Raw genomic sequence first — 72,089 nt, 5'->3', positions numbered from 1 at the left:
TACGGAGAAACCCTGTCTCGAAAATCAAAAAAAAAAAAAAGTTAGGCAAGAATTAGAGAATACAAATATTTTTAATTGATTCTTGCATTTTCTCTTTCAGTCAGTCAAGGATACAAAAGCCCATCTTTGGAAAGTAGAATACAGTCTAGGACTGGGGACATCACACAGAGGCAGAACACTCATTGAGAGCCCTGCACTCAGCCTCCAGTTCTGGGGAAGAAAATCAAATGCAGCCCCATGAATGACAAATAAGCAGCCAATTAAACAGCAGGGGATGCTGGGTACCATGACCTCTTCTCGGAGTCAGGAAACACTGCTGAGAGGAGAAACCAACTGAGAGGCACACACCTATTTTTGACAAATTTATACAATGGAAAAAGGAAAGCACCTTCAACAAATAGTGCTAGTCTAACTTGATATCGGCATATAGAAAAATTCAAATCGATTCTATCACCCTATAGAAAACTCAAGTCCAAATGGATCAAAGACCTCAACATAAATCCATATACACTGAGCCTGGTAGGAAAGTGGAAAATCGCCTTGACCACATTGTTACAGGAGACAACTTCCTGAATAAAACACCAATAACACAAGCACTAAGGTCGACAATTAATAAAGGAAATCTCATGAAACTGAAAAGTTTCTGTAAGGAAACAGATACTGTCAACAGGACAAAATAACAGCCTACAGAATGGGAAAAGATCTTCACCAGCCCAACATCTGACAGAGGGCTAATATCCAAAATATATGAAGAACTCAAGAAACTAGGCATCAACAAATCAAATAATGCAGTTTTAAAATGGGGTACATATATAAACAATTTCCGTTTTATTGAATAATTTTTTCCACACTCTTTTCCCAAACAGGATTTTCTCATGTAGCTCATCAGTGCCTGGCATGCATGTTAGTTCTTGCCAACCCTCACTGAACCCAGAGGTACACAGCTGGGTAGCAGAAAAAGAGGCTTTCTGGTATGAATGTTCTTATATCTCACAAGCAAACAGGACACACACAGAGAATACATTTTATGTGATTGAGTACCGAAAGAGCTCTCTCTACTTTAGCATCTCTAAAATGAAATAATCAGTACCTGTTTTTTCCTCTCTAGCTCTGAAACACTGAAGTTTTTAAGTTAGGTGAAGTTATAGTCAAGAGGTCAAGTAACCAACATACGGCTGTGAAGTCAGGCAGAGGCCTCATCCTAAGAGACATGCAGAGCTCAGTCCATCATCAGAGTCTGGATTCTGAGAGGATGGAGCCTACTGAGCACACAGTATTGGACATCAACAGAGCACCTCCTGCTCCACTTATGCCTGAGATTTGGGTAGACAGTGCTCCAAACCCTTCATTTAAAAAAAAATTATTTATTTACATAAGACAGGATCTCATTCCATAGCCCTAGCTGACTAATCTGTGTAGACCAGGCTAGTCTCAGACTTGTAGAGATCCACCAGTCCCTGCCTCTCAAATACTGGAAGTAAGGGCATGGATCACCGTATTTGTTCATAACCCTTCATTTTCAGAAGCCATTATAACACACCAATAATCTGAGATTCTTTATACAATAAAATCAGACAGTTTTATCTTGGGCTGTTCTCCCAATAGCAGAAGGATCAGTGTCTGGGGAAGGGTCATCTATCCAACGCATGGCTTCTGGCCAGCTAGTTCTGCTGGAGATCACTTACATGAAGTCCTCCAGACATGGTTGGACAGGGTGTTAAAGGGTGGTCATTGTGGCAGTCTGGAGTACTCCCTCTACCGGAAGAGATCCTTAACGGAAGTGCCAGAGCTATTTGCTCACCCTTCACTCACAAATCACGATTTCCTGATTCTCTACAGCTTACTATTTTCCTTACATTATTTGTTGGTTTGCTTTTTATTCATGGAGTTATCTTGCTAGCCCCATTTTATCATTTTTAATAAGTAGATACATAAATCCTTAGCAAGCTTCCTATGTAACTCAATATCTCCTAAACAGATCCCATCAAAAATTGGAACACTAAGCTTCAGCTTGAATTCGTTATGAACTCTACAGTGAGATTCAACTCATCATCCGTACAGAAACCAAATTCAGACTTTGCCATTGCAGGCAGCAGCAGTCTTCTCGCCAGCCTCTCTGATCCAGTCAAATCATACACAGCAGCATGGCGTTGGTGGCTATTGTTCCACTCAGCTCTTAATAAGCTTTAAGAGCCCAGTCTAACGCTCCGCCTTGAGTCATGAGGAGTCTGCAGCCTCCACAGCTTTATTCAGTTGGTGCCAACCCTTCCTCAGTTTATCCCTTCAGTCTCACCATCCGCCCCGCCCCGTCCCTCGCCCCGTCCCTCCCTCCGTCTTTTCCCTACCACAGCACCCTCCACAGAACTACGTCCTATACCCTGCGAGTTTTGGCAAACTTTCCCGTGTTTTTCTCCTTTTTCTCAGCCACCATCCCATCCTTGTGAGGCCCAAACATGCCTAATCTCAGCAAAGCCTCCCCAGCTCTCAGTAAATCCCAAGCCCAGCCCAGAGTCTGAGAGCAGGCTGCCGCTTGCTCTGGGATCCTCTCCAGCCACACCCTGCCATCTCTCTCCACCCGCCACCCCCACCTACACCCAGAGGTGCTCACCTGCCCTCCCGAGCTAGTCACTGCCCTCCCCACCCACCCCCAGCAAGTTTTACTGCTCATTATTCACCAGAGGGTGGAAACCACTGAGGATCACTCAGTCCCTCCCTCCGGAGGGGCTGAGTCCCGGAGGAGCTGGCGTTCTTAGAACAGCAGCCTTCAGTTCTGTTCTTCTCTATAGCCCGTCTCAAGAAATAACCTTTTCCACTTTGATCCTTTCCACTCTGCCCCAGTGTGCATGCGCCCACACTCATACTCACACACACACAAGGGTGGGGAGAGAGTGAAAGAGAGACAGAGAGACAGACAGAGACAGAGAGACAGGAAAAATAAAAAATCAACACAATAGAAGAAATAACTGAATGTACATAATATACATATACAAAATTAACTCCAACTAACTCAACTACATGTTTTAAAACAACAGAAATTAAAATTGTGTGCTGCAATAGTAACATTCGGCTCAGCACTTGCTTGAGTCTGGAGAATGTTCTGAATTGCACAATCTACAATCTTCTCAGGTATGAAGGAAGCATGGGTATTTGCTCTGTTTTCTACTAGAACCTGAGAAACGGAAAGATTACACAGCATAGCCACACAGGTGGGAAGAGATTGGCGCGGGATCTGAACCCACACTGACACAGTCTTCAGCTGGAGCCTTGGCCCTGGTATCAGACATGGGCGGATTGACAACACTGCCTAAGATTAGCTCATACAATGAAGTCTATTGTTATTTAGGGTAATTTGAGGGTTTTCACAGCTTTTATGATTGAAAATCTTCTGAGTCAATGCCCTACTCACAGAGAATACTCTTGTTGACATTTTCTTGTAAAATTTTGAAATGATGTAATCACCTTCATACAACAAATTGCCATAGCAATTTCCTGTTAACTATAAAAAACATTTTTAATTAATCACATATCTAGCTGATTGGACAGATGGATTTTACAAGTAGAACCCAAAAGACTCTAAGCTATCTGCAGTTATCTTTCTGTTACTCTTTAAAGGGGAAAAGGTAGGTATTCGTAAAATTGCTGTAACTTGAATGGCAATAAAAATTTCCTAAAAATGAGGATTTACCCATCTTCCTGAAATCTTAAAGTCAAGAGCCTTATTCACACCCCCTCTAAGAACCTCTTTAAAATTGATAGCTACTGGTAGGGGGAACATCTGTTTATTCAATGGGGTGACACTGGGCTTATCAGCCACACCCCATGCTCAAGCATTGTGGGCCACACAAGCCATAATATATCTTTTGTTAGTTTGCTCAGTTTTATTTTGTTTCGGGTGTATTTTCGTCTATTATTATTAATATTATTATTGAGAGAAAGAGCATGAGTTTAGGAGTGTAAACATGGGGAAGCATTAGAAAGGAACTAAGATGGAGGACCTTGGACTTCCCACAGGGCAGGGAACCCTGACTGCTCTTTGGACTGGAGAGGGAGGGGGAAGGGGTGGGGGAGAGGGAGGGAAATGGGAGGAGGGGAAGAGGTGGAAATTTTTAATAAAATTTTTAATTAAAAAAAGGAACTAAAGGGGAGGAAAGAATACTATCAAGATATTTGTATGAAATTCTTAAAAGTTAAATAAAAGCATTTGTAAAATTTGAGATTAACAAAAATCAAGAGGATTAGCAAACTGAACAGAAATGTTTTCCACATGTTATGAAAAACAATAAAACTCCAATTCTGTAAATTTTGTCCTCAATTTTAACTATTAATTGTGGTTTCCCCTAGTCTAACTGTGAAGCTAACAGTTCTATCTTGGTCTCTATTCCTTTGCAGGGTGCCCACAAGTGGGTTCATCATTCTGACCATCGTTACGTAGATATCAGTCTCACTACGTCTGAGTTATACTTTCCCAAGCCAAAGTGCCTTATCTATGAGATAATGAATTGAGAGATGGACCCCATATGGCAGCATGCATGACGGGAGTCAAGGGCTTCAGTCAACCTAGGACTGGTCTTTCTTGTCCCATCAAGTCCCTAAGTGTCTTCTGTAGAGGGGAAGCACTACACTAAAGCAACAGCTGTTCCCAAGCTTAGATTTAATTCTTTTTCAAATATACAGAGTACACACTGGGTCAAACAAACTCACTAGTGTTTATAAAAGCAAGAAATTGCTATTATGCCAGACCAAGATTTTCAGCAGGCAAAAAAAAGCACCAGGTAATTAATGATTGTGTTAAGAGCCACACCGGTTTACACAATTCCAATGCTTTGGGTTTTTCTTTTTTCTCTGGAATTTAGAAGAAAATGTGCTTATTGTGGGCACTTCTTTCCTGGATTCTCACATTGCTATGGCTAAGAGCAGCCCTACTTCGTCCACTAAAACAATTCATTTTGGAGGAAAGAACTCTGCAATCCAGAGATGGGTCGATAAGTCTTAAGCATAATTTATTTTAAGATAAACGGCAGGGAGGCTTGATAAAAAATTATCTACAAGTCCCTTAAATATCCGTAAGAAAATCTCTGCTCCTTAATGCCACAATACTGTGAGACCGAGAAAAATTTGGCTTAGCTTCTTAATGCTTCTGTATGTGTAAACGTTTGCAACCCTTCATCGACCGAACTGTTTCATGTGCCTCACAGTTGCTCAAGAGAGAGCAGGTAGAGTGTGAAGCTCCGTGAGCAGGGCACACCCACGCAAAGAAAGAACGAGTCAAACACGTTCTTGTTGAGCACACCCTGAGCCAGACCTATTAATTTAGAAAAATAATAGTAATATTAATGTAAGCAACTGTTGTAGCCAGTAGGATAAGATACCAACGGCTGTAAAACAGTGGGAAAACCTCCCGAGTTATGCAAGGCTTGTTCCACTTCAACACGAACATGCACCATTACTCCAGTGGGAGGTGTCTGCTTTGTACTTGTGGTCCTACCTGAGGGTTGTCACCAAAGGACTGAACGTGTCGTTAGGCAGGAAAAGGAAGACAACTCGGCTTCTACTAATATCTCTAAAAGCAAATCTCTCTGAGATGAATGGCTTAATATTTTAACCAAATAGTCACCCCAGCTTAGAGAGTTTGGTAATCATGTATCACCCTTTTATCTCAATACTGCTCACAAGTAGGGTTCTAGAAAATTCTATAATGTATTACCTTCACAATTCAACAACTACTTCAGGATCTGGGGTGGGGTGATCATTGCCTAGCTAGATTCCGTGAACACTTTATTGACATTTCTGGAGCTCTAGAAAGTAAGAAGCGCTCAGGTTGTGTGGAGAAGATGGGCAAAGATGTCACAGTTGGCTAATTTCTTCGTAGCTATCATGTGTTGACTGCTTCTAGATGGGTCCTGGAACATAAAAGCAGCCAGAATTTACCATCAAGTCCCACAGCTTCCAAAAATTTAAGAGTTGTTAACTAAACTATGTAGAATGTCCTTTTTAAAAACTGCTTCAAGAGGTGGCGACTATTTCTCTTCAAAATGATTACAAAGAAAGCAAGCATTTTATGCAAAATATACAGCAATTTAAAAGCTAAGGGGGTTTCTCAACTATTTTCATTCAATTTGAAAACCTTTTTATCACAATAGTATAGCAAAATACATGTGATATATTAATAATTTTATACTCTTCAGAACATGTATTTATTTTAGATATAAAACAATGATATTAAGTAATTTTCAACATATTTGTGGATTTTTTTAATTTTAGAAAGTTTGATAATTTTTCTGTTTTTTAAATTAAGGCAAGTTTAACTGAAAAAGAATTATATCATTTCCCACTTCCCTCCCTCAACCCATCTTATACCCGCTCTCTCAAACTAATAGGCAGTTTTTTATTGTTATTTGTTGCATACATACACATATGCATCTGCACAAATATGTATTTATAAATGTATGTTACTGAGTCAATTTTTGTTGTTTGCGTGCATATGGTTCCAAGGCTGACCACTCTGTACTGAACAGCTAGTACTCATGCCTGGAAAAGGCTCCCAGCAGTCATTAGGCGTCTATAGTTCTTTATCGGAGGTGGGACCCCATGAGATTTCCCCCTTCCACACCAGCATGTCTGTTGATGTTGCCATTGTCCTGGTCTTGTTTATGCAGCATTTCTGGGACATCTGTTCCACAGCAGACTTCCTCGTATTCTGGCTCTTACGATCTTTCTGTTCCTCTTCTGCGACGTCCCCGATGCAGTAGTTATGGTGCGGTCGCGTCTACTGGGGCGGGAGTCCCCACAATCCGTTGATGTCCGCGTCATGTTCAGTTGTGGTTTTCTGGGCTGCTCCCCATTACGGTAAAGCTTTGGTGATGAGGACTGGCAGCCACACTTATACAGGAAAGGTGTCCCATACTGGAAAGCTTAATAGTTTTATAATTTCCCAAAATGGTTGTGATAGGAGAGGGTAGTTAAGACATCAAGTGAAGAGAAGATCAGAGGAAATCTAAACTTCCAGTTTTTCTCAGCAAAAACACTGGTGCTTCCGCCACTGTTTCCCAAACTCTTACCTGATCTATTTCGACCATGACTGATAACATTTTAGTTCAATACTTACAACTTGGTCTAAAATGAAGGAGAAAATAAACTCATTGTGAAGAAATTAATTTATTTGTGTATTCTGTTAAATTACTCATTTACTCTCATATACATCAATTTCCATAGGGTATTCTGCACTAAATGAGCATTGGGGTTTAGGTATCAAACTAATATCCATGGAATGAATAAATATAATAATAATGAGTTACTCACCCTTGATTGTTAATTTAAATAATAAAATAAATCTTATTATTTTTAATTGACACATAGTGTTATGTATCCCAGGCTAGCTTCAAACTCATTATGTAGCCAAAGATGACTTTAACTTTCTCCTTCTGCTGAGATTACAAGCCCTACAGTCAGTTTATGTTGTGTATGTGGTCAAACCCAGGAAATTTGTGTGGGCTGGGGAGTCACTTACCCTCTGAACTGCATCCCCAGCCCTCACCAACTGACTTAAATCTATGTGTTTCCTCCATTTGCTTTCAAAGTTCTGAAGCTATTGGTTCTCAGGAAGTTGCACATTTTAATGTATAAAAATTCTCTTATAATTATTATAGATATTATAGTTGTATAAAAGTTTTTATGATAGCACAAATTACAATAACATCTGTCAAGCAAATTCTCAATGACTAAAGTTTTAACTAATTGATTTAATTAGTATTTTATTAATTTTACTGGACTTTACAAGGAGGGCACACTCTGAAAATACTTGGCAGTATTTCTAAAATGTTTTCTTCCACATCGTGAGCTGGCGATGTTCAGATCTGCATCTAACAATGATTTAGATTCTGATGATGGAGCAGCATAAGATAGCAAAGGCTCCTTACAATCAATTCAGTCCATCAAATTTCCAGCTTAATGATTAGATTTATAAACCTTAATAAACAAATGATACCGATATAAATATGAAACAATGCTGTCTAGACCATGAGTACCTCATAAGTACACTGAATCCCAGCACAGAGCATGGCACCGACAATAGGAATTTAGCTTCTTCCTGAATCAATAAATGACCAGTTTCACAAACACTGGCAAGTCCTCAAACTACTCTGCTCTTAAGTTCTCCTTACCGTTTCAGTAATCTATGAAGATTTTTGCTCCAAGTGCGCATTCCCCAAGGCAGAGTGAGACGGTGAGCACCTGCCTTCACCCCGAAGCCGACACAGTACCTGTGCTGCCCCTTACACCAAGGGGCGCCTCCTCTGTCTGCACCGCTGAGCCCACAGCAGCAACATTCTCTCTTTTAAATTTTTTTTAAAAAAATATGTGCAAGGCATTCGATGTCATTGTGACATTCTCAGTGTTTTGATGATTCTTCTTTCCCGAATCTCACCCATTCTATGCCATCCCTGATCTCGACTTATAGCCTCCAATTGTCTTTTTCTCTTTTCATGTGTCCCTTTGCCCAAGCCACATCCTCATAAGCTGTTTTAACTCTCTCTCTCTTGGTCTCCTTTCCAAATTTTTAGGCTTTATCCACACTCACATCCATTTAAACACACAGACATGGATGCTTCATAGGCTTATGATCTGCACATGAGACCATGCAGAGGTTTCTCAAAAAAGTAAAATGAGAACTATCTGACCCAGATGTTCCTGAGCAGTGCCCTAAGTTCTCCCTAACCTTCTACATAGACACTTGCTCTTCCATGGTTATTGCTGTTCCATGTATAATAGCAAATGGGACCAATATAAATACCTATCTATGGATCAATGTGTAAGGACAATGCGATATATACAGACAATGGAATATTATTCAGTTGTAAAGAAAACTGAAATTTGCAGGTAAAGGGGTGGGTTTGGAAAAGGCTTCTTTTTAAAGAAGTAACACATCCCTCAAGGTCAAACTGATTCTTACCAAGAGTTTTAGAATCTTGATATAAAAAAACCTGTGACCCGAGCAAAGTGTTATTGGTAAGGTCGAATCCAAGGCCAAAAGACCATCATTTCTAGAATCAGAAAAAAAAAATGTAGACATTTCACAAGAGACATGTCACTGCATAAGAAACCTTCTTGGTCCCAAAGTTTTATTTGTTTTTTTTAAAACATGCTCTCTCTATTATGTATTCTGACTGCCCTGGAATTTATTATGTAGACCAGACTGCCCTCAGAATCCCAGAAATCTGCTGCCTCTACCTCTTGAGCGCTGGGAGATTAAGGGCATTTGCCATCACACCTGGTTTCATCTCAAAGTCTTAACAATAAACAAAAGATATTCATGAATGGATAACGAGTATTTAACACACTGGGCTTCACATAACACACCAAAAACATATATGTACTAACACACACAGACAGGTTGAGAAGATGCCCACCCCATCCCCAACAGAATATTCGTGACTAAAGGAAATGGTAATGAACTTTAAGCAAACATTTGGGAAAGAATTCTTGATTTTAAAAGTGCATTTTGGGCATGGGGGGTTGGGAGAAGAGTGGGAAGAAAAGAGGAGAGGAAGGAAGAAGGGAAAGGAGTGTGGAAAATGTATAGCCCAATTAAAAATAATAGAGTATAAAATATGAAAATAAATAAAAGAGAAAAAGTGCATTTTGGATTCTAGTTGTGTAAATAAAAGGGACATAAAAGCTCACCATTAGGACTGTCAACCGGAGCTAAAGAGGAAATGATTGTCATAGAGAGTCCCAAGATGCCTAGCGAATGAACAAAGAGCAACTGTTGAATGAACAAGCATCAGGAAAGTTATGCTTGGCCTTCAGAAAGCTAACTGATGTGGGCTGCAGTGAGCAAGCTGCTGGTGATTGCAAAGCCACCTGTAGGGACGGATCTGGGTGAGGAAATGGATAGAGAAGAGAATGCAGCCCACGCGGCATGCCATCCCTGTGAGGCTTCTGCAGCCCACTCTCTGGCTGGAAAAGGAAGTTCACTTGTGAGTGTCAGTGGAATAAAGAAGGCAGGGCCATTTACAGCAAGGTTAATCCCAACAAGCATCCAGTGTCTCTCCCAATTAGCCAGGCTTGGTACAACTGTTCTCTCCAGGGTGACACATTCTCCCCCTCCCATCCAGGTCCATCGACAGAACCTCTCCCCTTCCCTCTTGACATGGCTCAAACATCCAGTCCTCTGGGGAGGCAGGGAGGCTTTCTCCCTGGTTAGTGGCCCTCTTGCCTTTTCCTATACAATTCTATGCAAACTTCTATCATGGAATTTGCCAGGCATAGTGCCAGCACACCCTTATTCCCGGTACTCGGGAGGCAAAGACAGATGGATCTCTGAGAGTCCAACGCCAGCCTGGTCTACAGAGTGACTTCCAGGGAAGCCAGAAATGCATAGTGAGACCCACTCTTGAAAACAACAACTAAAACAAGAAACAAAATTGCCATGTAACATTTTAATTCTCTTTGACCCCCATGTATTTCCCCCAACAGATTGTGTGAATGAGTCCACGAGCCTCACTTTGATCCTCAGATCTTAACTCAGTGTGTTTTATAAATAGCAGATCACACATACTACTCCATAAAGTACAGTGACCCAGGCACCCTTCGCTGGCAGAGCTCAGGCGGTCAGTGGCAACCTCTACTGTTCCAAATCTTTCCCCATCTATGATTCTCCTCCTCCCCTAGCCCCCTCCTCCCTGCTGCTGCCTCCTTTTCTAGATTCTCAGATGACGAGGCTGAGGTTAAACGGGGCTGAGTTTGTTCAAGGACACAGCATAGCTCTGGAAAGCTCTAGAAAGATAAAGAGCATGAGAGCACTCTGGGATTTGGGAACCTATCATCAAGTTCAAGGCGTCCCTTTGGCTCTAAAACCAATCATAACCACATCTATGAGTTTCCCTCTTCCCACTTCCTTTCATGTTTCAGTTCATCTTAACAGACTGAGAAAAGCTACCCAAAATCATTATGGTTTCTCACCCCCTCCTCTAATCCCTGTGAGTCCTCGCTTGCCTGCTAAACATGGTATTAATGTTCACTTTTCAAATAAGGAAACCCTGATGCACCCATTGATTTGACCAAAGCCCCACAGAGATTCAAACTTTCAGTTTTTTTCTCTGAACCTGATGATTTCCTCTAATCAGCAGCGGCAGCCACACTGTGGAAAATCCTGTCAACTGACCAGAGCAGCTCACATAGAGACTTTCCCAGCATCAGCCGTCTCTGACTGCTTTTCTTATATTTCTGATATACCAGGACATCGTGGTGCACATCTTACTAACAACCCTGTTCCCACATCAAAGGTCTTCAAATTTGAAAGATATATATTTCTTTATGGAAAGTTCATCTAAATAGTTTTTCAGCCCCATTCTCTCAAAAGATGGATTGAATGATGTAAAATCTACCCCCACCCCAAAATCCGCATTTTCAGTATATTTTCAGAAGCAGTTACTATGTGCTTTTTATACAAGGCATTTATTACCGTATCTCCAGTGATAAGTATAGCTTGAATTTGGCTAGTTTGGTTTGAGTTACAGCTGATGGCAAACACAGACCCAAAATTCGGATAGACTTGGGCGTTGCTGTCCCACCGTCAAGGTCTCTGACCATATGCAGATTCCACTGGGTGTCTTCCCACTGCCTGGGTTCCACCACTCTGTGACTCAGAATATACAAGCTGGGCGGCTTGCATGTGAGTTTGCAGAGGTGAGTCATAAGCATTTCAAAGCGCTTTGCTGATGGTATCGTGGAATTTTGATGATGTTTGCAGTAGCTTGAGTCTGAAAAAAAAAAAACTTCTGCCAAGCCAGAAACATGTTTTAAAACCTGTTCTCTGATTTCTTGCTATAACCCTTGTCATAATTGCCAGACTCTACTCCCTGCTCACGTGCTGCAAGTACAACTGAATCCTTCAAGTCATCAATAGTAGAAAAGTTATATATAATACTAATGCATATATACACATTATATATACCCATCTTTTTGTTTGAGACCAAGTAATGAGAAAGCAGATGATTTAATAAACACCAGTTATTCATTTATTCATTCAAGAAACTGTAATGAGGTTAAATTTGTATAGAGGTTACCACAAGACAGAGTTGAAGTAAATACTACAAGAACATGATATCAGTTTCTAAAATATGGGACTTAATTTAACTGATATGTTTTGCACACTTACTGGATTCGCATACAAGCAAGACAAGTCAAGGGAAGGAAGGAGCTTCTCCGAGGACCTTGTCACTTCAGAAAACACACACGCTGGTCCAAAACATAATTCATGCCTCCATAAACACCGGTTCTCAGAGTCACACCCTATGCCTTTTGAGATCTGACTTCTAAGCATGTAAGTTCTAAGTGAAGGTTTGGGGGCTGCAGTCTGCTGTCCTGGAGTCTCATTCACATCTCATGTCTTCCTCTACCCTTCGAGACCTCATGTCTTCTGCTTCTTAATCAACACTCATCAGACCGATCACACCTCCATTGTCTTAGCCTTCCAGACCAGCCCTTAGTCCAGCTGTGGGGTACCTTTCCAAAGCCTACCCTCTTATTATTCGAGTTGATTCTAGAACTGGCTGAATTCATTTGTTGCTTCTAGGTACTTAATTTCACCTGCTTATATTACTCAATAAAATTTGAAACGCACAAGTTTTATTCATGAACCCTCACTTTATTTTTGTTCGTTTGTAAATTAGTTCAAAAGCATTTATGAAGCAGTACCATTTGCTTTGTTTCCAGAAACTGGGCTTAACAATTCAGTAGCAACCAGAGACACTAAGAAATCACACATATAATTATCGTATTTTCTATGTTAATTGCAAAAAAAAACTGTACCAAGGCCATGGTCACTCTTATTTGGTATAAAGATGAAGTATAAATTGAGCCTGGAAGTCAGGAAGGTGCTAGACAATCACACACCACATACCTCAAACAAAAGCTCTTGTTTTCCTCTTTCTAAAGGTCTGTGAGTTTTTTAAATTGCTAGTTTCTTCACTGGCAGTCTCGGGGTTACTCTTTGACATTGCTTGCAGTCACTAGTATGGTGAACGGATCAGACTTACCACAACAGAAGCAGACCCGTTAGTGTGTTATATCAACAACCCAGAGGTGGGAACACAATCACTTAGTTAAGACACCAAGCTGGAGAGAAGGGTTATGACTTGAAATGTTTTAGATGAAAAATCAGTAGACCTTGGTAATGGATCGAAATGAAAGGATAAGGAAAAAATATTCATGCTTTCTAAACTCCTGACTTGAACAAATAGTTGGATGGTACTCTTCATCCCCCATCATCACAGTGGTGATGATGAAAACCTGAATTTTGGACCCACTGAGTTCAAATTATATTTGCAAATTCTAAGAGAATTATCAAGGAGGCTTGTGGATGTAGCAGTTTGGTGTGTGGGGCAAAGGACTGCTCTGAATGCAGATCCTGCAGGTTGGTGTTATATGAGATCACTTTAGGGGGAAACTATAAGCTGAGAGAGAACCAACACTTATGGGACACATTAGATGCTTGGTTAATGGAAAATATAAGAGCAGAGAAACAAAAAGTTAACAGCTAGAGTTCAGAAGGAAATGCTCATGCTTGAGGGCCTGCGTACAGGGCTCAGGGGATAAAATGGTGGTGGCGCAAACATGATAATCTAAGTCCCATTCCTAGCGACCACACAAAATCATAGTGTAATGGCCCAGTTCCATCATCCCTGTGTTGGGGATGGTGCAGGGAGCAGACACACAGATTTCTGGGCCTCCAGAGTCAGTCCATAAACATGTGAGTTCTAGCTCAGGGGGTGATCCTGTCTCAAACAGTAGGGAGAAGGGCAGTAGGGGAAAATGGATGTGGATCTCCGGCCTCCTTCCCAACACATGCAGCTTGCACAGGTGCTCACACACACAGACACACACACACACACACACACACACACACACACACACAAGGGGGGCGGCTCCGCTCTCATGGTTCTCTGATCTTCTGAACTCTTCTAGAAACCGTTGTGTTATAGCCCTGAGATTCAAATTATGCTGGACTGTACTGGCTTTGGGGGAGCCTAGGCAGTTTGGATGCTCACCTTAGGAGACCTGGATAGAGGTGGGCGGTCCTTGGGCTTCCCACAGGTCAGGGAACCCTGATTGCTCTTCCAGCAGATGAGGGAGGGTGACTTGATCGGGGGAGGGAAATGGGAGGCGGTTGCGGGGAGGAGGCAGAAATCCTTAATAAATAAATAAATTTTAAAAAAAATAAATTATGCTGGACAAAGCTGGTGAGCACTCCTTTGCAGCAGCTTTTCTGTCTTCTTTGCTGACTTTTTCTCTAAGCAAGTGCAAGCAGGAGTTTCCCCTCAGGTACCACCTTCTGCCTCTCTCTAGGTCCTCTTTCAATGGTTTCTTCCTCTGTGCAATTTCACTAGCACGTTTCAACTGACAATCTTCTAAGACTTCTCTGTGGCAGATGGGCATTCAACATGACTGCCTGCTTATGCCCCACTAGAATGATAACCATGAAACATAAAATATTTCCATTATTTATTATAAAATAAGAGTGTTATCAACTATTAAAATAGCTTGAAAGGTTATAAAATTAAACACTCCCTTGGTCCTCTATGAAGCTTTATGTGAAAAGTTCCAGAAAAGTTTTGAGCATATATAAATATGTATCCAAAACATATTTTTCATTTCTATCTTGTCTCAGTTTCCACAATTACTATAACATGAACATCTTCCTCTATTGGTAACTAGATATGTCTTCTATTCTTTCCATTATGCAAACACACAACAGTTTATTTTGCCAGCTCTGATATGATTGGCATGTAAGTTGTTATAATTTTTTACTATTCTATCAGCAATGCAGCAATGTTCTCATATGTGATTTATAATCTATGAACTGCTACAACTGTGGGTAAATTCAGAGCATGAAAATTGCTACATCAGGAGACCTCAGTTTGGTTATCAGGACCCACATTGAGCAGCTTCAGGGGTATCTGACACTTTGGTTTCGGTACACATTCACACACACACAGAGAGAGAAACATTAAAATATAATTTGAAAGCTTGTTGCAACAAAGAGTTTGCACTTTTAATTTTTGTTAGACCTTGTCAAATTTCCAGCCCAACACATTAAGCCAACACTAATTCTCACGTGCAGGGAGGTACTTCCCAGGTTTCCTATTTTCTTCTGCAAAGGTATTGTCTAATGTTTTGATGCTAAAGGCTCCTCTGATTGGTGAGACACTTCTTATTTGTTTTGGTGTCTGTGTTATTTTATGTTTCTGACTGAGGTCAAACATCTTTCCTTTTGCCTGTTACTCATTGTGCATCCTGCTGAGGCGCATCTCTAGTTACATCTCCTGCCTGTGATTGGATCGTCGACTTCCTTGGTGGCTTGCAAATGCTCATTTCGTTTTATGGAAATGGTACCTTTGTATTTTCCACATGTATATGATCTTGCCCTAATTTACTACTTTTCTTCTGTTCTAATGTTTACTTTCCAGAGATTCTTTCAACTTTTATGTTGGTGAAAGTCACCAGCCTTTTCTTTACGGATTCTGGGTTTGCACGGGCAATCCTCATTTCAAAGTACTTAAATCTTCACTCAGTTATTTTCTCTACAGTAGGTTTCTAAAAAACCATTATTAATTCTTTGATAACTTTTTATGTTTTCAGCATACTCAGCCCTCCCCCAACTCTTCCTAGATCCACCCCATTTTCCTACCCACTCAACATTGTATCCTCTTATTTTGTATGTCTTTCTACCCATCAAGTACAAATTGCTGCCACGGAGTGCAGCAGCTTACCTGGGACTAGACAGGAAAAGAAACCCGACTCTCTGCCTCCAGCTGCTGTCAGTTGTCACTACCCCCGCAGCTACGAGTGAGTGAGACCTCATGGCCACCTTCCCTCTCCATGCTGGGACTGAGTCTGGCTTGAGCTTCCGCAGGGAATATAGTGTGGGCTTCTATTTCAGCGAAGTCTTTACTGTGTTGGAGATTTCTGTGGTATAAGGAGTAACCTAATTTCCTTCTAAGAGCTCCACCATGCTTCTCAGCACTAACAAGTAGTCCTTGTTTTAGACAGGAGACCATTTCTTAACACACACACACACACACGCACACACACTTGGGATCTGTTTGCAATATTTTCTCTGCATCAAAGCAAGTTTTTAAAATTCATGTTGCCTCCATGTCCCTGAGGAGATTTCAAGTTTTATTATGTGAGCTCCCCACTCTTCTTAGCTTCCCCACGAAGCAGGTTGCTCTCCCAATTGGTCCTTTGGTGGCATGTATTTCTTTCCTTATACACTGTATCATAACTGAATTCTCTCTCCTCCACTTGAATAATGTGACACTAGCAAAGTTGCTTTTATGATGCAAAAGTTTTAGTTTGCTGACCATACTATTTATTTACACTACAGCTTTTCATATTAAAGTGAAGAACAATGTCAAAGTTTCCTAAGTCTGTTTCCCCTGTCTTTCTCAGCCGACAGTAATCTCTGAGTGAGAGCTCACTTTCCTTCACCACTTTCCTCCACGGAGCCCTATGAGCTCATGGATCTTGCGAATTCTTTTTTCAGTCAATGTACCAGGGGTGATAAGCATCATTTTTCTTTTGATACTTCTTGCATCAAAGACACTTAGGCTATTATTATGCAGCAAAAGTCTGTTATTAAAAGATAAAAAAGTATAGCACTTGGAATTAAAGTAACACGCTACCCTCAACTTATATTCAAATCTTTTAACAAAATCAAAACAAGAAATATATACATGGAGAAAGAGACAGGCAGACAGAAAGGCTAACAGGACAAAATGTTAATATACTTAAAATCACTTATCTTCCCTTTCAATCTAATTTCTAAAGAACAAAAGTGTTCTCCCATACCCTCATTTCCCTTCTCCTCTACTCCCATGGAAGCTCCATTTGGACCATCTGTATCAACTCCATCACGTCTCCAGCATCCTTCCCTAGCTCAGGTTCATTGCCTTAACTGTTATGATTGCTTCCAATGTTGCTCCCTAGTGTCCCTTTCCTAACTGTTCCTCACAACGCTTCCTGGACAAGCTCATAAAACATAATGTTGCCAGGCTAACACCTCACAGTGGCTCGCCATGCCGTAGACTATCACACACGTTCCTCAGCAGGGCCGTCAATCCCTTCAGAGTTGGTCTCTGCTCTGCCCCTTGCCGGCCCTGCTATCTCTCATAATTTACGGCCTGGGAAATAACATTTCTTTCTGCCTTTGTTCTCCATTTGTTGTGAGTGTGCGGTCATCACGGAAAACCCCAAATCTCCCCTGAAAATTTCTCCAGCTAGTTTCCTTTATGTGGAATCTATGCCCCTAAACCTTTTAAGATCTAGACAAATTATCACCATCTTTGTGATGAGAACCTTGCAAAATTTGTTTTTATTGTTTGAGAATTTCATACACACTTATAATGTTTTCATCAAATCATCATCCCTTCCCTCCCTTCCATTTCCTCCTCTATTATTTGTATCACTTATCACTCCTAGCTTCTTGTATTTTCATTTTGTCTTGTTTTTTAATCCACTGAGTCCACTTGTTGCTTCCTACATGTTCATGAGTATAAGGCCCTCTGCTTGAGCATAGGCAGGTCCCTGGGCCTGTGTTCTAAGAGAAAGCAGATTCTTCCCTTCCGTAGAAGTCATCAGTTGTCAATAGGTCCTCAGCCTGGGGTGGGACTTCATGAGTCCATCTCTACCCATGCCGGGATTGTGGCGGCTTGATCATTTCAGGTCTTGCATTCATAACCACCAGGAGTTGATGTGTACAATAAGCCCTGTAATATCTGGAAGACACTGTTTCACTGAAGACTGGATCTTACATTTCTACTCCTTTTTCCTTGATAATTTCTGTTACTTGGTGACGGGGGTCCCTGCAGGTGTCAAGCAAAGAAGTAAACAGCAAAGAGATGAGAATGAAAACCTGTGTCAGAGCCAGCTGGTGGTGGTGCATGCTTTGCAGTGTCAAGCAAAGAAGTAAACAGCAAAGAGATGAGAATGAAAACCTGTGTCAGAGCCAGCTGGTGATGGTGCATGCTTTTAATCCCAGCACTTGGGAGGCAGAGGAAGGCTGATCTCTGTGAGTTCAAGGCCAGCGTGGTCTGCGAGAGCTAGTTCCAGAACAGGCACCAAAGCTACACAGAGAAACAGTCTCAAAAGAAGAAGAAGAAGAAGAAGAAGAAGAAGAAGAAGAGGAAGAGGAAGAGGAAGAGGAAGAGGAAGAGGAAGAGGAAGAGGAAGAAGAAGAAGAAGAAGAAGAAGAAGAAGAAGAAGAAGAAGAAGAAGAAGAAGAAGAAAAAGAAGAAAGAAAGTTAAGTTTCCTGGTGTACTATAATCCCTGATGCACAAATAAGTCTAATTCATCGAAACTCAACTCAGGGTACATGTCCTTTCTTCCAAGAAGATGGGTTCTAGAGATAGGATACCTGTACTAGCTGAAGCGCCTAAGGGTCTGGTCTGGTCTCAATCCTACAGACTGTATAGAGGTCATTTGGGCTTATTAGCCATCCCCAGCCCTGCTTGTGGGACCTTGGGGATCCCTTACTGTAAGGGACATTTAGGTTACTAGCCACTTCCAGTCTTGGTTGGAAAGGCTTAATAAGGCCTGGCCCAACAAATAACACAGATCATCAGGCTATTAACCACTTCTCATTCCCAGATTTCTGGGTAGAAAAACACGGTTTTAACCTTTCCTGTTGGAAAGACAATCCTGTGTGTTTAGCATCTTTGTTTCTCTGGAGATCTGTGAGCTCGAGGACCTTCATGCTGGGCCCTCAACAGCTTGGGAAGAGGGATGTGATATAACTGTTCCCTTTAGAGATGAGCACTCCACAGTTTCTTATTCCCAACATGTGACCAATTCTGTGTCTCTGTGCTAATGGCCATCTACTATAAAAGGAAGATACTTTGATGAAGGCTGAGAAAGATGCACTAATAAACGTGTATAAAGGTAAGAACTTAGGGGGACAGTTTATTACGATAACCATTTAGCAGAATAATAGCATTAGGTTTTATGACCTATGGACCTTGCCAGTCAGAGGTTTTTGGTTCAGCTAATGGTACCAACATGAGTCCCATCTTATGGAGTAAATTTTAAATCCAGTAATAAAGTGGTCTGTCACTGTCTTAGTTACAGTCCCCTCTTTATAGATCTATATTTTGTGAAGTTTCCAGAACAGTACCATATGAATTTTTCAAAGGTTTTAAGTGTTAAAACTTTCCCAAACTCCATCCTCTAACCTACCCTTTCACCCCCACTCCATTTAGGCCTTCCTGGTCTATTATTCCCATTTCCTCTTCATAGTACCTGTGTTCTAGCCCTCTCCCACAAAATCCACCTCCCACAGGCCTCACTAATTTCCTGACTTCTATATGTACTCCAATTTAAACACACATATCTAAAGAGTCAAAGCTGGCATCCATGTATGAGAGAGAACATGAGGTTTTTGTTTTTCAGGGTCTGGATTACTAGGCTATTTCCATTTCCTGGTTATTGGGAATAGAGCAGCAATAAACATGAATGAGAAGCAGCTCTGTAGCTGGTAAAGAATCCCTTGGGGATATGCACAGAAATGGTATATAAGGGTCAGACAGTCCATCTACTTCTAGGTTTTCGAGAAACCTCTACCCCGATTTCCACAGAAGCGGCACCAGTTCACACTCTAACCAATGGTAAATAAATGGGAACTTCTGTGTTCTGTATTTATCTCCCCAACAACCACTGAAATCCTGAAGAAATGCTGTGGGAACTGAATTTTAAAAACACAGCAAAGGCAATAATTTCTGCAGTAAATATTTTACCTGTTCACGGAGGTCCTCAAGCCCTTAATGACACTATTCTGGGCAAGCATCACTCACCACTGTCTATAAAGATTAGACGGTTATTTTTAAGTTGCTCAGACTACTTGATCCCTACCAAACTCATTCCGCCTATGCAGAATGATGTTACCATTGACCCTATGGAAGACCCCATGAGTCTGGTGCATTCCAATTCTAGACAAAACGGGCAGAGAGCCAGATTTGATCTAAGTTTATAAGTTTGCATGCCTACTCTACTACTTTTATCTTACTATGAAAAGTTCAAATAAACAAAAATGACAGAGAATACCTTATGCTATCATTGAGCATTAAGAGTTGCTAAGATTTTTCTGTATTTATTTCATCTATTTTAATCGTTGAATGACCAGAAGGAATTTACATTATCACAAGAGTTCCTTTCATAACTAAGTGTATGTGTTATATACATGGGTGTATAAATAAATATGTAACATGATCTACCCTAATAACCCTTATACTATTTCTCTACTAATCCTGTTTAAACTTCCCGGAACATCCCCATAGCTACTACCAAAGCTGCTGTGTTGAACCAGTAATCTAATGAAGCATAAAATTTCACTTTATTTTTTACATATGTATGAAGTCCTTTTCATCTACGGTAGAGACGCCTATCTCAGACAGCTTTGTGTGTGACGCTAACTCATTAAGGGATCATCTCATTATGAGAGCTATGAAACACTATTATCACTGGAATGTTGGGACAAATGTAAAACAAATGAATGGGCCTCAAATTCACTGTGTAGCTGAGGATGACAGAACATCTCCCCTGATTGTCCCTCCTGAGTCTCAAAAGGACAGGCCTCCTCCACTGGCTGTGTTCATGCAGCACTGTGGTTGAAATCTTCTCATCTGCCATCTTATTTAAGACAATATGTAAAGCTGGGCAGGGTAATTTTGACACATATTGAAGCTAGAGGGTTACATATGTCAAAATAGCAAATTCTCAAAGGTTTCTCTGTATGTGATGCCTGCTGTAGGCACTCTGAAAACGAGGTTAGAGAAGCAGGGGATTCCATTAATTATGCAAACGTATTTCAAGATCATTAAACTCTATTATCCTTAAGGATTTGTGTGTGCGCGCATGTGTGTGTGTGTGCACGTGTATGCGTGTGTGCACGCGTGTGCGTGTGTGCGTGTGTGTGCACACGTGTGCGTGTGTGTTCCAAGAAAGGGTTATGCTATCCCAAGTTTGCTGAGAAAATGTGGAAATGTTGTCCCTTTAGGTGGCATTCTAAGGTTTACAGTGTGTTATCAAGAAAAAGAGAAATCCCTTCTCCAGAATTCTGATACCATTGATGAACTTGGTCGGCTCATTTGGGAAACTCCAACTCAAAAATACCCTCTACCCCTGCCAAATTTTCTAAAATTTCTGTGAAATTAAATACTCCTACATAGTCACCAATATTGAGTGGAAATTTGGAGTGTGTGAAGGATAGGTGCAAGTTAGTAAGGGTCCCACCACAGTGAGGAAGGGGCTGCAGAGAAGGAGCCTCTTGAGGAACTAGAAACACATAAAGAGATGAAAGAACTACACAGTCCGCTTCAAGATATTTTCTCTCCTCCACCTCAGGACACGGGAGCAGTACACAGTCAGGAAAGGGGTCTGGGCCCACGATTCATGGAATTCCTGAAAGGAAAGGCAACCAAAGGGTAAGCGGATATGGTGGAACACAGCTGCAAGCCCCCTTCTAGGGAAGCTGTGGCGAGGAGACATTAAGTTCAAGCCCGTCTTGGGCTATGTAAAGAAGCTTTGCTAGTTGGAAACGGGAACAAAAGTAGAACACGGGTACAAATGCTTATCTACACCACATACTAAGTAAATCAATACACTTCCTCACTTGCACTGGTCCCATTTTCAACGCTCAGTAGGCAGTTAACAGTCAGTAGCCGCTGTATTGTACAGAGCGGAAAATAGCTCTGCATTGTAGAAACTTAGACATCATAGAAAGCTAAAAAGAAAAGAAAAGAGGCAAAGAAAGAGAAGTGATGACTCATAAGCGCTCTCCCCACTCTGCTTGATGTAGCTAGCTCTCCTGTTTAGACTGCCACTACTCAGAAAGATTGGGGCTCCACCCTACCTCCTCCCCAGAAAGCTGCTAGATAAGTTGCTGTCCCCCAAACCATCTGGTTGGTTGGCATTGTTGGACTAGGGCCTTAAGTTAAGGTGGAGCCAGGGATGGGCTCAGAGAAAGATAATTCAAGGGATGAAGAAGGTCCGTGCACTCTCTGGCATTGAGCCCAGAATTCCAGGTGGAAGAATATCACCTTGTCACCGACAGCCTCCTAGAGCCAGGCCTCCTGTCCTGCGTGCCCAGTGAGGGTTCTGTCACTCCAGCCACATGATCCACCTCCTAATGCCTTATTCAAGCTAAGTCACAGTTTGGAGTGTCACCAATGGACTCATTCTTATTTGCTAATGAGGAATGTGGTCGGCTCCTCTCCTATGTTCTTTCTTCACACCAACCGATCCCTACCACAAACCTCTTTACTCACTGCAAACACAGAACCCCTTTATCCACTCCTCTGAGTGCTACAGTGAGCCAGGTGACACTTCAAACCACCATCAGGTAACTGTTGCCACACACCAAGAGCAAAATGACAGCTTTCTGTAGACTGGCCCCCAGAGAGCTCTCTCTTTTCTGAGACATGTTTAGTATGTTCTGACAATAATCTACATATTATCACACAGGTCTTGCTTCAGAGTGCCATAGCAAACCCCGAAGATATCCAGCTCCAACAGGGTTCCCGAGACAGTATTTAAGTGAAGATCTCCCAACAGAGTTTTTGAACGTTGCCTTGTGTGGGTCATGGCTAAGCTCGGGCTCTTGCAGCTCTGCATGTGTGGGCAGCCGTTCCCTGTGTTCTAATTGGCTCACTGTGCAGAGTCTTGGCCCTGTGCTTGGGAATCGTGCCTGACTTTTAACCCACCTACCTGAAGTGCATCTTCCTTGTTCTCATTAGAATTTCAACACTAGACTTCAACAGGATTTTGACTAGGGGCTGTGGTTGTTTCCTTCAAATCTGCCTTGGCTAAATTTTCAAGTTTGTTTTACTGTGTTTTCAGAGGACAGGCTCTCAAAGAGGAGTGAGTAAAAAATCCATAGAGGGAAGATGGAGGCCTCCCAGGACTTAGACAGGTCACAGAGAACCAAATGACGGTAAGAGTTATGTCTTGTCTGTTCGGAAATGCTATTAAAAAAAATACCTCACTGATTATTAGCAATTTTTTTCTCTTAACAATTTAGGAAATCGCTGCATCTTTCCTAACATCTACTAAAATGAAAAGCTTATAATTTTCTATTGTGACCTGAGGGTTTGGCTCTGAACATAAACTGTACAAGCCTATGAATGATACAGACACTCCTAACATACTTGCCCTATTAATCTGACGAGGAGCTAACCTCTAAACAGCCAAGAAGCCCTCGGCATGAACAGTAGCCCCCATACTGTCTGCCTTCAGTGGAGGAGAGACACATCCTACCCCATAGAGAGCAGCTTTTCAGCTGGCAGGAGGGTGTGTCCCTGAGTTTTTACCTGGGAGCAATGATGATCTTGTCAAGCATTTCACTGAGACCAGCCCAAGTTTTTAGGGTGGGGATCCAGACTGGTTATACGTACCTTCCCTCCTTCTCCCAGTGGAAGGCAGAAACACCTCAAAGCCTGCATGTAAGAACATCTACTGGGAAATTGTTTTAATCAGACACCAGCTGAGTGGGAGACAGAAAAAGAGCAGAGGAGAACAAACAAAACTCCCTTGGTCGTGGATGTAACCGAAGCCAGTGGCAGCGATGGACCGGCAGTCCCTCAGAATAGCTGCGGTGCTTCTCATTTTCCAGGTAAGCTGATTCTCCTGAAAGCGTCCTTTACCCTCCAGCCCCAGCATAAGCAAACAGGGCTTGCCAGAGAGGGTTATTTGCAGGCACTTCTATGCTAAACCACTAAAAGTTTATGTTAATGACAAGGTGGTTTTTATGAACTGGGATTTTAAGCGGTGTTTCTCTTTTTAATTGAAGACTCCAGATCATATTAAGGTCCCAGTGTCCACTCATCATATCACATCTCTGACATTCCAGACACTGCTTGGTCACTCTGGGAAAATATTCAAACTTAAGAAAGTCCTCAAGTTGCTGTATTTGCTTGTTCAAGCTCTTGTTGGTGGGGATGGGACTTTGGAACTAAACTTTCCAGGTGTGTGGGTTTCAATCTAAACACTTTCCCCTTCTTTGGGTAGTTTGATTGACAGACTGACTGTGTGTTCTACAGCCATGAAAGGATTTATATACACTAGAATTGCAGCTGTGAGTGACAAGCCTCGCTATCTTAGCACTCTTGTTCCTTCCAGATGTTGTCAGACTCCATCCAACTAACACCAAAATCCCCATGTTCTTTACAATTTGAATTAAAATGTCGTTGCTAATTTCAAAAACTGACAGTACAGGAGACTTATAGCTAATATAGCAGGTGAGGAAATGAGCATAATTAAGGGGTAAGTGTAATTGTTGCTGCCCTTGTCCTTCAATAAGGATATTGCACAGAGTTGTACACTGATGGTCAGACCATGCAGTGCAATTATTTATTGTTGCCCCCCTACGGGTCATTCGTTTTCTCTTAGAGTTGATAAATGTGCCACACCAATGTATCAGTTTCATGCTCAACAATAAAGGTCTCTCAAAGTTCACGGGAGGATAAATGGAACCTTGAAAGGCAAGTCCAGGTAGATCCCCCTCCAGCTTTGGCAGCATGTGTTTCTTATTTGTTTTTACTTGCTCAATTTTTGAACTGGAATGTTGGGTGCGTATTGCAACAAGTTAGAGTTTTGGTTTGCTATATGCTAGCTAATTGGATTTCAGCTTGTTTATCAAGAGGGGTCATAGGGCTGAGGATGTCACTCAGTGGTGGAGCACTTGCCTGGCATGCATGAGGTCCTGGGTTCAGTTCCCAGAAATGAGTGAGAGAAGGCCAGAGAGACAGTGAGCAGTGACTAACAAAAGTTCTAGTTCTAAGCTGCCCTTCAAATGTGACTTTTATTCAATGGGTTTTTAAATGGAGTCTTAGGTTCAAGTGATGTCACTACCTGGACTATGGAAAAGATCGATGAGTATTATGTCATTTGACCACAGGAATATCTGTCTATTGCTAAATAATGAAATACTTTAATTTTAAATCTCATATAAATTTGACTCTTTAAGGCTTATTGTAGTCCTTCCATTCACTAGTGCAGTACCTATCTGCTAATTTTCATTGAATTAATAAGTAATTCTTTATTTCTTGATTTATGTGATTATTTCTAATTAATCACAACTTACGAAATTCCTCCAAACGCCTATTTCCTGGTTAGTCATTTATCAACAAAATATATCATTCTGTCAAAGTTCTCATGAAATTGTCTGCCTGGAGAAAGAAAATTGTGAGTATTTGTGCTTTATTCTCTAAGCTTGTATTGTGTGTGTGTACAATGCATGCACGCACGCATGCTCATGCACACATGCATGCACACCTATGAATTGATTTTGGGAAGAGGGAGAGTCTGTGACTATATTTACTGTGGAATCTAACACAAATTTCTCAAGTGCCTTACAATATGTTTCTTTATTTTCACTTACATGTGTGAGTCTGTGTAAATGTGTGCAAGAAGTGTGTGGGTACCTTGGAGCTGGAGCTCTAGGATGGTGACTCAGTGAACGCGCATGCCAGGAACTGAACTCAGGTCCTCTGGAAGAGCAGTACATGCTCTTTACCTCTGTGCCATCTTGCCAGCCCATCTTTAGAAACTTTTACTATAGTTAATTAAAATGCTTTATTTTCAAGTTAATAGGATATTTTTGGTAAAATGTTTCATTTTTGAACTCTTTGAAGGTCCTGTTTGCACTGCTAATTTTAGAAGATGATTTTGCAATTCCAGCTTTCTGTTCCTAGCCTCACTGAGTGTGTTTGTATTTACCAAAGGAAAGGGTGAAAAAAAAAGGTCATTGTATTCTTTGCTGTTCAAAGTAAATAAATCAAAATCCATGTTAGATATTTAAAGTACATTTAGAAAAAAATTCAAATATATTTAAGATGTTTAAATGGGTATTCTTTTCATAGAAAGCTACTTAGAGAACTTGGCAACTATGTGTTGGTGGTATATTGCATGACTTGCTCAGCACATGTGGAAGTGGATGCTTTAAGCCTTGCCCAAATTAGTAAGTTAGACCAGAGAGACTAAGGCAGAGAAACTCTTCCTAAATGGACCAAGGCTGCTGCGTGAGTTTTCTACCAATTCAGAAGTCTCCTGGATAGATGGTAGCTCACATTTCTTACAGTACTACAAGCTGAAGGCATGGGTTGATTTTCTCCCTCCTCTTGTTCCTTCTCCACCCCTTTCTTATCATCCTCTTCCTTCTCCTATCTATCTATCTATCTATCTATCTATCTATCTATCTATCTACTATCTATCCATCTATCCATCCATGTGTATAAGTATGTATCTATCTATCTGTCTGTGTATGTATGTATGTAGATAGATATGATAGATAGATAGATAGATAGATAGATAGATAGATAGATAGATAACTATCTGTCCATCTATCCATCTGTCCATCCATCCATCCATCTATCTATCATCCATGTATGTATATATGCATTTAGCTGTATGTGTGTATGTATGTATTTATGTATGCATATATCTATCTATTTATCTATCTGTCTGTCTGTCTATCTATATAGAGGGAGTAGTTATAATCTTTTCCTGCCAGAGAACACTGTTACACCTGTGCACCAAACAGAAAAAAAAATCTGTGCAGATGGTTGTGATGATTATGAAAGGGAACCCACAGCCTCCTTGAGAAGGAGGACAGTAAGATCTGAGAACTCTAGTGATTGTGGGAAAAATCACCTGCTAATTTGCCACATCTGATTACTCTGCTAAACATGAATACAAATCAGAAGACATCCTTTTCTATAGAGGCAACAGAAGCAGATTAAGCTCAAAAGAAACAGAGAAAAATCTCCTTCTATCTTTTAACAAAAGTAATGCTAATCATAGCTTTGGATTTTGCTTGATTTTAAATTTTTGATTCAGGATCTTACTCTGCAGTCTAGGCTAGCCCCGTATTCACTATGTAGCCCAAGTTGGTCTTAAGTTCCATGTTTTCCTGTCTCAACCTCCTAAGTGCTTGGGTTATAGGCATGCACCACTAGACCAGGCTCTGGTCTACTCTTTTTATGAGAATTTTATGGGATTACTATTTCATTCAATTAACTAACACCCAATAAACTAACCCTACAATTTGAGCTTTGTTAAACTTTTTAAGAATACATGCAAGGGTTAAAATGGTACTCATTTATGGCATAGTTAATGAGCTTATTTGAACCTGATAATGTAAGTTATTCAATTTACGTTCACTGACACCAAAAAAGAAAGTACTGAAGTTCACTAACACCAAAAAAAGTACTAAACAGGTGGTATAGACCAAACAGAAGACAATTCACCAGAAACTTTGATGTTTATCTATACATATCTTAAATTGCTATGTATTGCAGAGGATAGCATTTGAACTCAATATTTTATAGGAAATGAAATCAGTGTTTATTCCTCTGGTTAGTGAGAGAAACTGAAGTTAGGCAGGCTTGTCTCTACAGAGGTGGTATTTGTGAAAGCTTTCTTTATTCACTGAAAATTGAGGAGTAAAATTGTCCTCCAACTTTGCGCAAGTGAGGAGTCACACCCATCACCACTGAAGTAGGCCGTCACAGTGTGAAAGAAGGCCTTTCCGTGACAAGAAAAGCTGAAGTGAAGCATACATGCTGTGGGGGTGAATCAAGACGCGCATCTTGGAAGCAGCAGGAGAATGCAGACAAAGGACACTTGGGTCCCTGTGTATATCACTTACTTTCTGATGCTTCTCTACTCTGCAGTCAACAAGGACCCTGTGACGAATATCCTGGTGTCACAAGAGACATTGTCTAATGTTCAGGCAGGAAGCTTGATCTGCCGGGCATTGTGGTTGGGTTTCTTCTGCTCCTTCAGCTGAGTTAACACCCTCCAGGGTGCTGGGTCATGATACCCATCCTAGTTATGCTTGGTGTGCAAACTCTTGTAATGGACCTAGACAGGTCCAACTTTTCTCATGCCAATGACTGGTGATCCATGCCCTTAATTGCTCTACAAGCATGGAGTACAGTCTTTTATACTTGTCTAATTAGAATCATATCCCTACAAATTAACAGCTGATTGCTGCTTATGCAACTCTTTGACACTAAGCCATTTGAAGGCAAGTTCCACATCTGATGAACCTTTGTATCATTCACGGTTCTATCAACCAAGAGACTCAATGCAAGGCCGATCCACGGTGTCTCACCGCACAGAACAGAAACACCAAAAGGGAAATTGGGGATAGCTCGAAATTCTTTTCCCATACACACTTGAAAATTTAGCCTCTCCAGGTAATCAGTGTGGAAATAACCATGTTGCCTTTTCCCTAATGGTTTGAGGCAGAGTGTTGCACCCACTTGACATTTCATTCTAAGCTCACCAGAACTTTCAGGGTCTCATTCTTCCTAATGCCTTGTTCCTTTAATGCAGCTCCTGATGTTGTTGTGGCCCCCAACCTTAAAATTATTTCACTGATACTTCATAACTGTAATTTTGCTACTGTTATGAGTAATAATGTATATATCTTATATGCAGGATATCAGATATTTGAACTCTACTCACAGACCATTTCAAGGGTCATTCAACCCCAAGGGGTTACAACCAGTAGGTTGAGAACCACTCTTTTAATGCCATCATGATGTCTCAGAATTTGTAACACACATTTGTCAAAGAAATGAGCAACTCATGAATAAATATGAGAAAACAACCCATTGAGTTATGATCATTCCAAGCATCACATCCTTTGTCAGAGAAATCCAAAAGAAAGACAAAATAGGGTTTTTGTTGTTGTTTTGTTTATTTTTTGTAAAGAAATAAATTCTATTTTACGTGTTTTTTATAGCTTATCCCTGTGATGTACCTAATAGTTAACATTTTGTTCACAAATTGCCACTACCTCACTATTATTAAATGTTATAATATTTATATATTATACATATTATAAAATATATATTATAAAATTATAATTTATAAAATATATATTATAAAAATATAAATATCATATTAAATTTTCCTCATAAAAATTACCCTTCAAGTCAAAATTTAGGATATGAAAAAGACAAATTTTAACTTCAAAAGACTTGTTTAAATTCACTTTAGCTGGATGATCACGGAAAGTGTCAAGAACATGCATCCTATGGCTTTTAAATAAACATATTTTGATTGGCTATGAAGCAGGTGTAACTAGAAAGGCTCATTGAGATGAGTTTTATTTATTGTTGTTACAGAAATTTTGGGCTCCAAGAGAATTTAGTTTTCAATGTTTGTGACAACACTGTGTCACAGACAGATTAAGTTTCCAGTGGGCAAGAGAGCAGGGTCTTTTTAAACACTGTGACAAGCCCTGTCTCTAAGGGAAATCGCCATTGCTGGGAACACTGCACAAATGCCAGATTGTTTCTGAGCCCAAGTTACTCCATCATCATCACACACAAAAGCCATGCCTGTGCCAGAGCTAGGACAGAAAATTTTCACTAATTCCCACACCTAAAACTCATTTTGTCTTTCTCTTCTCTTTTGTCAACAAAATTCCTAGGAAAGAAGCTGTATGTCTTCCTTTCCTCCCCAGCCCGTGTTCTCTTTTGGTAGGGCCAGTCTTTGCCTTGTCTAGCTGAAAATGTTCTCTAAAAGGACTTGACACTCTGGGATTTCCTCAAATTTTACACAGTTCAGTTTTTGAAGATCACAGGACATTCACGTCCCATCGGTCTTTCAGTGCCCCTTCTGGTCCATCTGTGCATCATTTTACTTCCTCCCATCCGTACCGCACACTTTCATTCCTGCCTTTCTTCCTTCCCCCTTCCTCTCTCCCTTCTTCCTGTCCTCTCTCCTTCCTCTCTATTTTTCTCTCTGTATCTCTCTCCCTTTTTGTTAACCCTTCAAAACCACCACCACCATGCCACGCCCCACCTCTCTACACCCCTACTTTCCACTGATTCCCAGTTAAACAAAGGCAGAAGTTCCCTGTGCCACCTGCATTCACGGGTTGTTTCTTAGCTGCATCCTGCGCTTTACGAGCATGGATTCTTCCATAATTTCAACAGCTCTACCAGAGTGGATGCACCTGGACATTATAGCCAAGCTAGGTTTTTCTCAACGGTGGCGTTCCTCCAGCACCTCAAACACTGTCCTACCTCTGGCCTCTTTTGGACTGCTAGCTCTGGGGATCACTCCTTCTCTTTATCTCTCATCCCATCTGTTCTCTCACCTTGTGGATCCTGTCTTTCCAGAATCTCCCCCTTGATCTTTCCCTGTGGCTCCCACTGCCTCTGCATCTACTTAGCTCTTCCTCACCTCTGCTTTAATTGGTGCACAAGACCCAACAGCCTTCAGCCTGTAATTTCTAAGTCTTCCCATTGCCCCTACAGACTATTGTCCAAGTAATCTTTCTAACCTATAATTTCAGCATGCCTTTCCCATGACCAAAATTCTTCAGCATCCTTCCACGGCACCCAAGGATTTGGTGTTACACCTGGAAAAGTGTTTGTGTGCGGTCTGTCCACACACATCTCAAATGAGATAAAACTCAGAGAATCACTATATATATCCTTTTCTGACTACCCAATAATTTTTCCATGTTATTGTTTTGTCTGTAAAAGCCTGATATTTTGTATCTGAATTTATTCTAGACTCTGATTTTAAAAAAAACAAACCCTCATCAACCCACCACATTTAAAAAGCAGACTAGGCGGTTTTTTTAATTACCCATTCAATTGTGAGTCTGACACTGTGGTGAAACCCACTTGGTCTTTTGCCTAAGCTGCTTCTCATGGGAAAGAGGATGACCTGGCTTCGTAAAGATGTGAAGAGTTCTTAGTCATCTGGCTAGTTACCCAAAGCAGCAGGCACTGACGCTTCACTCCGGGAAGGGAAGTGCAATACCAGATAGCAGATGAGTAAACAAGAAAACAAGAGAAGTAGCTATGAAGAAATGCTTCCATAGAGAGAGATAAGGCAGCTCTGAAGCCCTGTCCCACCCACAAGCAAGAGCTCGAGAATAGTGCCCCCAAATCCCACAGCAGCGAGAACTCACTGGAATAGGGGAGTTCTGTACCAAGTTCGGCTCCACAGACAACACTGCAGTTGGACACCCTAACCACTAGGCTGCGTGGACTCCTTTGTGGCCGTGTATCACTGTTGTTGTGGCTGCTCTTTCTATATGAACAGCACCACTGAGGCTGGGGAGATGGTCTGGGGCGAGAGAGTAGTGCTGCTACTCACCCATGAGGACCTGAGGTCCCAGCATCTACATGAAACGCTGGCATGGCCACAAATGCCTGTGACCCTACTGCTGTGGGGATGGGGACAGCAGGATTGCTGGTACTGGATGGCCACCAGCCTCTCTCCGGGTTCACTGAGAGGCCCTGATTCAAGAGTATAAGGCTGAGAGTATTAGGATCAGAGCACTCAGTCATTCCCTGTCCTCTGCACACCTGAAAACACATGTGCTCAACACCAAACACACACACACAGGCACAAATACACACATATACATGCACAGGTACACACACACTCACACATGCACATACACGCGTGTGCGTGCACACACACTCACGTACAAGCACACACTCTCGCACAAACACACACACACACACATGCACACACATACCCACACCCTCACATGCACGCACACAGACACAAATACACACAAAAAGCAAAAACAACAAAAAGGGAACTCATAAGAATACTGTGAGGCCAGATCAAAACAGTAACTTTGAAGTTCTCAAAGACATAAGATCCATTCTTGGTAATGTTTTACTTAATATTTTTTTGAGAAAGCAGGCTATCTTATACTTGATTGTAAAATAAACACATATTTAGGCTGAACTGCAATTTGGCATAAGTTACTTGCCAGACCTCAGTTACCTCTGTATAAAGGTAATAATAATAATGGCCGTTACTGGGTTTGTGATGAAGATAGACAGACAGAGTGCTCTGGCCACATTGCCTTGCACTTAGTTATCATCAGGGTAATAGCAATGGTAACAATTGAAGTGACTGACAGAGCATCATGGGTAAAAATTCTCTTCACGCTACTCATGTTGACCATAAACATATGTTTGTTTGTTTAACTTTTTCGTTTTGACTTGGAAACTGAAATTTATATTTTCCTTAAGGATGAAACTGAAAATAGGTGTGAAAAACTAATTACCATGTTTAAAATTATTAATATTCATATTTTAATGCACACTGTAGCTTTTAATACCAGTGCTAACATCTGATCATGTGCATGGATTTCAGGCTTTGCTGTTATGAAAAAACTCAATTACAAGTTCCATACCTCTTATGTGAAAAGATAGTTACAAAATTTAAAGGCATGCACTGGTATTAAATAATCCTCAATGCAATTTAAAACAACGAATGCAAAAAAGTTCAACTTTTAAATATACATTTTCCATGTCTTAAACAAGTCTACAGACACATTACTTTGATATGTGAATATTGGTGTTTTAAGAAATTACTGCAATTTTTAGGTTAAAAATAATTTAATATATTCTGATACTTCAGCACAAGTTCTGTACAACACTCAAAAGTTGAAACTTCAACAGAGCTCTATTCAAAAATACATGCTTTATTGCAGAGAGAAATTCCCTAGTCAGGAATAAAACAGCTAAGGAGCATCTACTGCCATTAACTTAGCTCACACATGCACCATTTGGTTTTATTGTTATGTGTTTTTAGTTATTGGCTAACTTAGAATTGAACACGTTCATTAAAAATAAACTATTGCGACTGCTTTTTGCAGGTGGTGCTTGAAGTTAACAGTGAATTTCAAATCCAGGTAAGAAAAAAACAAATCTATGTTTTTTCCAAACTAAAAAATAAAAGGGCCAGATATAGTAGTGCTTAACTCTAATCCCTGAATTCCCAAGGCTGAGGCATGAAGATTGTAGATAGAAGCCAGCCTGAGATACATAAAGAAACCCTGTCTCGAAATCACATAATAAACACACAGTACAAAATAAAATCAAGAAAGAGAAAAGGAGGTAAGGAAAACAGGAAGAGAGGAAACAGACCAAAGGGAACGACAGATTTTAGCAATGACAACTTATACTCATGAAAAACCGCATTCTTCTAATTATAAAATTACTGTAATGTTACTCTTGCAAATGTTAAAATCATCAGAATTCTTAATTTCCATTTAACCATCTTTTCTTCCTGACATGATTACGCTTTCTCTCAAATCTCCAGTGGAATATCAATAAAAAATCATTGTTAATAGACACTTTATTTTACTCTATCTATTCAAGGCAAGAGACTATAATGTCAAAAATGGTACCAAGTGGTACTCCATCAAAAGGCATAAACGTGAATGGATCAAGTTCGCTGCAGCTTGTCGGGAAGGTGAAGATAACTCAAAGAGAAACCCGATTGCCAAAGTAAGTGTGAACTCCAAAGCACGAATCCAAACAGCTCAATGGATAGGGTCACAGTTCTGGAAGGGCACCCGTACTACCAAAAAGTTATGACCTAACAGCTCCTCCCCATTTAAACTATGAAAACTAAAATTCCTAAAGGTTTAAACCACTGAAGTTGGGCACTTGGGTAAACAGACATTGTTTCATCTCATTGACAGAAGTGATGCACGTGAACACTTGTTATACTAGACTCCCTTAAGATGATAGTTTACAGATGGATTTAGAATTCAACTTGCTCAGCGTGTGGGCGCTCTCTACTTTGTGACCTATTAGAGCTTAACTCCTACTTGTCTGTATGAGCCTTCAAAACATGCCTCATTGATAATCTCAAATTTCTATCATTTTCCCTGCCCTCCTTTCTTTGTACACAAAAGCACAAACTCAGGAAACTACTTCCTCCATGCACACAGATTCACAGCCATAGACATACAGAGACACACAGATGCAAACACAGCCATTCATACAGAGAGATGTGGCAACACCTTTGTAAGATTTGCTTATGCTCATGCAATATTTATGTGGACAAAAGGCCAGACTTTGATCCTTTATATTGGAGTGGGCTCTTTCCATTTCTTTACCACTTTCAGAATTAAAACCTTCAAATAATTTGTTACTATAAAAATCTGTTTAAATATTTTTTCTGAATCTTTGTATTTTTAAAGCAGTTTTTTAATTTAAAGATCAACATTATGTGATAACAGCATTATAAAACTCTCTAAGAAGGTAAGAAACAGCCTACTGTAGAAAAAGAACTAGCGTAGAGTTCAAAACTAACACGAAAATTAAACTATAAATGCTTAATGATTATGGCATCTATGCATGACACCTATAAAGACTACTTAGGGTGATACTTGTTTCTTGAGGCAGACCTCTGTGAGTTCAAGGTCAGCCTGGTCTACAAAGCAAGTTCAAGGACAGCCAGTACTGTTACACTGAGAAACACTATCTCGAAAAAACAAAAACGAAAATTAAAAGAAAAAGCAAAAATGAAAATTAAAAAAAGACATAGAAATGGAATTATTTTATTCCATTGCTAATTGCCATTAATAATGTAACACTGACCATGGACCTACCACAAGTACATTTCCTTGCTTTCAAAATTTCTAAAGTGATGTCACAGACAGCACATTCAACAGTTCTCAGGGAAAATGGTTGTCATATAGCACATGTAGAAATCCATGTAGCCGCTGTAATGTGTTAAACTGTGTCTCTGTACAGATTCATTCTGACTGTGCCGCAAACCAGCAAGTGACATACCGCATCTCTGGAGTCGGGATTGACCAGCCACCTTATGGAATCTTCATTATTAATCAAAAAACCGGTGAAATCAATATAACATCCATCGTTGATCGTGAAGTCACCCCCTTTTTCATTGTAAGTGGACTTTGTGTCAATATTTGTATGAGGGTGTAAATTATTCTTGGAAAAACCTTACACCATAACAGACTTGATTTCAAGAGTCCTCAAATCAGGTTTTCTGCGATCTTTCTTAATTCACAGGTACCCCGATAAATGAGAAAAAAATTAATATAGAAACTTTTCCCTTATATGTTCACAAAAATGCTAATTGGCATCAGCTCCATGACAAATTAGAGTATTTCTTTAGAAGGGCAAACTTTTACTCTATCTTAAAACAAAAAAAAAAAAAAATCAGTGGAAATTGATGCTTCCTTTTCACTCCACTGCCAAGTTATGAGCCTGGAGCTCCTCGAGGCTCTTGGTTCCATATGAACATAAATCATCATAACTTTACACTGGTCAAGATCATCTGAGCTCTAAAGGAACTTTAGAAACTCACTCATCCTCAATCTCTCTCTCTCACACACACACACATTCCTTGTAAAAGTTGTCACATAGCTTAAACAACCTCTCTTCTAAAGCTCCGCCTCATTTCTCTTTAAGCAGCTCACCCCCAAACCAAGCCACCTATCGCAACACCTCCCATACGTACCCATAGCACTCTGTCTTCTGGCTGAGACATATTCGTCGCTGAGTTTGAAAACATGATCAGCATTCTGTTCTCCTGGCTCTTTCTCCACAACATGTCTGCCTCCCCATTGTGTCTTGAAGAGCATTATCCTATCAGCTACTTTTCCCCTTGTGTTCTTCTTAGCCATTGGCTGCCTCCATTTCCATCTGTCATCACGGTTAACACTTCTTAGTCAAAAAATAAAATAAAATAAGCGGGACAGTGGTGATGTATGCCTTTAATCCCAGCACCTGGGACACAGAATCAGGCAGAGCTTTGTAAGGTGGAAACCAGCCTGGTCTACAATGCCAGTTCCAGGACAACCAGAACTACACAGAGAAACCCTGCCTCAAAAACAACAGCAACAAACAATAAAAACAATCTTTTCAATGATCTTAATCTCTTGTATTAAAATCCCATCAAAGGTCTGAGAATGCAGCGTAAGTAGCCTCCGTATCAAGCATTTGCTTATTGTTTGTGAAAACCTGGGTTCATTTCCCAGCCCTGAAAAAAAATAATATTTCAAACTAACTCCAAATATCCTTTAGTCCTTGCTGTTTTCATTCACACTGCTCATCTGCATTTCTAGAATTACTTTAATTCTTTAGCCTCCACGTCCAAATATGTATTCTTGACTTCTTCCCTCCACTGTGTCTCCCTACAAATCCAGCAAATCAGTAAAGCAGTCCAGCTTAAGGCACAGTGCATTGTGGCACAGCACAGATGGCCTCTATGAACTAATGCTCGTTATCCGTCTTCACAAGGGAAGTAGTAATGATGAATAAAAAGCTACAAGGTTACCCCATCACTTGAGAATGCCACAGTGCTTTGGAAGCGCTCCCCTGACCCTCCCTGACCACACTCTCCAGAGCCCTTCCCTGCTACTCTTTTTCTTGATTTTAAACAGAATCCGCAGAATTTCCTCTGCCCAATATATCAAGTTACCTTTTTAAACTGGCACCTTATGCTCTTCTTTGCCTTTTCTTATTGGTTATATGTTTTGCTCATGTCTATATTTTAGTGGAAAATAATAATATGGTGCCCCTTAATCCTGTGTGGTAGCAGGGCAGTACCTTCATTCTGTAAGAACTTACAAATGCGATACCTCACCAGAGATCCCTTTCTTCCACGTCTAGATCTACTGCCGAGCACTGAATGCCCAAGGCCAAGATTTGGAGAACCCACTGGAGCTTAGAGTCAGGGTTATGGATATAAATGACAACCCTCCCGTCTTTTCCATGACTACATTTACAGGACAAATAGAAGAAAATTCTAATGCAAGTGAGTCACCTGCACTACTAAAGAAACAATGTGTTGATGACTAAGTTACTGTTGCTAGGGAACTGGGCTCAGCTGTGTCCAGGTAAACATGAACTGGGAGAGACACTGTAGAATACAATCCCACTCACATGTGGTCATCACCCTTACTTCAAATTTGTTGTTTACTCAGACATAAGAAATGTACCTCTTTTGGGGAGTACATTATTCAGTACAATGCATGATAATCAAATAACGATCAAGAGATTTCTGTGTCTATAACCAGTAAGCACAGAAGAATTCCATACTCATCCTTCATAATCATTCTGATATGTATGATAGATTACCCTATTCTGCTGAAGAAGAACAAACCCCAAAGAGCTCATGCATTGTAACTTTGATCACCCCACTGAACTTTTGAATGGTTATTGTTTTTACACTAGCCAAGCCAGGCACAGAAAGACAAGGATCATGTGTTCTCACTCATCTCCAAAGCACCTTTGCAGAAGGGTGAAGGGATGAGCGGCCAGTAGAGACTAGGGAGCAGCGAGTAATGGAAAGAGAAAGAAAGTTATTATTTTAGTGTCACTCAAAGACATCTGCTCCAAGTCATCTCTTTTGATGCTAAGAACATTTCTTAATTAACAACAAAGAAAGGCCAAGAAATAATTGCATGCTATAATGAATGCAGTCTTCATTTCTTGTCTATTGGGTTTGGCTCCAGGAACCCTAAACATAGAAAGATCTATGGAGTTCGCATCCTTTTACAAATGATGTCTTGTTTGCATATAACTCACATACATGCCTCCATAGGTTTTAAATTATTTCTAGATGACTGCAATGGATATTAGCCATTTGCACACCACTGAAGATTATTCAAGAGGTGTGGATCTATGAGGGAGAGGTGAGAGGGGGAAAGAGGAGAAAAAAGAAGGGATGGATGCCCTAGTATTTTAGCAATTATTTTGGAAACAATTTAGAAAGTGGAGCCGAATTCCAATTAATAAATGAATGTTTGTAGTTTTTCATGCCCACTAATATCATTCATCGAACTCTTTATTAGGTTAAGAAAGAAGACAAGGACAGGGCTGTGTTTGTGATTAAACAATTGTTTCATGTAAGCTCCTAGATACACAGAACCTACAAAAGAGTCAATTCCAACCTAAATAACAATGCCACTTATTAAATGCCCAAAATGGACAATAATATTCATCAAAAGTGCATTACCCAGTAGACGCATCAGTCAGTATCTTCATTTGCTATTGAATTCTCACGAGTGTGGTGTTACTACAATTCTCATTTATAACTATGGGAAGTAAGGACAGAACCACACAGTAGAAATAAGGTCACACAGCACAGTTGAGAAAACATTAACTGAGTTTTAATGCTACTTTATTTCACCATAAGGGTTTTGTTTTAAAGAAGTTATATTAGAATGAGAAATAGAGTTGGAATAAAAGACTCTATTTCCCTTCAGTAATGTCTAGGTTCCTATTCAAATGTGGTCTTTTTATCAGGACAAAAGGAAAGAAAGAAGTTAATATATTGGTATATTGATGTTGTACAAATCAAAGAAAGTTGAATGCACACTGCCTAATCACAGATAACATTGGACCATAATAATGTTCATTGTCCAATTGTGGCAATTGCCCTTGATTTCTAGACACGTTGGTCATGAAACTCGACGCTACCGATGCAGATGAGCCAAATAATTTGAATTCACAGATAGCTTTCAAGATCATAAGACAGGAACCTTCCGAGTCACCAATGTTCATCATCAACAGAAAAACTGGAGAAATACGAACAATGAATAATTTTCTAGACAGAGAGGTAATTCTTCATCTTTAAAAGATTTTTATTCAAAAGGTGATGGTAATAAAGGTAAAAGTACTTAAGGGAAAAAAACTGAAAGAATGTGTTGGAATGCTGCATGTGTGTATTATATTTATTTCTTTATTTGGGGAGAGTGTGGTCATGTCCAGCGGTGGCATGCTTGTCAAGATCAGAGGACAACTTCTCAGGGCTGTGTCTCTCCTTCCAGCATACGGGATGGCTCTCAAGTTGTCAGGCACTGTGGGAACTACGTTTATCTGCTGAGCCATCTCGCTAGACCTATTTTTTATATCAAATTTTAAATTTAAATGTTTTTGTGCACAATATATTTTTATCATATTCTTTTCCCTCCTCCAAATTTTCCTAGATTCTTCACCTCCCTACCCTCTCAATTCCATTCTTTCTCTCTCTCAAAAGAAAACAAAGATCAAAGCAAATTAAAACAAAATAATAAGATAAAAGTATAACTTATACTTAAAATAAAAAAAAGATTCATATACACATACAAAAATAGGTGTCTGTTTTGTGTTGATCAGCTAGTCCTGGACATGGGCCCTGTCCTTGTGTCTAGTGTCATTCCATCGGAGAAAACTGCTTTCGCTTTCCCAGCTGGTATCAGTTGTAAATAGCTTCTTTGTGTCCACTTCTCAGTGCTGGGATTTTGGGGATTTTTATGGCCCTCCACAGTCATAGGGGATTCTGGTATCGTGAAGAGATGTTCTGAAGTTATACCCATAAATGGGAATTAGTATATTTATGCACAATTCTAAGGAAGGTTCCATAACTTTCTTAGTGTAGAAGCACCTCTGAATAGAACCAAAACTAGAAATATCATCAACGACTCCATTTCCCCCCTCTCCACCTGTCACTAGATACTCTGTATTTGCCTTGAGTACTCAGTGAATGTTTGTTCATAGTGCGGAATTTTTGTAACATGTATCCTTGATGGATCATAGCTTTCTCATTTTGAACATTCTGGCCTGTCTCACCCTTCAGAACTTTCTCCTTCCTCTGGAAATTCCATGAGCAACAAATGCAGTCTTTAACAAAACTGTTGCTTCTTTGAGATTACGCTGGATAAATCACTGGAAATGGAAGGAACCAATTCTGTATTGAGTGATGTGAGGTCTCTATTTTTGTCTCTGTTACCTTGTCTTCTATTGTGGATATATGTAAATGTTGAGCCAGTGTTTCAAAAGACCCCTGCATAGGACAGACTATCAATACCTAGTGTGCCATAGCCTGTAATGTGTCTTTTCAGCAATACAGCCAGTATTCTCTTGCGGTGAGAGGCTCAGACCGTGATGGTGGGGCAGATGGCATGTCTGCAGAATGTGAGTGTGTCATCAAAATCCTGGACGTCAATGACAACATCCCATACTTGCAACAGTCATCAGTAAGCATTTGCTCTTGGGAATTAGATTTAATGACTCTACATTCATTGCATTCCAATTTCTATAGGTGCCCCTTCAGTTTTCAGGTGTGCTCGCTACATTTGCTGTCTACAGCACTGATATAGACACGCGCTTTCCTTAAATTGTTTCAACAGTAAGAAAAGTGGGTTTGGACCATGAAGTATGCACTTATAAGCAAGATTGCTGCTTCTGAGTAGTTAACAAGCTGTGGACAGCTGGGTACGGGTTCTCTCCCCTGCTTTGGAGATGTGGGTATTTCTGATATTCTGCCTCTTGTTTCAGTATGACATTGAAATTGAAGAAAACTCGCTGCACTCGGAGCTAGTGCAGATCAGAGTCATTGATTTGGACGAGGAGTTCTCAGACAACTGGAAGGCAGTCATTTTTTTTATCTCTGGAAATGAGGGAAACTGGTTTGAAATAGAAATGAACGAAAGAACAAATGTAGGAGTTCTGAAGGTTGTCAAGGTATGGCATAATTATTCTAAATAACTTGCTTTGGGGTCTTTTCTTGGTCAAAATATCAAAGTTAAAATGATATCAACATTTTATTAATGAGTCTATAAAATGATAAATTTGCTGTGCTTTAAAATTATATAAAACGCAAATATCTTTAATATGAATGTATGTGTTTATATTGCTTCAGGAAAATAAACATTAAAAATATGAAACGATTTTTTTCAATACAGTTCTCCAAAGATCATATCAGGGTGATTTGTAAACAGGGGCTTTCAAACAACCAAGTTTGATTAACCTTTAAAGTTAAGGGTTTATTTGTACTTATTTAAAGATTTATTTTTATCATTTTTAATTACATGTGTGTGTCTCTATATCTCTGTGGGATGTGTGCACATGAGTATAGCAATATGACCTAGGACTGGATACTAGGGAAATAATCTCTAATCTATTTCAGTTCAATTTTATATTACTCTAAAAATTATTTACCTTATTTGTTCTTAATATCTCTATGTAAAAACTAGGATAGTTCTCCCAAATATGATAGTATACTTTAAATCCTTTATTATAATTATAGAGAAGTAATATAATTATGGTGTGTATATATGTGTGTGCATATATGCATTCATGCTGAACACACATATGTGCTATAATTGGTATTTTAAGTTGTAAATAAAACTAATTATTTGACATAAAATTTTAGATGAATAGGAGAGCTTAGTTTATGGATATTTTTATTTAAAATAACAATAAACATTAAGAAAAATATATTTAGTATATAAGGAACACATCAGGTATTTGGCAAATTTTATGAATTGTGGATTAGCGTATCAACTTCCGTAAGAAAACTTTGCTTGATTATTTTACAGTATGAAATAATTTCTAGAACATATTGAAGAAAATAAATATTTCTTCATATAAATATATATATACATATATATATATATATATATATATATATATATCCACACATATTGAAGTCACATTGAAGTCGACTTTTAAAAATAACTCTGCAAGGATAAAACTGGTTAAATGATCGGTTCTCTGATATATTTGATTCATATTTTATTATGAAAAGAGCTACTTTCTCAGAAACATGCAATGCTGTCAGCTCACATATATTGTCTTTGTACTACAAATATATGAATTCAATCATATGTTGAATTTAAGTATTTAACTGCTTTGTTGAGCGACTAGGATTCATGTCCTGTGCTTTTAATCTTTTCAACAAAAGATCCAAGACAACTAGATTTTTCCCTTACTACATTTGCATGTGTCTATCTTAAACTAAATACCCAACAAATAAAAGTAGACTAGGTAAATCAAATGGATTTATGTTCAATTTTGTAACTGAAAGAAGAGCACAATAAATTACTCTGACTAGTCTCAAAGGGTTTCTCTGTCCTCTGAAGGGTATTCTCACAGAAAAACTAATTCTTTTTGTGTTTTCTAGCCACTAGATTATGAAGCCATGCAGAATCTGCAACTTAGTATTGGTGTTCGAAACGTAGCTGAGTTCCACCAGTCCATCATTTCTCAGTACAGAATCACAGCAACTATGATCACTGTGAAAGTGATGAACGTAGTCGAGGGCTCAGTGTTCCGGCCAGGCTCAAAGACATTTGTAATCAACAGCCAGATGGGAGCAAACTACAAAGTGGGAGAGTTTGTAGCCACCGACCTGGACACCAACCAAATTTCTACAAATGTTAGGTAAGCTGGTATTTTCCAGCTAAAGTTATCATCTTAAGGAATTGTGAGAAGGATAGAAGCAACCTTAAGGGGGCGGGGAAGGAGTGGGTAACGGAGTGCATGTGATATAAAAGCAAGAGCTGTTGGGAGAAGGAAGGGGAACTGTCAGAGGATGGCAGGGTGTGAGGTGGGAGCAGAAAGAAGGATGAAGGAGAATCAAGTGTGTGACACACACTTATGAAAAGACACAATCAATAAACCTATTATTTTATACTAACCTTAAAAATTAATTTTACATAGTTTCCTTTTAAATGGTAGCTTTAATTTCTATTGTATTCTTTTGAATACAGATATGTAATGGGAAATAACCCGGCCGACCTGCTGGCTATTGGCTCAAGATCAGGCATAATAACTTTAAGAAACAGAGTTACTAAGAAACAATATGACATGCTTAACGGAAGATATGAGGGAACAATACTGTCAATAGATGGTAAGAAATCAATTTAACTTCCTTCCAGAGTAAGCCAAGCTTAAATATTCTCATATGATTTAAAAAATACTATTGTATTTTAAAGAAATCCCCTTTTCAATATGAGTTGTCATGTTGAGCAATGTGTATTCAAACTGTCAATAGTGTGGTGTTAAGACTGAAGTCTGAGGTGAGACTGGGTGGCTGTCATGTCCCATCACCTACTGATTCCTAGATCTTATGAAAGCCATGTCACCCATCTGCACCCAGCTTTCTATAAAATGGGTCAATAACAATATATGCCGATAATGATAAAAATAGCAACGCATGTAACAATAGCATGAATGTCATAGAATGCGTGGGATAGCTTTCAAGGTCAGATAAGAGGCCTTAGAACTATGCCTGCTGCAACTCTCCAGAGGTTTAATTCTTTTCTTCAGAAAGTATGGACTGAGTCTTAAATACATTCCGGCTTTTGGGCCAGGCTCTGGGGCTCTGTCAGTGAAAGTAAGACTCATATCATAGCCTTGCAATAGCACAACCCCAACTCCAACTCATGTCCTGATTCCTCTCTGGTGATCCCACTTCCAGTAATCTTTGGGGAAGAGCTAAATATAGAAGGCTGATTGCACGGAGATGCTGACAGCACTGTCTTCCCCAGGTGCTCTTGAGAGCAAGATGTACAGGTATCTGAGGAAAGAAATTGTCTCCACTTGATACAAAATTATGTACCCATCAGAAATTATGTTAATCAAATGAGTACTTAAGCATGAAGGAGTGTGTGCAGCTTAAAGTTTATAAAACAACCTTCAAATCCCATTCAAAGTAGAACGAACCATAAGTCAAGCAATGTACTTAAATAAGCAACTTGAGATTTATCATAAGGACAACTGATCATGACAGCATCTACAAAGTTATCCTTATGAACTGATGCTATGGGTTTTGACTCACATCTGCTTGTGGTTTTGCATTATTCAGTTTAGATGTAATATCTAACCAGCAACACTATAAACTACCCAGTAAACAATATCGCTGGTAATAATGACTAAGTTAGTTAAAGTAATACTAGTCGATACTAGTTTAAAATCTGAGTAGAAGGACAAAGGAGACAGACCTGTTGATGAAGTCTCCAGAACCTGGGCAAAAAGCTGGGCATGTCTGTCTCCACTCGTAATCTCAGTGGCAATGAGGAGGTGACCCTCTGGCTAAGTCTTTTGCTGGTCAGTCAGCCTAGCCTTACTCCAGGAGTTTCAGGCTGCTAAGGACCCCTGTACAATCAAACAAGAAGTGGGTAACACTTGTGGCTCTACGCCTAAGATTATCCCCCAGCCACACCCAGCATGACAGCCACACCGACTGAGGGAAGTTACTGAGTTGATGGGAGTAAAGACAGAAACAAGTTGAGGTGGGAAAAGAAAATGGCTCTGTGTGTCTGACGATTACTAGGCTGTGTACAGATGGCTATTCCACTGTGAACCTTGTTACAGATAATCTTCAAAGGACCTGCACTGGAACAATCATCATTGAGCTTAGTGGCTCTGGATATGAAGAGACAGGCACACAGGACAATTCAAGTGGTGGCAGCAATACAGGAAGCAGTACAGAAAGTGGTAGCTCTTCCGGAAGTGGTGGCAGTTCCGAAGGTGGCACAAGTGGAAATACTTCCACTGAAGAAACACAAACCAACACTGAATCATGGGGCACTGGAGAAGAAAACAACCAAAATGCTGGTGGTGATACTGAGAGACAACCAACCTTTGGAGACAATGTTCACTTGGGTCCTGCAGGCATCGGGCTGCTCGTCATGGGGTTCTTAATCCTAGGATGTAAGTGCTCCAACACGTCCTTTGGCGTGGGCCTCTCGAAAAGGATGGGGAAAGAAATAGAATTTTCATTCTTTGATAAAATATAATTTACATCCTCCTACAGTGTGTAATCATCCAGAGATGTCTGTGCTTGGTATTGAATTTACTGAGGGCAGGAGGGTCTACATAAAAAGCCAAGAGCGCAAAAGGCTTCACATTAAAATAGAGAAGTCCCATGGCGAAGACTTTAAAGTTGTGCCGGTCTGTGTGGTAAGGGATCATCTAGGAAGCCAGGCTGGATCCTGGAGGATCGCATGCAATGCAAGGTCTCAAAGTTTAATGAAAAGAACCAAACAGGGCAGGTGTTCAACTTAACAAGCATGTCTCCGAAGGATTACCTAACAGTTATGAGTTTTGCTGTCATTCTTGCAAAATAATTACTGCTACTTCCCTCACAGCACCACTAGATGATGGAAAGCTGGCACACGTGAAGTCCATGGCACGTCCTGGGGCCACTACAGTAGCTTTAGTTATGGACAGAAATACAAACACAGAGTCCTTTGGATGTTCCAGATGGACTTCACCATTGCCCTGGATTATGATGGGAGCTGGAGTGGAAAGGGAGGAGGGTACTATCTTGAAGCCTACACACTGTCATATAAGTTAAGGCAAATGTTGACATTTGCAGCTGTGTGAGCTGGCACACATCTGCCATTCAGGCAATTGGGAGGTGGAGACAGGAGGATCATGAGTTTGAAACAAGCATGAGAGATATATAGCAAAACTCTTTTTTTTTTGTAAATAAATACAAAAATGTGAAAATTGCCATTTTCAAGTGTAGAATCATAAAATACATGCCTCACCTATTTAACTAGTTATTCACAAAATGTTCATTGAGATAACTCACATACAAAATTTTAAAATATTTTTCTGCCATCATTTCTCTCTTTCAAAATGGTATATTTATTCTTATTTTATGCATATGGCTGCTGTGCCTACACGTATGCAAAACATAAAGCACGTGGACCTGGTGCCTGCAGAGGCCATAGAGAGTGCCACAAATCTCTTGGAACTGAAGCTGTTGAGAGTTGCAGAACCTGGTAACAGAACCTGGGTCCTGTGGAAGAGCAAGAGCTCTTAGCTGCTCAGCCACCTCCCTAATTGCCCTTCATTTCTCTTAAGCCGTGAATAGCTACAAATGGATACTAGGTTTTCTCTGCCTTTAAATAATGTTTGATTGGCACAGATACATCTAAATCACAGATAAATCTGGGCGTGCCGAGAGAGAAGTTTAAAGTTGAGCACTGTCCCTAGAATTTGAAATACATTTAAAATAAAATGATGGTTCTGTGTTAAGTAACAGAAATTCATTGCTATTGGCTCATCATAAATAGAAATAGAAAGAAATAAGGACCAGAAAAAGTTCTATGAGAAAGATGACGAGTTTAAAAACACATTTTTTTTCATCAAAATGAAACAAATAAAGGGAGATGTAAGAATGCAGAGTGAGTGTGAAGTGGACAAGAGTTGAGATAATCCTCACAATTTCTAGTCCAGTCTTTGTTTTACTGAAACAAACTAAATACCAAAGAGCTGGTGGTGACCCCCTAAATAATAGCTAACGTTCAGTTTCCCTAATATCACTGTCCAACATCAAATAAGGTGACTACTAAAGACTTTCAATGTTATACATAAGCCTTTGGATTGAGAAGCTTCTCCAAGCTTTACGGGCATCCTAAATAAGCAAGACTCATCAAATTCTTTGCCTTCTCTTCCTTCCTCTCTTCCCCTCTTACCTATGTCCATCTTTATTCCCGTCTACCATTTGTACACCTTCCCTTTTTATCCATTCATTCAAAAAGATCTAGCAAGGTTCTATGGCACTAGGGAATACATGAGAGAAACCTCAAACAGATTAGAAAAAGAAGACATTGTCAAAGTATGACAGTGTCTATTTATGCGAGAAATATTTAAAGAAAAGGGGACTCCATGGGGGGGACAATAACCTTCGTGAGTGATTGGGGGAGGGGGAGGGAAATGGGAGGCGGTGGCGGGGAGGAGGCAGAAATCTTTAACAAATAAATGAATAAATAAATAAATGTAGAATAAAAAAATAACCTTCTTGAGGATAACTGAGTAATTGAATGAGATTTTCCCTTTAAAAAAACAGAGAAAGAAAAATGTGTACATTGGAATAGTAAATACAGGCACAAAGGTTCCAAAGAGCTGCCTGAATTTAACTTTCTTTAGTCTCTCTTGTATTCCTGACGGATGGTAGGGAAAAGAATCAACTATTTTAATCATATAATTCTATCTGTAATTTTAATACTATAAAACATATTAAAATCCACTGCAGTCTGGTGTTTCCAAGCTCATGTTTATCTGGGGATCTGACTATTCTTAATTTCTCATACTCTCATTTAATGCTTGGAAATCAGATTGTTCTCTTTCAACATAGCCCACTGCTGACTTCTTACTCCTCTCTCTTCCACAGTGGTCCCATTCCTGTTGCTTTGCTGTGATTGCGGAGGTGCCCCTGGTGGTGGAGCTGGCTTTGAGCCTGTTCCAGAATGTTCTGATGGAGCAATTCACACATGGGCAGTAGAAGGCCCACAGCCCGAACCCCACGATGTAAGTGTTTATGTGTAAGAATGGATCTTGGGGACTCACTAGACCCCAGTGTCCAGACATGGCCTAAAATGGTGGAAATCATTCAGTCTACATGAGTCTTGGTTCTTGGGTAGTGAATAAGGAAGAAGAGCAGCCATCAAAACTCAGCAGAAATCACCAGGGAAGACTTAAACAAGTGATTTGACTTTTAAGAATTCAAAAGCTTCCTAAATAGTGTTCTTTTAGGAATTCTGTGACAATTTTAGAATAAAGAATACATAAGTAGAGAAAGAAAAGACTTACTATTAATAGTAAAATGTTGTCTCTTGTCTTTCAGGGCATAGCCACCATCTGTGTGCCACAAATGCCACCTGGTAATGCCAATATTATAGAATGTATTGACAACTCAGGTAAGAAAAAGAGGACGGTTCCGTTTTTGTTTTATTTAGTTTTGTTTTACTTTACCTACTCTTTTTTTGTTTATTTGTTTGTTTTCCTTATTTTTCAAGAGAGGGTTTCTCTGTGTCCTAGCTGTCCTAGAATTTGCTTTGTAGACCAGGCTGGCCTCAAACTCAGAAATCTGACTGAATCTGCCTCCCAAGTGCTGGGATTAAAGCATGTGCTACCACTGCCCAGCTACCTACTCATTATTTTACAGAGAAAAATATGTCCATTATTGGCATTAGTATAAGCACTAACCTATAAAACAACTTTTTCATTTATTAAACTGAAAGCAAGTAGACAAAACACTTTCAAAACCTTCCAAAGCCTTCAGCTAAGGTTGTGCACACATGAGCAAGTTCCTCTTTACATAGAGTTAAGACTGGGTATCTACAACTCATCTTGAACCAAACCTCTATAGACTAATTTCCAAGGAGAAACCAGCAAGCTACTACTGTAATTAAAAAGAACAATTAAAATAACTTCTTCTTCTGTCAATAGACATAGTCTTACTATTTTATATTTTTAGAAATAGTCTTACTATTTTATATTTTTAACAGTAAATGCTACTTATTCCATCTGTTTTCTTTTAATCTTCTGAGAAATTATTACTTTTTAAAGATTTTGTTATTTTTATTTTATATGCATGAGTGCTCGCCTACTTGCATGTCTTTGCACAATGTGTGTGTAGTGCCCTCAGAGGCCAGAAGAGGGCGTCAGATCCTTTGCAGCTATAGTTGGACAGCTGTGAACTGCTGTGTGGGGCTAGGAACCAAACACAGGTCCTCTGCAAGAGCAGCCAGTGCTTTTAACCAATGAGTCATCTCTCAGCCCCTAAAAAATTACTTTTCTTCTTTGAACACTCTAAAAGTCACCAGAAAGGATTCTGTTTTGTAGTATTGGATTCAATAGTCCATATATCTCCTATACAATAGATCTCCAGTCCCATTTTCTCATCCTGATGTCTCCATTTTTTGTTAGTGGTGCCAATATGTCCTCACTGGATCACATCTACCCCACCAGTCCCCAGTTGGTTCCTGGGACCCATCAGTTCACCAAAATCACCAATATTTATTTATGCACTGTAGTAATATGGAGTGGCGGGGCTGCGTCCCCAACACCCCAGCCACCTGCCCGGCTAGCTTATGCCCCGAAATAACTACACGGACACTGTATTCTTTTAAATACCGCTTGGCCCTTTAGCCCTACCCCTTACTGGCTAATTCTGATATACCGATCAACCCATCTCTAATAATCTGTGAGCACTGGTCTTACCGGGAAGATTCTAGGTCGGAGCTTCATCGCGTGGGTCTGCCTGGGAGCGGGGCATGGCGTCTCTCTCTGAGGTGTCTGCTCCCAACCTCACTTCCTCTTCCTTCCAGCGTTTTGTTCTGTTTACTCCTCCCACCTATCTCCTAACCAATGAGAGCCAAGCAGTTTCTTTTTATTTAACCAATGACCTTCCTCCATCAATGCACTGATTTTTTCATTAAGTCTTTGAATTTTCACACAGCTCCTAAAGTAGCATGGAAGGCATCAGGATAATTTAAATATGAAAAGTGTGTCTCCCCCAAACTCAAGTTCGAGTGCTGTGTCACGGGGCGTGGATCCTAGTGTGGATCCCCCACTTCTGGTCACCTTTTATTTCACCCCTCAAGCATGTAACACGCTTTTCCCCTCTACTCCCAAGAGCTTATCCAAGATACTTCCAGAAATCTCTCTTCTCATCGTAACTACAGCCTCTTTTGGAAACCCAGTGGCTCTCATGTCTTCTACAGGATGCCACGTGTATCCAGGGACCCCTTGGGAGGACACTGAGGTCGTTATTTCACTTTTAGGTTTAGAGCTACTTAACTCAAATTAGTTCAATTTGAGATCAAACTATTCAGTCCACAAATGTTTATTACTTCGTTGCCCATCTGTCAGTGCATCATATAGAAAAGTCTGCCAACAGATAATTAAAATGAGCAAGCCAATTACTATTAAGGTTTTATTAATATTATTTGGAATTAAATATCACAATTATCTATCCTTCGTGCATCACTTCATCTCTCTACTCACAAATACAGCCTGGAATGAAGAAGCTATCCATGATAGTAAGTTAGTTTTTAGCTTACATTACACTAGAAAAATGAATTTGATGTTTTCAATGTTTTTAGGAGTTTATACAAATGAGTATTGTGGCAGAGAAATGCAAGATCTGGGAGGAGGAGAAAGAACTACAGGATTTGAAATGATGGACGGAGTTAAAACATCCGCCGCACCTGAGATCTGCCAAGACTATTCTGGAACATTAAGAAGAAACTCAATGAGAGAATGTAGAGATGGAGGTCTCAACATGAACTTCATGGAGAGCTACTTCTGTCAGGTAAGGCTTTTAGTCCCAAGCTTCTCACCATCCGTCATCTTCCAAACTTCCACCGACTCCCCCGAGGGCCATGGCAGTAGTCTAATCTTCATGCCCGACAGCCCCTCTTGTTGCTGAATGTTTCTGAAGCTCTGGCCGGAGCATTTTACTCTCCTGCCAAGGGCTCTATTTTGTCTCTAGTATGAATTTCTAATTCATGATTCAGGAGCCACCTCACAACAGCATCTACCCCTCAGCTTCGGTTCACTTGCCTTGTTCACAGCCAACTGCTCACCTTGAGCCTCTGGTCATTCTGGTCCACTGTGCAATGCTGGCTTGTTGCTGTTGTTCTTGCTTTTTGTTTTTTGTTTTGTTTTGGTTGTTGTTGTTTCTGCTATTGTTGCTGTTGTCTTCAGCAGTGAACTCTCTCATCCAGAACAGGATCCACCTTTATTGCACACTTTGTTGTGCTCTTTTTAACACAGTTTATAATTTATCATTGCTAAAAGTTTGTTAGTTTATGGCTCCTATTTTTATAATTCCAACCCAAGAATTATTTTCATGATGTTGCCAATAAAACCTGAATCTAGAATCAAATTGTTCCATTTTGTCAAAAAATATCAAAACTAGCATCCAGAATCATTGCATTCATCTTGCCTAAATGAAAAAAAAATGCAATCCCAAGTGAAACCTGTCAACTATAAGGATTCCTTTAGACCAAAACCATTCCTCCCACTAACGTTTTGTGCATCCTATTTTTATGTCCCTCCTTCTAAGTTATTGATAAAAATAAGCATGTGGATATTGGAATGTGATTTTTGTGTTCAAAGTGCACTATTTAAAGCAACTTCATCTACAGAAAAATTTAAAGATCAAAATGTCCTGGAATTGTAGCTGAAACAACTTCGACCTGAACTTTTTCAAGCATCCAGGAAATCATGTTTAAAGTAATTCTAGTGAATACTAGAATTTAGATACATTCAACTCTAAAATTGTTGTTACTCTTTGTTTCATTTTCTCTCTCCTGTGCAAATTCAGAAAGCTTATGCTTATGCTGATGAAGATGAAGGACGCCCGTCCAATGACTGTTTACTCATCTACGACATCGAAGGTGTAGGCTCCCCCGCAGGCTCCGTGGGCTGTTGCAGCTTCATCGGAGAAGATCTAGATGAAAGCTTCCTGGATACCCTGGGGCCCAAGTTTAAGAAACTGGCAGACATCAGCCTGGGAAAAGAAATAGACTCATATCCAGATCCCGAACCTTCTTGGCCTCCTCAGAGCACTGAGCCCATGTGCCCCCAGCAAACAGAGCCCCATACTAGTGGACACCCACCCATCTCCCCACATTATGGCACAACCACAGTAATTTCTGAGAACACCTACCCCTCCGGCCCTGGTGTACAGCACCCTATGCAGATTCCTGACCCTCTAGGCTATGGTAATGTCACTGTGATGGAGTCATATACCACCTCTGGCACTCTGAAGCCCTCTGTCCACTTTCATGATAACCGACAGGCTTCAAATGTGGTCGTGACGGAGAGGGTAGTGGGCCCCATCTCTGGTGCTGATTTGCATGGAATGTTAGAGATCCCTGACTTAAGAGATGGATCCAATGTTATAGTGACGGAAAGGGTAATAGCCCCAGGCTCGAGTCTACCCACCTCTTTGACCCTCCCTGCTCCTAGAGAGTCTTCCAATGTGGTTGTGACAGAAAGGGTGATCCAACCAACCTCCACCATGGTGGGCAACCTAAGCATGAGCCCTGAGCTATCAAATGCCCACAATGTGATTGTGACAGAAAGGGTGGTTTCCGGTGCGGGCATTAGCGGCACCACTGGAATAGGTGGTGTTGGAGGCATAGGCAGCAGCGGCCTGGTTAGCAGCACCATGGGTGCTGGTGGCGGGGGTCTGAGTGGAGCTGGAGTAGGTGGTGGAGGCACCGGGCTGACCAGCTACAGTGGAGGCGGGGGCATGAGCAGCATGGGCGGGACAGCCACTATTGGCCACATGAGGAGCTCTTCCGACCATCACTTTAGCCAGACAGTTGGGTCTGCCTCCCCTAGCATGGCTCGGAGTCGAATCACAAAGTACAGTACGGTACAGTATACCAAGTAGTCAGGGTCCCCAAGTAGTGTTCACCACCATCGTGGTGACTGACATTCAACTCCTGCCCCCCAAATCTAAGAGTGCAATTTATGACGCAGAGAAGGTTATAGGAGACCTGTGGAGCGAGGTGAGGAGCCACAGTGAGAATAATGGAAACATTGCATGGGGCAGAGTGCTCCCTCGCATTGAGAAACTTTTCTTATATTAACACTGATGAAATAAGGACGGTGAACTTGAGGCACAGTCTTATTTGTGGCTATGTGGTCTACAGGGTTGGTTTTGTTTGTTTATTTGTTTAATATGTGTGCCCTGTAGGGTATCACCAGCATGTTGCATGAATAAAATGTGGTTGTGTAAAAGCATTGACTTTAAGTGGCAACTGGAGGAATTCTTCTTGCTGTTCAGAAAGTAACCGAAAAGATTTTGCTGTGTGGCTGTGCTCGCTTAGGTGAGGAGAGGCTGACATTTTCTTCCCATATACCTTGTCTGTTTCAGAGGTAATCCAAATTAAAAACCCTCCCACAGATTCAGGCCAAGGCTAATGAAACTGTAACTACATAGTTAAATGTAGAAGACCCCAGTTATCCTTACCTTGACCACATCCATATACTTAATGGAATAATTTTCAAATTAAGAAATAATGTCCTAGAAGGAAATCCACAGACAGTAGCAACAGGGTGAGACTTATTTAGCCCAAACTGAGTTCATTAAGTCTCCGGTGGAGTCAAGGACTTCCCAGCTTCCGTTTGTGTTTCACAGTGTGGTGTTTCAGGCTCTGGTTGTGTTTCACACGTGTGTCTCAGGTTCCAGTTATATTTCATGGGTATGATTTTGAAGAGTGTTGCTTACTGGGGAGGTTGTAGGGCAGATGCTCATTTTTTCTCTTTGCCGCTGTAGTGAATTAATAATAAAGGAAAGTTGCCAAGTTTACCTTAGACCAAAGCATGCGACCATGATGCGGCTGCCATCACTGGTGATGAGTCACCTAAGCAGATGGGCGGTATTAAACCTTCAGTCTAAGCAGGAAGTGACACTCTCTCCTGTGCAGCTCTTTAGTGCACAGTTTCAAAGATAAAATAGTTTTCTAAGGCTGAGCTGTGGGTGGGGTGGAGGGAGGGGAGCCTGCAGTGTGGCTAAGCTTTAGGGTAATATTTTAAGGGGATCTGAGGGGGGGAAAACCTGTTTGGTTTTGGAACATAAAACTGTCTTGAGTGGGATGTTAGAGCAGAATTGTTTGTTCAGTAAAGGAATACCCTACTATTAGAGATAATTGAGACTGGTGCTTCTCTTCGGATAGTCCTCTGCTGTCACGGGGAGTGATCATCCAGGACCCTTTCCCAGAGCAGATGCTGTTTTGGGAAAAATGAAAGTGGCTAGACAAATGCACTCCTTAACTAAGATTTTCGTGCACACGACTTTGAAATTCTTCATTTGATCTGTCAATAATCTCTTGACTTCTAAGTGTTCTGACTTAAAGACAGTTTACAAGCTATGGTATGATATATTTTTCTAGCTTTGAAATTTAGTTATGTGCTATTTATGATGTGTTGTTTCTGTGTGTTTGACATGTGGTGTTACCTGAGTTAAAATCTCTCAGAAGAACCAAAGCCTTCTAAGAGACAGGTACATTTACTATAGCAAGGTAGAGGAATCTTTTCTTGTTTTTAAACTCAATGTTAAAATAAAGGCACTAAAGTGAAATGGGATATGGCAAAATAAAGAGAGAGAAAACAATGGCCCTGGAGTAGTGAATTATATGCAACTTTTAAAGATTTGTTTTTCTTTTACTACTCATTTCTCCATTGCTACAGAATCACACCATCTGTATATAACATCCAGCATATGTCAAAGATCTAGGAGTGATTGATGAGCCCAGCTTATTGATGAGCTACTTTGTTCTATGAAAGAGCAGGAGCACTGACTATTGTAAACGTCACAGTGTGTCTAATTTCAGCTGTAGAATGTGTGTAAAATTTTGCTAACTGGAAGTAAGCTAATGCAAAGGTGTAAATAAAGACGCTCAGGGGGAGTCTTCTGTTTTCTTCTAACATTTAGGTTAATACACTGAGGATATGGCATTTTTTCTTTTTCTTTCTTTTTCTTAAGCAATCTTTTTTTCATTTTACATACCAATCCCAAATTCTACTCCCTCCCCTCCTCCCAATATGCCATTTTTAAGAAATAAACTCAAAAGGTATTTGCTGAAATATAATTGGGAGGCCTCACTTTGGAAGTTTTAACAGATAAAACTAATATATTTTTACTTACGTATTTACTTCATCCAAAGGAAAGGTCTATGGCTACAGAAAGTGTATTCATTGTCTTAATGTTATGTTAAAGATTCCTGTCTATCGTTACTTAGGTATCTGCTGAATTCCAAAGATTTTGGAAGGGGCTTCTAACAAGTGACAATATGGCCACCTTTAATAAATGTGATTAGCTTTCATTAGTTATTTAAGACCTGGGAAAATAAAATTTTCAATGGAGAAATTATCTCCCGTCTTCCTAGGAAACTTAACTTCAGATCAAACTACTTTCAGGATTGTACAGCAGTGTTTTGTTTAGCCCCTAATTCTACAATAGCTTTTTTAAAAAAAAAATCATTGCATCCTTGAAAGGCATTTGTTCATGAATGGCCTTTGGGAAGGATTTTGCTCCTCTCTTTCAGTGATTTAATATGAATCACAAGTGTTATTCCACCAATAAAGGAACGACATGGAATCCTCTCACAAATAAATAGATAAATTTTAGGTTCATAAACCAGGCTGAATCCTAAACCAACATGCATTTTTTCAACCAAAGGATAAAGAAGCAAATAGAAACATAATACTATTGGTATGTGGTTTGAAAATAAACCATACTACAACATCTGGCTTTCTGAAAAGGTGTGCCACAAATTCCTTATTGTTGAATATGAACCAAATGACACGCTCAGTTGATTTTGATATATACCTCCAGAAGTGTCCTTGTGTGCTGTTTACCTCTTCCATGAACGTTGTTGGATGCACTATGTTTGCATAGAAAATTTTACTGGAAAAGTATTCTTGATATTCTTGATAGAAGTTCCTCTGGACATCTGTTCAACATTATGTATAAAGACTTCACTGTCCTATTTCACTCGATGTAATGTGCTAACAGAATTTTAATTATATATCTTCAAAAATCACACTGCTATATTGAGTAGATGTTTTCATTTATACCATTTATTTCTGAATTCATGCCAGGATTTGGTTGACAACCAAGGTACAACTTGCATGACTTTAGTAGAACCTTAAAAATATTACAGTCTCTTAGTACACTTCCCCATGTGTTTAATAAGCCCCAGCCCTTGGGATAGTTCTGGTGTCTGGAGGCCCACTGCATATTGCCCTGGGGTAGCACAGTACAGCTCTCACATCCATGAAGCTCAGTCTGCCACTGCCTCCAGATTGCTCATTATTTGTTAGGACAAAGGTCAAGGAGATCATCCAACCATCCACCAAATACTTTAAAATGAATAATTTGTTTTTTTTTAATTCTCTACATTCCCTTCCTTTTAGCTGTATTTACACAAACACATTCTGACCAAAATGTACTTACTTTAACACATTTTTCTTACACTGTTTTCCAAGCTTTCTAAATTCTCATGCCCAGCTTTTGCAGTGTTTAGAGACAAGGTGCTTTCTTTCACTGTAAACACTTGGGGATGATATGGGTGCTACTTCCTTGCTTCATCATCTGCTGACTATTTTAAGACAGTTTGCAATTCCTGAACAGTTGTAGTTGCAACAATAAATGATGAATATGCCTCTATTTCTTCCTGAAATTATATGTTTGGGGAGATTTTAGATGAGAAGAAATAATTAGAGTGTATCAAATCCAGTTATTATTTTAATTTCATATTTAGGGAGATCATTATTTTACTGTCACGATATTTACATATCTTCTCATTCTTCTTTTTTTAGCTTCCTTTCATTCTGTGTCTACTGGTAGGCGTCTTCTTCCCAACACTGCCTAGTGACCACACAGAGCAGCCGTCACCAGCACACTCCCCACACTCAGAAGTATAATAATACGGCTTGCATTTAAACTTTTTAAGAGGCAGTGTTTCTTTTATATGGAAATATTTCTGTAAACAAGAGCGTTATGACAGCAATAAACCACACTTAAGGCCAAAGTGTGTTTAATACCCTCCCTTTACTGCCTGGCATTTTCTGGAAGTTTCACAGTGAGACTATTAGCCTTGTGGACAGTGAAGGTACCCTAGCTTCCTACAACCCTGCTGTCTGCACTTTCACCTCAGCCACTGCAAGCCTGTGAGGTGGCCGTCAGAAACCACCCCGGGATTTCATTGGAATTCCTTAGCATTCATTTAAGAGAATAATGTTGTAAATGACCCAAATCCTGCCTATTGCTGTTGTAAAGACCATGGAGTACAGTTTTCCTTTGAGGACCCAGTCATCCACTCAGGCTCATTTTAATTCTTCCCTCAGCGTCTCCATCTGTGAACAAACATTCTTAGCTCTGTGAAAAAACACCCTTTGATAAACGGCAGCTCCCCTTCGTACTGGCTCATCTTCAAATTATGATTGGGCTTTCCTCAACGTGACGAATCCCTGGGGACATTTCACATTCAAACCAAACCATTCTGCCCCTGCCCCAGTGGACTGGTGGCCAGCTCATAGAGGAGGATGCTTGCATTGCAACCTCACTCCATAGCCTGTCCTTATCTGTTTGCTTGGTTTGGGTTTTGATGTCTCTTATTAAAGTATACTGATTATACATAATATTGGGTTTCATTATGGTATTTTCATATACATGTATAATGTTTTTCATCATATTTAGCCCTCCTCCCATTTCCCTCTCTACCCCAGTCCTTCTCTCACCAATCTCCTTCCTCTTCTCTGTCTCCTTTCTCCTTCATGGTGGGTGGAGGGAGGTCCCAGTGTGTTTCATTAGGCTTGGCTGTATGAGCACAGGTGAGGTTTGTTTCCAAGAGCGTGGGCACTTTACCAGTGACTACACCACTGAAGAAAACACCTCCCCCTCCCCCATCCACTATCAAGTGTATATGAATCCTCAAAGCTAGGGAGGGAGGGGACCTCCCCCTTCCAAGATGGATTGTTGACATACCCAGTCCTGTCCAGATCTTGTCAGTGTAATCACAGCTGCTGGAGTTCAAGAGGTCAATGGCTATGTTGTGTCTGGAAGTTGTATAGCACTCCCCAATCCCCGCCCCCTCCAGCTCTTCCATTCTTTCCATCTCTTCTGCAATGTTCCCTGAGCTCCAAGGAGTGATGCAGGCATCCCATTTACAGCTAAGACTCCACCAGTCCCTTATTCCCAGTACTTTCACCAGCTATGAATCTTGGCAGTCACCATTGACCACTGCAGAGAAGAGATTCTCTGAGCAAGGCTAACACAGCACTAACCTCTTGGTGTGAACAAGTTATGTAGAGGATAATTCCGTGGGTCTGTCACGTCCGTTTAGCAAAACAGCAACAGCTTTTCCACGAGGGTCTGGGACCTGCCGGCAACAGGCTTTCAATCGCATTGTACCACAAAAGTCCACAGTAAGTAACAGTCCTCACACTCAAAGGTCCAAGGCTCAAAGGTCTCTTCTCTCCCATCCACCCCAAGGCTCCCCTGGAACTTGCCAGGCAGCCAAGAATGAGTTTGAATTTGTGATCCTCCTGCTTCCACATCCGACATGCTGGGATTACAGGTGTGTCTTCTATGCTAAATTTCTGTGGGCTGGGGATTGAACCTAGGTCTTTATGTATGCTAACTAAGCAGTCCACCAACTGCAAGACACTCTCAAGGCAACCCTCTAAGTCTGTGAATTGGAAAATCACAAGTTACATGTTGTCAGTATACAACAGCCCAGAGTAAAAAATCCTAGTTCCAACAGTGAGAAGTAGAGAGAGACACAGCAAGGAGAGACTGGACCAAACCAACGTAGCAAATACCACATCCTATACCTGCATGTCAAGTAGCTCCACCTGTCTAGTATGAGGCTTATGATGGAATTGTCTGGGCTCCAAAGAACCTGGGTAGCTCCTCCCTTTCAGCTCTGCCTCCCACCACACACAGAACCTCTGTGTAGGAGCAGGCTCCATCCTGTGCCTGCAGCTTTCCTCTACAGACCTGTCACTGAAGCGGAGGATATATATATATGAGGTATCACTCCATGATGTTGTCAACAGCTGAAGGAATTCTTTTTTAGAGACAAGATGTGTTTTGGATCCAGGATGTGCTGTTTAATAAAACAGATTCCTCTGGGTGCACCCCAAGTCAATTTGCTTCAAAGCAGTCTCAAGTTGATCTCCTGGAGGCAAAAGGGTATTTTAGACTATTGGTGGAAGAGTCCTTATAATGATGCCCTTCAGGACTCTCTGTGTACTGTTTCCTATGCCTCAGGAGTATGGTATGGATAGCCCTGAGGGGATTTCTCTCTCTGTGTCAATGGCATTCATTGCACATTACATGAGTCTCTGGGAGAAAACAGAGACATGCAAGCAAAGGGCATGACAGTGCACCTAGAGCCACTGAAGAAACACACCAATAGTGCTTCATATAGATGATGGACAAAGCAAAGGGCATGACAGCGCACCTACAGCCACTGAAGAAACACACCAACAGTGCTTCATATAGATGATGGCAAACCCACAGTGACGTCAACATTGGCGGCAGCAGAAGCACTGTTCCCCGCCGCCTCCTACAGTGCCCAGCAGGGCTTTTCCAAGATCTCCACCCAGGCTTGCTTTTGCCTCAGCAAAGAATTTCAGGGTGAACTAGTATGAAGCAGAGCTGGAGTTCAGCAGACTTTTCAACAGGTTTCAAAATGGGGGTTAAAAGAAGGAGAGGAGCTCAGAAAAAGAGAAAGAGAAATCCAAGAGTATGTAGGGGCTTCTCATGGGAGAGCCAGGGTTCAAGAGCGTATCAGTATTTCTCAAGAAAGAATAGGAGTTGAGTGTCTTTGGAGATACTGGTGCTGGAGGCTTCTGAGGTTTCATCTCAGAGGGGATCTAGGGACGCTTTGTGTTTTGGGTTAGGGTATTTCCTGGCCAGCATTAGATGTTACTTCACTTTGAGACCTAAATCGTAGAACTGAAGGTGTGCAAGAGAATTGGCTTAGCGAATGAGGTTTACTCTTAGGAGATTCCCAGGAAGAATGTCCGAGAGAAGGGTGTGCACACACTCCAGGTCAGTCACGTCAATCTAAATCCCACTGTGCATCGCCTTGAGGAAAAGCTGAGAATAGTAAGAACATTCCATTGATCAAACGGTATGGAAATGCCAAGTGTGGTGGTGCATGACTTTAATGGTGCCTCTTTCTTGCCACACCGTTGGTGTCTGAATTAAAATAAGATGAATTCTGACACCGTAGGAGACTGACTTTTGTTAATCTAGTACCCCAGTCCACACACCCCAGACCACATACCCTAGTCTGAATAACTCAGTCTGCGACCCCAATTTCAATCTGTTCTTTGGGATTCTCTTATACAAACCCAGGGGAAAGAGATTCTGCCCCCAGAACGTCAGACTCTGTTCTCAATAGGACTCACGTGCGCTTCCACCCAGGATGCAAATGTCACATTTCATCACAGGAAAACCCCTTTATATTCAACTTGTGAGCCATTCCTTTCAGACAAATGCCCTGATCAATTGCAGGCCTGGGCCTCTCAGTTCATTGGGGCTGTGGTCTTATTCTAGGTTTACTCAGAGCTGGACCACAAGACAGAATTTGGGATGATTTTTGTGAACGGTAATCACTGAAAGACATGGAAAGAGAAGCAGAAGGGAAGGCAGCCGATGAAAGTCACAACACAGTACCAACCATTACCACAGGCGACCGAAGCTCAAGCTGCCTGATGAACAACTGGGAGCCGGTGAATCTCATGCCCACTGCAGGAGCATACAAACTATAAGGGAGATTGTACATTTATATGCCAACTGCTTCCAGCTAATAACCCAGGCCACCCACCACCTAGGTGGGTAAAGCAACTTGGGCATCACTGAAGTAAAAAAAAAATGCATATGCTAATTGTTTGAATAGGTGGATATGAGCAAAACATGGAGGGCACTTTATCAAGACCATCTGTCTGTCGCCTGGCATCTGTCACCTACACTTGGGATTGTCCTGATGGGACAGGACCTATTTGGGCATTCCATCTATAAATAAAAATAAGACCTGATCCAAGGTATTGGTGTATTGAGTAATAAAGCCAGAGGGTATAAAGGCCCCCTTGTCACTAACATAGGTATTTATAGCACCTACATCAATTAGATGCTTGCCCTGTTGAGAGCCCAGGCACTCACTCACCTCTAATACATGACTTTGCCTATTGTGGAATGATCTGGGTAGATGAGTGTTTGAGAATCTGTTTATTGTGAGAAATAAAGGTGACTGGTTCATCAAAGTTGTCTCTGCAGCCGTGACCCCAGCATCTTCCAATACGTCGCTAGCAGCGTCATGCCAGTGTGCTCCGAATGAGACAGAACTTTACAGGTAGCTGCTTTTTAAAGGGACCTCAATGTTTAATACAGCGCTATTCGCAACTAAATAATGGCACCAACTTAGATGTCCAACAACAGAGAACTGGATAAGGAAAACGTTGCTCTTATATACAGCAGACATTTTCAGAACCATGAAGAAGAAAGAAACGTGTGCAGGAGGCTGGTGGCAGTCATTTTAGATGAGCCATCAATCTCAGAAAGAGAAATGTCATGTTTCCTCTCATTTCTGGACCCTAGACAGTATAGAGACATTGAAGCATAGACATGATATGACAAGAAGCAAGCTAACCAGGAAATAAAGGGGACTAACTCACAGGAATAAAGGGAAGGAGAAAGGGGATCCTGAGAGAGCGTGAGGAGAATATGTTCAAACTATATTACATAAATACATGGAAATGCCCTCATGTAACTTTGTACAGGTAAAAAATTAAATCAGAAAATGGAATAACTCAAAGTTAGGTCTAAAGGTCATAGCCCCACATGAAACAAGACAAAATCTGAAAATATGGGTATGCTTAAAAACGAGATTTCTAAATTTATTCAGTATAAGTAAATAAAATAAGACACTGTAAATGGAAAAATGGGGCACACCAAAAAATTACATTGTCATAGGACAAATATATATATGCATAAAGTTAAGTAGCAAATTTTGAATAAACAAAGATTTATAAATTAACATGTTAAATAGAAGCTTGACAGTTGCTTGCTGGATATGAATAAACACTGGCTGTTCACTCTTCACATTTTTATTTTTTTAATATTTATTTATTTATTATGCATACAATATTCTGTCTGTGTGTATGTCTGCAGGCCAGAAGAGGGTACCAGACCTCATTACAGAGGTTGTGAGCCACCATGTGGTTGCCGGGAATTGAACTCAGGACCTTTGGAAGAGCAGGCAATGTTCTTAACCTCTGAGCCATCTCTCCAGCCCCACTCTTCACATTCTTAATTCTGACATTCACCAGAGAAAACTCAGTTTAACAATTTTGAGTCAAATTTATAGCAAGCTTTATTTAAATATTAAATACTGACCTTTGGTCAGAACCACTCCCTGGAACTTCCCAGCCGAGTGGCCCACAAATACATGTTACAGAGCTATTTAAGGAAAACCCAAGAGGCCGCTACCATATTTTCCCATATAGCTTTGTTGTTGCTTTTCAAGAACTACAACTCCCAACATTTCAGGAAGTTACCTGGTCCTTGGCAGGTGGGCTTACAGGTTAGCTTAGGGTATCACAACATCACCCTGAAATCCATCCTTGCTCTGACGTATGTGTGAGAACTGAGCCCTGGACCACATCACACTATCCCTCAAATGCCCATTCAAAGATGTCCCTTCAGAGATGGCTGCTTACTCTGAACTGCTTCTTGGTGTGATTAGGTCTCTGTGAATTGAGTAACAAAATGTCTTAACTTTGTCAGAATGCAGATGAGTTTTGGTCAGGTGTTTTAAATATTTCAGGGAAAAGATGGTATTCAGAAATATTCAACCTAACTAGTGTCTTTTCAAACCATAAGGCAACTGAAAAAATAATAATAAAATTTTTTTTAAAAAAGCATTTATTTTCTAAATATTTGAAAAAGACTTTCTTCTCTAAAACAAAACCTTCAAAATGGAGTAAAGGATGTGATTTTGTTCAAACCAAAGTCACAGTAAAATAGAAGTACGTCCCAAGTTCAGTGAGTACCATAGATAGATAAAGAACAAGGTTCTGGTCACTTCCCGTTGTGAGGACAAGGTGCCTGAGAGAGTGAGCTTAGAAGAGAAAGGGTGCTTAGCCTCAGAGGCTTCAGCCACGGTCGCTCAGCCGGGCTGTTTTTGAACTGTGGCATGACCAAACATCATGGCAGACAGAGTAGCAGAACCTGCTCACCTCACGGCACTGTGGTCTGAAAACACAGAGAGAGGCAGAAGACACAGGTACCCAGCACACCCTCCCAAGCCCCTCCTTACAGTAGCTAGACCTAACTCCTACAGGCTGTATCACCTGCCAATCATACTACTATCTGGAAGCTAATATTTTAACATACAAACTTTGGAGAACATTTAGATACAACGTAACAAACAATCTATTAAAAACTGCCTGATTGGTGAGGTGAAATCCATAAAAACTTCTAAAATTTTCCACGTGCTGATCATTGCAAGAAAAAAGAGAAGTATTTCCTCTGTAAGGGAAAAATGATACAATTGCTCAGTCCCTTTGCAATGGCGTATGTCAAAATATCCCTTCATCTGTGCTCTGCTCTTGACCACCAAGCAACATTCAGACTATTCACTTGATCACTAGGGCAGGCAGAGGTCATTCTTTGCAGAGAAGACAGGAGCAGCATGGTTCTCATCCACAGGCAGCCTTATTCCACACTAATTAACAGAGTAACCCCTTCTTGGTGCATCATCTTCTGTCATTCTGAGACTTCATTGCCAACTTCGGAGATGAATAAAAGGACAAACGTGAGCCTGCAGGAACCTTTCACAGGGAGAGTGCAAGCCTCGCTCTCTGAAGCAAGGGAGAAGGACCAGAATATATGTTAGATATATTCAGGATATATGATAGATACATGATGTGCTTGAAAAGTCAGTACAGAGAAGAACAAATTAAAACAGAATAAAATTTCCAATAACAGGAGAAAATTATCAGGAAGGAAATGCTAATGAATGGGAATAATGAATAAAAAATAAAACCTATATTTTATTAACATTAAAAAGATATTAATATGTAAAAAACAGCTTATATCTATGCCTAGTGCCGTAAATCTTAACAGATATCATATATGTTAAAGATTAGATATGTTAGAAAGTTTAAAAGAATTACTGCTTAACAAGAATCTAATATAAACTAATTTGTTGCATAATTATACCTACTTTAACTCCCAAAGGAAATAGAAGGAGAAATTTATAATTAAGAGAAATTAATTAAGTCACAGGGGAAGCAGGGGAAACAGCAAGTGAATAGCACTGGCGGAAACAGATCTAAATGCCCCGTGTTTCCTGCTTTCACATGGGCATGACATATTTAACCTCGGATAAGGATCTAAATTGACCACCATCCGAAAACTGGAATCCACAGTTTGGGATAGACTTTAAATATGGAAGCCATTGTAACTCCTGTGCAATGAGGCCAGATAATAATGATAAATGAAGGAATAGGGCTTTTCAGTAAAAAATGGCAGTCCATACCAAGCTTCAGGAAGCCAGATATAAATAAGAATGGGAAATCATCCCTCTCCTAGAGGAATTTGAAAGTGGTAACTAATCCCCGAATCCAATGCACATATAACACAAATAACATCAGAAAAATCTGGTAAGATCTACATCCAAACTAGGAAGGTCTCCCAGGTTTGTTCACCCTTTTTTGTTTGATTGTTTTAAGTCAAATTCTTGGTTTTTAAATTTCTATTTTTATATATGTGAGTCTGTGTGGGTATATATGCACAGATTACCTAGGACAAGTTAGCTGAGGTGGGAAAAGCCACCTCGACTATGGGCTCCACCATTCCATGGGCTGCGGTCCAGGACCGAAGAAAAAGGAGAAAGGGAACTGAGCACCAGAGTTCGTCTCTCTCTGCTTCTTGATTGTGGACGAGATGTAATGAGCCACATCAAGCACCTCTGGAGTGATAATGGACAGTATCCCCCACTGCAAGCTGAACTAAACCTTTCTTTCACCCCTAACTGAAGCTGCTTCTTGCCAGGTGTTTTGTAATGGCAACAAGAAAAGTGATTCAGATAATCCTAGACCCGAGGCAATACTATTAGGAGTGGGACGTTCAAGAAATGATTAAGGCATAGTACAGAGCCTTCATGGATGGGATTATCACTCTGATAAAAACAGACGCAAAGAAGCTCATCACCTCTTCTACCATGAAAGCGAACAGCAAGGTGTCACTGACGAGGCAGAATCAAGTCCTTGACATGCATGGGACCTGCTGGTGCTTTGGTCTTGGCCTTCTGGAGCTATAAGAAGCAAATGTGCATAAGCTCCCCAGTCTCTGACTTTTTGTTTTAGCAACATTAATGAGCTAAAACAGGAGTATAGTGTTCTCCAATGGTGACATAATCTGTCATAATGTAGGGACATCCAGCAACTATAAAATTACCTGATAATGGAAACCTGGGTCCACATCATTGATTGACAGGGTAGGAAACATGAAAGGTCAGACTTCCTAAAGATGTCACTTGCACTTTTTTTCTAAATAAGTTGACATATTTATAAATTAGCAGTAATTATATCATTAACAAGATAGAATGAAGGGGAAAGGAAGCAACGTTGCTATATAAAAATAAATGATAGATAATCCTCCCTACTTCCATGTAAAGATAATAAAATATACTAAATTACATTACAAAATCTGTCCTCAGACTAGCAAGATGGCTCAGTGGGTAAAGGCACTAATCCACCAGGCCTAATGACCTACGTTCAATTCAGTAGAATCCACACAGTAGAAAGAAAGCCAGAATCAACTCTGACAAGTTATCCTGTGTTCTACATGTACACTGTGGCACATAAAGATGCTACCACACATAGGCATGCATGTACACACACACACACAAACACACCGTGCACACACATACACACACTAAATAAACAAGTAATAGTTTTAAGCAGAAGACAATAAGGTTCTTATTTACACGCTGCCCTTCCTCCAAGCCATCCAAAGAATAAGAGAATGACTCTGAATCAAGAGTTCTTTAAAATGCTCTAATCTCAGGCTGTTTACTTTGTGTGTAGGTATGCAGGAATGGGCACACATATGCACGGTGTATTTGAGGGGGTCAAAGACAACTTCGAGAATGGGTTCTCTCCTTCCACCATGTGGATTCTGAAGATGTATTCCAGTTGCTATCCCACGATCAAGAGCATCTTATGAAGGAAAAGTTTACCTGGGCTTACACTTACAAAGGTAGTCGACAGTGGCTAGAGAAGCATGGCAGGAAGCAGTCAGAGCAAGAATCTGAGCGAATACATTCTTAACACCAAATGTAACGCAGACGGAGCAAAGTGAAAATGGGATAAAGCTATAAACTCTCAAAGCCCACCCAGTAACATTCTTCCTCCAGCAAACTACACCATCTCCCCAAAGAGTTCCAACAGCTGAGGACCAAGTTTTCAAACACCGGGTCTTATGGGGGACATTCTCATTCAACCCACCACAACGGGAAACTCAAGTTGTCAAGCTTGGGGGCAGGCACATTTACCCACTAAACTATCTCACTGACCCATGAGTCAACAGTTCTTAACTCCAGCCAGCAAACCCCAAATTACCTTGGGAGTATGTAACAACTAAGTAATTCTTTGACTCGCCCCATATTCTAATCCAGTAGACCAGAGGCCAAGAAATCTTCATTTTTCCCCACATCATCTAAGAAATACATTTCAAAAGCCACACCTACTTTTAAATCCTCTTCCTGAATTTCTTTCTCAAACTGAGTTGCCCAGATCCTATATTTAAGTTGGGGAGATACAGAGCTAACATATCAAAGGTGAACAATATACCCAGTATAGCTTTGCCACAGGAAGGGCACAGTCAGTGGCCTGGAGCAAGTCAGAGTGACATCTAAGTGATAATAACACAGCTACGGGTGCCTATGTCAAAACCGGAATTCGGAAGCCAATGAAGAGGCCATTGTCAGTCTAGTATGTAGTGAGTGTGTAAGCGACACACTTTAATTAATACAGAAGAAGCCAAGCTAGTCTGTGTCTACGTGTTTGGAATACACCCTCACACAGAGAAAATCAGCGGTGCACCTCAGTTAGGGTGCATGTATGATTTAAAGGTGCAAACTAGCATCACCCTTATGGTATTAACATGACTCCTCAGGAAACTAACATTTAACCTCCATGATCTCTAACACTTACTAAATAACCTGGTGGCTGGTCCTTCGTCACCATACCAATATTAGCTGTAATGAGGGCACAGAATGTTTATCTTCGGTGCTGTAGGTGACCCATCAGACACATCAACCACTCTGGGTCAACACAAAAACAAAGCTGCTTATGATTGTCCACCTCCCCAGCCCAGGCTAATAAAAACTTCCCTACCTGCAATCAGTTCTAAAACTATTGTATTATGATTGACAAACTATTTCACGACCATAAACATTTCTGAATGGCTTTTTCTCTAACATCAGCTTTCAGGAGAAAAGTAGTCTGTGGATGGCTAAATAGCACTTTCTGGGAGCCCTATACTGTCATGATGTGAGGAAAACTATTCACTCTGGGTTCTTTCCATACTCTCTTGGCCTGTGTATGTTATTGGTACTTTTTATATCCCAAAGCGAAGTTGTCCTGGGGAAAATCACATTTAAAAATTTCTGTATCATTACTTTAAAAATCACAAGTGTTAGATGTTCTCGCTGTGTTTCCCATGGATGTGTGACAGAGGGTGCTCAGCTGTTTTGGAAACATGACGATAAAACATGAACAATGATGAACTAGCTAGAGCATCCTCAAAATTCAAGGAGCACGTTTCTGGAAAATACCACTAATGGGATGTCAGATATGCATATAGTAAAGGACTATCATTCTGCTCTTAAGAACAACTACCAAACTTAGTTTGTAAAGTATGGGAGTTTAGTAAAGTATGGGAAAGTCATTTTTTGGCTGTAGCACTCAGCTATCAACTACTGTTACCTTCACATACGCCACTAACACTGAAAAGTTGCTGGTGTCTAGAAAATCTGCGTTGGCTCTGAAGCAGGAAATGGGGTCGTTGCCTATCTTTGACCTGTCTGAGCTGCCAAAGAAACGAAGTTCTCAGAGGAAGAAGAGAAGAGAGACTGGATTCTAAGGTCTCCATTGGACCTCAGCCACTAATATTTCTTGCTCTGCTTCTACTGTGCCCAGAAGTCCCCAGGAGAAAGAGAACAGTTGCTCTTTGTCTGTCTGTGCTGAGACCCATGGCCAAACTTCATCTTTCAAGACTGTCACTGGGAATCTGAGCTCAGAAACTGTTACTGCAGTTCTTGAGGGATCTGGTCAGTTCCCTAGTGAGTGTGTTGTTATAAAATGAGCGAGGCTGAACTCTGACTCTTATTTGTTTTGTTACTTTCTATATGACACGTGCCCCCTGCCCAATGATGCCATTGGCCATGTTGTGATATCACCAGAGATCCTCATCAGAAACCATACCAATGAATTCATCCAATCTTGTGCTTTTCAATTTCCAAAAAAAGTAATATAAATAAATAAATAATCTCTTTAGTTTTTACAGTGTTTAGCCCTTGGCATTTTGTCATAGCAACAACAACAACAAAAGAGTGATACATGGTCATAAGTAAAAACCTCTAGGCTTGGGTTTTAGGAGACACTAAACTCAAGAGTTACAAATACAGGAACACAATCAACCAATCTGGCACTTCTGTTGCTTGATTTAAAAAAAAAATACTTTTTCTATTAATTGCGTGTGTGAAGATAGTAAGCTTTATGTTTCTATCTTTCAGAAAAAGAAAACATGTAAAATGCATCTGTCCATTAGACATGTAGATAACAATAACAAAACAATTATTAAGAACCAATGTGGCACAAAGATATAAACTGGTAACATTACTCTTTCAGAAAAATAAAATTATCTTAGTTCCATACTGCATTGGTAAAAAAAACAAAACTACCACATTAGCTGGCTGAACAATGGAAATTTGGATGATGCAGGTTAGTGAGACACAATGGCTCAGACTACCTCAGGGTCTTCTTGAGACCATCACAAAGAGAAAAACCATCACTGAAGCCCTGTGTACTGTCTTCTCCCAGTTCCCTAAGTTCCCTTCTGTTCTGGCTGGCCCATGGGCTCTAGCCATGAGTTCACTACAGAATTCTTCTTGGTGCCTTGTATTCTGTAGTGGCCTGGGCCTTCCGCAGAACCACAGCAGTTTCTATGGCAATCAAGTCTTTCACAGCCTGGCAAGCAGGTAAAAGCGCTTACAGCCACACATGATGACCTAAGTTTCAATCCTGGGACCTACAAGGCAGACCTGACTCCCTCAGGTTGTCCTCTGATATCCATATGGGTGCCGTGGCACACACATATGTACACACACACACATTAATTAATTAACTTAAAATCTTAAGTCTCTTATATTTATTTTCAGTTGCTATTCCCAGAGAACAGCCCTTGAATACTGAAATTTCTAAATATACCCCAACAACCTCTAATATTCCCTTTCTGTTGGAGATCAAAAAAGGCTTTATATTAGGAGCTACGACGGACTATCTAGAAAATAAGAGAAAGGTGGCTGCCGTATTGTATCTAGATGTCCATTAACTTGAGACACTTCACATTCTCCCGTGCTTCTATGATACAAATTTTAATCAGCTTTGCATGTAAGATTTCTGAGACACAAATCATCTGCTTATGTGTTGACAATGTGTCTCTAAGACTCGAAACATATCAGACTGTTAGCCAAGGGTTATCCCACATGCGCTACATAAATCCTCACTGTCTTTCTTATTTCAAACTAAACCAACTGCTTTGTGAACTAATAATTTTCAAAAACGTCACAATGAAGCTACAGCCAGTGTAAAGGTTGACAGAGTGGAAAGAATCGTTTCTTCTGTTGCTTGCAATGGTCTCCTAGCAGCATCGTGTGGACTTCTTACACACTGGGACTCAAGGGACACTTCCTTCCTCTGTGTCCCAAGCGTCCACAGTTCACTGCCATCAGTAACAACCACACATACTGTTAGTGGAAAGTGGGCACTGCTCTACCCTAGATATAACAATGGAAGCCCATTTCCATATAAAACTATTATAAAAGAATATCTTGGGGAAATTGCCTTGGACACCTGTGAACCCCTCTAGAGCCAAGACTCTAGCCAACCCTAAAATGGCTCCCTTGGTTAGGATACCTTCTTCCCTGATCCCATATCCACCTTTCCTCCATCTCAATTATCCCATTCCCCCAAGCTCTCCCCAATCCTCCCCTTCTCCCTTTTCTCTCCTCATCTCCCCTTCCCCCAATCCAAAAGTTGCTCCCAACTTTTGCCTGATGATCTTGTCAACTTCCAATATCCAGGAGGATAAATATATGTTTTCCTTCTTATTTAGCTTCTCTAGCATCCCCAACTAGTTTCGTGAACGGCAGAAAAGAGGGTACCTGTACTAACCTTATCCTATAGCCACAGTGATGAATATCTTGCGTATCACCATAGAACTTTAATCCGGCAATGAATGGAGATAGAGACAGAGACCCACAATGGAGCACTGGACTGAGCTCCCAAGGTCCAAATGAGGAGCAGAAGGACAGAGAACATGAGCAAGAAAGTCAGGAACGTGAGGGATGCGTCCACTCACTAAGACAATGGGACTGATGTAATGGGAGCTCACCAAGGCCAGCTGGACTGGGACTGATGGAGCATGTGATCAAACCGGACTCTCTGAATGTGGCTAACAATGAGGGCTGATAGAGAAGCCAAGGACAATGGCACTGAGTTTTGATTCTACTGCATGGATTGGCCTTGTGCGAGACTAGTCTGTTTGGATGTTCACCTTCCTAGACCTGGATGGAGCGGGGAGGACCTTGGAATTCCCACAGGGCAGGAAACCCTGACTGTTCTTAGAACTGGAGAGGGAGGGGTAGAGAGAGTAGGTGGAGTGGAAGGGAAATGGGAGGAGGTGGAAATTTTTAATAAATAAATAAATAGAATATCTTTAAATGGTTACTTGAGTACAGCTTATTCCTCAGTGTTTTGGTTTAAGAACCTATAAAAATACATAACCGTGAGTTAATAATTTTTTGGTAAATGTTTATTGCGTTGCTATTCTAAACACTATACCCCAAACACCATGCCAATCCAAACGCATGCTCTGCTATCAAAATACACTGAAATAAGTTATAAATTAATGCTGATTTCAAACCAAATTCTTTAGTCCTTTCAACTATTTGTTGAGGCAAAGCAGTTTGTGCTCTAATTAGAAATTTATTTTTAAAGGTTTTATTCTCCATAGCACCTACCATCAAATAACTTTGAGGCTACCAGGTATTTTAAAACTGATATCTGATTTACTTGTACATGTTACATAACTTTGAACTAGGTAGATACTCTAAAAATTAAAGCTTCACTTTGATAGGCATCTTCCAGTATTGACTCTTTGTAACTACTTACTTTTTCCCACTATGTGAACAAAACTAAAATTCCCTTCTATCTTTCTCATAATCATTTCAAATTTATAATTCATTTCTCTTCTTTTGGACACAATACACCAGCCTTCTTATTGCCTGTACTCTGTCCTGTGCCTCCAAAAATGTTAAACTAAGTTTCTCAGGAGGTCAAGCACTTTTCGAAATACTCCATTAATGTGGTCTGCCTAACAATCTATGAGTTATAGTGAAGGGGAATCTGAGTGCAATTTGCCTGTGAAACTCTCCAATCAGTGTGGATTAGCAGTCAGAGAACATTTAACTGCATTTTCTTTTTATGTTGGTGTGGTTAGCAAACTGTATCTCTTTCTTATTCATTAGAGACTCTCACTCCATTCAAGATGTATCCTCACAAAGAGGAAGAGAGGAATTGAAAGAGGGAAATGACATCAAGATATTAGGATACTACTTTGGGATTTGTTTTCTCCTAAGTAATCTAATTTCTAAGTTCAGCTTCTTAACAAATCTGTGTGATGATTTAAAACACATTTCTCATCTGTGTTATTTTACTTAATTAGTTGTCTTGAAATTGGCACCAGTTTCTCATGCAAACTCCACGAGCAGTAAGAAAGCTAAATTTCACGAACATTGTATCCCAGAGGCTCATGATGGAAAGGAGCATGCTGGTGCCAGAGTTTCTTCAACTTAACTGCCTGTTCCATGAAATCTTTAAAATTGAGACTGTCTTTCAATCACAGAACTTCTTAAGCAGAAAAGAGACCCCCCCCCCAGAATCCCAAGAATTTTATTACTCTTTCTCCCTGTCAGAGTCTCCAGCTAAAGGTTTCTCACAATGCCCTCTGCTAAGCTGCTAAGCCCTCTGTTGCTTGAAGCTGATTGTGTAGTGGACATGACGTGTGTGCGCGCGCATGTGTGTCTGTGTGTACCTGTGTGTGTGTTGTTGGTCTATGTAATTTTGCTTTTACAATGTTGGCAGTCAGAAGGAACCTTCTAATTTTATTCACCATGATGATAGGCCCTAGCGTTTTAATTATTTTTCATGTTGTGAGTAATTTATTATTCATTGGGTATCTTCCCCATAAATCTTGCCCTTGCTCTGTAAGATTTTTCTTTGGTGTCCAACAAAGGGTTTCATTGCAATAAGAATCAAGGTGTGTCTAAGTTCTTACCCAGAACCCAAACAATGCCAGCCTCCCAGACCAGCCCAGGAGTTTGGGGTGGAGAAACAGGGTCATTATAGAATATCTTCATCCCTCTGCCCAGAGAGCATCACAGTTATCACCGATGTCCTCCTGACAGAGCACCTCCAAGCACGCCCTGCTGCAAGACCAGGACTAAACTGACTCTCACTGGGGTTCAAGGGCAAGAGAGACTCAAGGAAATGGACTGGCTTCTCTTCAGAAACATTTGTCTTCTGATGCTACTCATGGTAAGTGAAAACTGAGGTCTGGAAGAAAGGTTCAGCCCCTGTCTCATCTGTTCACCTCCAGCTTTCTACATGGACTTTCTCATTTTTAACCTGCTTTCTGCAAAGACAGAGCAAGGAGCTCAGTCTCTGTAGGTCCCCAAGACCTCTCTGTGACGGGGGGACTGGATGGGATGAGAAACAGGGTGAAGACTGGGTTGAATTAGACTAACCTCAAACACCATTTCTAAAGTCCGTGAGTGGACATAAAACATTTCCACTCTCTTTTATTTCTACTGAAATTAGAC

General features: G+C 40.5%; 1 protein-coding gene across 2 annotated transcripts; it reads left to right on the top strand.

Moving 5' to 3' along the window:
* Window positions 1-22,815: 22,815 nt before the first annotated feature.
* Window positions 22,816-52,799, top strand: Dsg1 (desmoglein 1). Of its 2 annotated transcripts, none has more exons than XM_075970881.1 (16): window positions 22,816-22,985; window positions 23,528-23,663; window positions 32,706-32,741; window positions 33,211-33,339; window positions 34,597-34,752; window positions 36,484-36,628; window positions 38,268-38,434; window positions 39,699-39,833; window positions 40,135-40,320; window positions 41,762-42,021; window positions 42,351-42,490; window positions 43,957-44,295; window positions 46,769-46,905; window positions 47,222-47,294; window positions 49,485-49,693; window positions 50,711-52,799. In XM_075970881.1, the coding sequence occupies exons 2-16, from the start codon at window positions 23,616-23,618 to the stop codon at window positions 51,785-51,787; spliced, it is 3,237 nt and encodes a 1,078-aa protein (XP_075826996.1). In that variant the 5' UTR covers window positions 22,816-22,985; window positions 23,528-23,615; the 3' UTR covers window positions 51,788-52,799. The 2 variants fall into 2 exon arrangements, with proteins under 2 accessions (XP_075826996.1, XP_075826995.1); XM_075970880.1 differs by having other exon boundaries at window positions 23,464-23,663.
* The last annotated feature ends 19,290 nt before the right edge of the window (window positions 52,800-72,089 follow it).

Source organism: Microtus pennsylvanicus, chromosome 4 (assembly GCF_037038515.1).
Source record: "Microtus pennsylvanicus isolate mMicPen1 chromosome 4, mMicPen1.hap1, whole genome shotgun sequence".
NCBI lineage: Eukaryota > Metazoa > Chordata > Mammalia > Rodentia > Cricetidae > Microtus > Microtus pennsylvanicus.
The sequence above is the reverse complement of the archived record's forward strand: the minus strand, read 5'-3'. Positions and strand labels throughout refer to the sequence as shown.

Coding starts and splice junctions, on each gene's coding strand:
- Dsg1 (XM_075970881.1), top strand. CDS start 23,616: ATGGACCGGCAGTCCCTCAGAATAGCTGCGGTGCTTCTCATTTTCCAG. Junction 40,321..41,761: donor GAGTTCTGAAGGTTGTCAAG/GTATGGCATAAT, acceptor TGTGTTTTCTAG/CCACTAGATTATGAAGCCAT. Junction 42,022..42,350: donor CAAATTTCTACAAATGTTAG/GTAAGCTGGTAT, acceptor TTTTGAATACAG/ATATGTAATGGGAAATAACC.